The 72,089-nt window shown below is 48.6% G+C and overlaps 2 protein-coding genes across 4 annotated transcripts; one reads left to right on the top strand and one right to left on the bottom strand.

The window, feature by feature from the left end:
* Positions 1 to 33,163: 33,163 nt before the first annotated feature.
* Positions 33,164 to 51,242, top strand: C8H2orf76 (chromosome 8 C2orf76 homolog). Of its 2 annotated transcripts, none has more exons than XM_066575257.1 (6): positions 33,164 to 33,244; positions 43,977 to 44,111; positions 44,183 to 44,233; positions 44,602 to 44,639; positions 44,753 to 44,834; positions 49,351 to 51,242. In XM_066575257.1, the coding sequence occupies exons 2-6, from the start codon at positions 43,982 to 43,984 to the stop codon at positions 49,425 to 49,427; spliced, it is 378 nt and encodes a 125-aa protein (XP_066431354.1). In that variant the 5' UTR covers positions 33,164 to 33,244; positions 43,977 to 43,981; the 3' UTR covers positions 49,428 to 51,242. The 2 variants fall into 2 exon arrangements, with proteins under 2 accessions (XP_066431354.1, XP_066431353.1); XM_066575256.1 differs by having other exon boundaries at positions 33,195 to 33,292.
* Positions 51,243 to 52,624: 1,382 nt separating this feature from the next.
* STEAP3 (STEAP3 metalloreductase) lies at positions 52,625 to 64,585 on the bottom strand. Of its 2 annotated transcripts, none has more exons than XM_066575255.1 (5): positions 64,539 to 64,585; positions 61,243 to 61,727; positions 59,660 to 60,187; positions 59,403 to 59,567; positions 52,625 to 57,698 (listed from the first exon to the last, which is right to left on the bottom strand). In XM_066575255.1, the coding sequence occupies exons 2-5, from the start codon at positions 61,723 to 61,725 to the stop codon at positions 57,420 to 57,422; spliced, it is 1,455 nt and encodes a 484-aa protein (XP_066431352.1). In that variant the 5' UTR covers positions 61,726 to 61,727; positions 64,539 to 64,585; the 3' UTR covers positions 52,625 to 57,419. The 2 variants fall into 2 exon arrangements, with proteins under 2 accessions (XP_066431352.1, XP_066431351.1); XM_066575254.1 differs by lacking the exon at positions 64,539 to 64,585 and adding an exon at positions 62,309 to 62,354.
* Positions 64,586 to 72,089: the final 7,504 nt, after the last annotated feature.

Genomic DNA, 72,089 nt, shown 5'->3' with positions numbered 1-72,089 from the left:
GCGCGATGATATATTGACCTATGACTAGAGATGAGCGAACGTACTCGTCCGAGCTTGATACTCGTTCGAGTATTAGCGTGTTCGAGATGCTCGTTACTCGTGACGAGTACCACGAGATGTTCGAGTTACTTTCACTTTCACTTTCATCTCTGAGACATTAGCGCGCTTTTCTGGCCAATAGAAAGACAGGGAAGGCATTACAACTTCCCCCTGCGACGTTCAATCCCTATACCACCCCCCTGCAGTGAGTGGCTGGCGAGATCAGGTGTCACCCGAGTATAAAAATCGGCCCCTCCTGCGGCTCACCACAGATTTGTTCTGACATAGAGGAGGGAAAGTGCTGTTGGTGCCGGAGCTGCTATAGGGAGAGCGTTAGGATTGATTTTAGGCTTCAACAACCCCAACGGTCCTTCTTAGGGCCACATCTAACCGTGTGCAGTACTGTGGAGGCTGCTTTTTGCAGTGTTGCACATTTTTTTTTTTTTGTATATCGGCCTGCAGTAATTATACATAGTCCAGGGCCAGTAGTGGTGGTTAGGCAGGGACAGAAGACATATATTGTGAGGCAGGGACAGAAGACATATATTGTGAGGTAGGGACAGAAGACATATATTGTGAGGTAGGGACAGAAGACATATATTGTGAGGCAGGGACAGAAGACATATATTGTGAGGTAGGGACAGAAGACATATATTGTGAGGCAGGGACAGAAGACATATATTGTGAGGCAGGGACAGAAGACATATATTGTGAGGCAGGGACAGAAGACATATATTGTGAGGCAGGGACAGAAGACATATTTATTGAATATAGGCAGTGGGCCTTAGCAAAAACATTTGGGGAAAAAATCTATTTGGGCTGCCTGTGACTGTCCTCAGTGTTCTGGGTCTGTGCTGGGTGTAGTTGTCCTCCTAATTCATACGCAGCCAGCTAAGTGTTACAGCAGGCTTGCGCAAAATTATTTGCTGGCGTTCCGTAAGCGAAGTCAGCCTCCAACCACAGGCCAATCAGCGGCACATTTAATTACAGCGTTCTGTTTCTCCACTACTGGTAATACACCATGCTGAGGGGTATGGGTAGGCCTATAGGACGTGGACGCTTGCGCAAAATTATTTCCTGGCTCTGTGTTGGCTGTTAAATCACCGCTGTATTCCAGTCCACAGTGCAAAAGAGTGCAGTTATTTGACATACTCCAGGGCCAGTAGTGGTGACACAGAGAGAGAAGACATATACAGTGTATATAGGCAGTGGGCTTTTCCAAAAACATTTGGGGAAAAAAATCTATTTGGGCTGCCTGTGACTGTCCTCAGTGTACTGGGTCTGTGCTGGGTGTAGTTGTCCTCCTAATTCATACGCAGCCAGCTAAGTGTTACAGCAGGCTTGCGCAAAATTATTGCCTGGTGTTCCATAAGCGAAGTCAGCCTCCAACCACAGGCCAATAAGCAGCACATTTAATTACAGCGTTCTGTTTCTGCACTACTGGTAATACAGCATGCTGAGGGGTAGGGGTAGGCCTATAGGACGTGGACGCGGGCGAGGACGCGGAGGCCCAAGTCAGGGTGTGGGCACAAGACGAGCCAGTGCGGTGCCCAGGGGTAGAGGCAGGGCCAGACCGAATAATCCACCAACTGTTTCCCAAAGCGCGCCCTCGCGCCATGCCACCCTGCAGAGGTCAAGGTGCTCTACGGTGTGGCAGTTTTTCACAGAGACGCCTGACGACCGATGAACAGTGGTGTGCAACCTTTGTCGCGCCAAGATCAGCCGGGGAGCCACCACCACCAGCATGCGCAGACATATGATGGCCACGCACCCCACAAGGTGGGACGAAGGCCGTTCACTGCCTCCGGTTTGCACCACTGCCTCTCCCCCTGTGCCCCAACCTGCCACTGAGATCCAACCCCCCTCTGAGGACACAGGCAGTACCGTCTCCTGGCCAGCACCCACACCCTCACCTCCGCTGTCCTCGGCCCCATCCAGCAATGTCTCTCAGCGCAGCGTCCAGACGTCGCTAGCGCCACTGTTTGAGCGCAAGCGCAAGTACGCCGCCACGCACCCGCACGCTCAAGCGTTAAACGTGCACATTGCCAAATTGATCAGCCTGGAGATGCTGCCATATAGGCTTGTGGAAACGGAGGCTTTCAAAAGTATGATGGCGGCGGCCCCGCGCTACTCGGTTCCCAATTGCCACTACTTTTCCCGATGTGCCGCCCCAGCCCTGCACGACCACGTCTCCCGCAACATTGTACGCGCCCTCACCAACGCGGTTACTGCCAAGGTCCACTTAACAACAGACACGTGGACAAGCACAGGCGGGCAGGGCCACTATATCTCCCTGACGGCACATTGGGTGAATTTAGTGGAGGCTGGGACGGAGTCAAAGCCTGGGACCGCTCACGTCCTACCCACCCCCCGAATTGCGTGCCCCAGCTCGGTGGTGGTATCTGCGGTGGTGTATGCTTCCTCCACTAAACCACCCTCCTCCTCCTCCGCAACCTCTGTCTCGCAATCAAGATGTGTCAGCAGCAGCACGTCGCCAGCAGTCGGTGTCGCGCGGCACGGCAGCATAGCGGTGGGCAAGCGTCAGCAGGCCGTGCTGAAACTACTCAGCTTAGGAGAGAAGAGGCACACGGCCCACGAACTGCTGCAGGGTCTGACAGAGCAGACCGACCGCTGGCTTGCGCCGCTGAGCCTCCAACCGGGCATGGTCGTGTGTGACAACGGCCGTAATCTGGTGGAGGCTCTGCAGCTCGGCAGCCTCACGCACGTGCCATGCCTGGCCCATGTCTTTAATTTGGTGGTTCAGCGCTTTCTGAAAAGCTACCCCCACTTGTCATACCTGCTCGGAAAGGTGCGCCGGGTCAGCGCACATTTCCGCAACTCCAAGACGGACGCTGCCACCCTGCAGACCCTGCAACATCGGTTTAATCTGCCAGTGCACCGATTGCTGTGCGACGTGCCCAAACGGTGGAACTCTACGCTCCACATGTTGGCCAGGCTCTATGAGCAGCGTAGAGCTATTGTGGAATACCAACTCCAACATGGGCGGCGCAGTGGGAGTCAGCCTCCTCAATTATTTTCAGAAGAGTGGGCCTGGTTGGCAGACATCTGCCAGGTCCTTGGAAAGTTTGAGGAGTCTACCCAGGTGGTGAGCGGCAATGCTGCAATCATTAGCGTCACCATTCCTCTGCTATGCCTCTTGAGAAGTTCCCTGCAAAGCATAAAGGCAGACGCTTTGCACTCGGAAACGGAGGCGGGGGAAGACAGTATGTCGCTGGATAGTCAGAGCAACCTCATGTCTATATCTCAGCGCGTTGAGGAGGAGGAGGAGGAGGGGGAGGAAGATGAGGAGGAGGGGGAAGAGACAGCTTGGCCCACTGCTGAGAGTACACATGCTGCTTGCCTGTCATCCTTTCAGCGTGTATGGCCAGAGGAGGAGGAGGAGGATCCTGAAAGTGATCTTCCTAGTGAGGACAGCCATGTGTTGCGTACAGGTACCCTGGCACACATGGCTGACTTCATGTTAGGATGCCTTTCTCGTGACCCTCGCGTTACACGCATTCTGGCCACTACGGATTACTGGGTGTACACACTGCTCGACCCACAGTATAAGGAGAACCTTTCCACTCTCATTCCCGAAGAGGAAAGGGGTTCCAGAATGATGCTATACCACAGGGCGCTGGTGGACAAACTGATGGTAAACTTCCCATCCGACAGCGCTAGTGGCCGAAGGCGCAGTTCCGAGGGACAGGTAGCAGGGGAGGCGCAGAGATCAGGCAGCATGTACAGCGCAGGCAGGGGACCATTATCCAAGGCCTTTGCCAGCTTTCTGGCTCCCCAGCAAGACTGTGTCACCGGTCCCCAGTCAAGGCTGAGTTGGCGGGAGCACTGTAAAAGGATGGTGAGGGAGTACGTAGCCGATCGCACGACTGTCCTCGGTGACGCCTCTGCCTCCTACAACTACTGGGTGTCGAAGCTGGACACATGGCCTGAACTCGCGCTGTATGCCCCGGAGGTGCTTGCTTGTGTTTAGTGCGGCTGGGGGAATCATCACAGATAAGCGTACCCGCCTGTCAACCGACAGTGCCGACAGGCTTACACTCATCAAGATGAACAAAGCCTGGATTTCCCCAGACTTCTCTTCTTCACCAGCGGACAGCAGCAATACCTAAGCAATACGTAGGCTGCACCCACGGATGGAAGCATCGTTCTCTATCCCCATCAAAAACGGGGACCTTTTTGCTTCATCAATCTGTGTATAATATTCATCCCCCTCCTCCTGCTCCTCCTCCTGAAACCTCACATAATCACGCCGCACGGGCAATTTTTCTTAGGCCCACAAGGCTCAGTCATATAATTTTTGTAAACAATTTTTATACGTTTCAATGCTCATTAAAGTGTTGAAACTTTCACCTCAACCAATTTTTATTTTAACTGGGCTGCCTCCAGGCCTAGTTACCAATTAAGCCACATTAACCAAAGCGATTAATGGGTTTCACCTGCCCTCTTGGTTGGGCATGGGCAATTTTTCTGAGGTACATTAGTACTGTTGTTACACCAATTTTTGGGGGCCCTCGCCTACAGTGTGATCCAATTAATTTTTAGCCCACCTGCATTACAGCTGACATTACATCAGCTCTGTTGGGCACTGCAATGGGATATATTTATGTACCGCCGGTGGGTTCCAGGGAGCCACCCATGCCGTGGGTCCACACGGAGTTGTAACTACATGTGTCCACTTCTAAAGAACCCCAGTCTGACTGGGGCATGCAGTGTGGGCCGAAGCCCACCTGCATTAAGCACGACGTTACCTCAGCTGTGATGGGCAATGCAATGGGATACATTAATGTACAGCCGGTGGGAATTCCCATTGCGGAGTTGTACCTGCCTGTGACTATTTATAAAAAAACGCGGTCTGACTGCGGCATGCAGACACCTTGACAGAATGAATAGTGTGTGGCACATAGGTTCCCCATTGCTATGCCCACGTGTGCAGCTCCAGATGGAGGTGGCACAGGATTGGATTTCTCATTGCTTCTGTACAGCATTGTGGGCTATCGCCCCGCCCCTTTTAAAGAGGGTCGCTGCCTAGCCGTGCCAACCCTCTGCAGTGTGTGCCTGCGGTTCCTCCTCATGGCAGACGCACTTATAAATAGACATGAGGGTGGTGTGGCATGAGGGCAGCTGAAGGCTGCGCAGGGACAGTTTGGTGTGCGCTGTGGACACTGCGTCGTGCGGGGAGGGGGGGGGGGGTTGGGCAGCATGTAACCCTGGAGAAGTGGCAGCGGAGTGTCATGCAGGCAGTGATTTTGCTTTGTTGGAGGTAGCTAAGGTATGCATTGCTAATGAGGGCTTTTCAGATGTAAAAGTTGTTGGGGGGGGGGGGGCCCACTCTTGCCGCTATTGTGGCTTAATAGTGGGACCTGGGAACTTGAGATGCAGCCCAACATGTAGCCCCTCGCCTGCCCTATCCGTTGCTGTATCGTTCCCATCACTTTCTTGAATTGCCCCGATTTTCACAAATGAAAACCTTAGCGAGCATCGGCGATATACAAAAATGCTCGGGTCGCCCATTGACTTCAATGGGGTTCGTTACTCGAAACGAACCCTCGAGCATCGCGAAAATTTCGTCCCGAGTAACAAGCACCCGAGCATTTTGGTGCTCGCTCATCTCTACCTATGACACAATATCACATGATGTGGTGATGTGTCTATCATTATCCGCTCCATGTTGGAACGCATTACGTCCTGCGTGAGTCAGTGCATGTGTATAGCGGTAGCGTCCCGCGGTAACACGCGGTCATATGACAACTGTGCACGCGACCCGCATTCCATGGGGGGATAGGATGTGTGTGTATTACATACACAGCAGCTATGGAACTACACACCATGGTGTCTCACAGGTCAGGTGAATTTAATGATTATGCTTAATTGGTTGCCTCCTTATGATTGGTTATTTGTTGTGTATGTATATAAGTATCTCTATGTGTGTAATGCCTTTATACTTGAAAAAGACTCTCAGGAGTCGAAACGTGGTATGTTTTAAATGTTTTGGAGGAATAAAAGCAATCTTTTAACTGCACCCTGGATGCTGCCACGCTTATTTTCTCTATTGGAACTACGGTGGGATCTTTTTGGATCGGATCTCTAATGTGGCTTTGCATACATCTGTCCAACCATACGGTGGATTAAGTTGTGCTGTTGGCAACCTTTATCTTTCTGGATACTGTGGATCCAAGCTGACCTGCACCTAATATGGACAGTACTATTGGAATTAATCCGGATGAGGGTGCTCCGGTAACCTACCAATCGGTATGGTACTCTGATGCAGATGCAACAAGAATACTTGCAGGTACCAATTTTGATGGGCCATTTTTTAAGAACTCCATCATTTGTGGTGCTACAACGCAAATGGGAGAACGAGAAAAAGCGGTATGTGTCTTTAAATTACACATGGTGACTTTATCAGAATACTATAAAGTGAAACGCATCCCGCGGGGATTACGGTCGCACTTAAGACCAACTCCATTGCCTGACAATTCCGTTTTCTGTCAGAAATGTTATAGCATCTTTAATAGAGATGAGCGAACACACTCGTCCAAGCTTGATGCTCGTTCGAGATGCTCGTTACTCCAGACGAACACCACGTGGTACCCGAGTCAATTGCATTTCCTTCCCCGCATGTTTAGCACCATTTTCCAGCCAATAGACATGCTGGGAAGGCATTACCACTTCCTCCTGTGACGTGCCAGTCCTCTCCGCCCCCCACAGTAGTGAGTGGCTGGGCCGATCGGGTGACCGCCGAGTACTTAAACTGGTCCCGCCCGTAGCTCACCTCAGACGCATGCTGACAGAGGTTAAGGAAAGTGCTGCGGCTTATATACAGGGATAGTGTTAGCGTAGGATCCTGTCTTCAAGAACCCCAACGGTCCTTCTTAGGGCTACTCTTCATTGTGTGCATTACTGTTGTGGCTGGCTGGGACAAGTAGTGCACCAATCTTTTTTTTTAAGCATCTCGGGCTGTGCAGGATATTTCAGTTATACCATTCTGTGTCTGCAGTGCATAACACAGAGTGTAGGGACAAAGCTACTTATATAGGGAAAGTTATACAGTCCTCCTGATCCTCTGTACAAGAAACCCAACGGTCCTTCTTAGAGCTACATCTCACTGTGTGCATTATAGTTGTGGCTGGCTGGGAGTTGTAGTGCATCAATTTTTGTATTACGCATCTAGGCCTGTTTGCAGCCTTTCAGTAATAGCGTTCTCAGCCTGCAGTGCCGTACAACCATCTCTCACCGTGAAACTGCACTCTAATATTTTCTAGGCTAGCCTACTGCGAACGACTTCAGTTATACCGTTCTGTGTCTGCAGTGCATTAGACAGAGGTCTCACCGCCAAACAGTACTGTAATATTACCGGGGCCACTGCAAAGTATTTCAGCTCAGCCGCTGTGCAGAGCGTCTCACAATACCCTTTCCTTGGTGGGGTTGAGATAGTCGCAGTTACCAGCACTATCCACTGGCTTTAGAGTCTTCTCCCCCTCCACACAGCCTCTATTATCTACAAGTCTCTGCGAGCGGTAAATTACCCCTAGGTATCAGCGCAAGACAGCGGGTTAATTTTTTCAAGTCTCAGCATAGAGCCTCCGCTATCTACAAGTCTCTGTGTGCCGTGAATAAAGCCACAGTTGTCAGTGCTTTACAGTGGGGTAATTAATTTGGGCCCTGCTCTAGTCTTAATCCGCCATGATGAGGAGTAGGGGTAAGGGTCGAGGACGCGGACGTCCAAGTGAGGGTATGGGCACAGGCCGAGTTCCTGGGCGGGCTGCTGCGGGATTAGGAGAGAGTCAGGTTTCTGGGGTCCCCAGCTTGATATCACAATTTATGTGTCCGCATGGTAGACCTTTATTACAAACAAAGAAGTGTGAGCAGGTCCTGTCATGGATGGCAGAAAACTCATCCAGCAATGTATCGACCACCCAGTCTTCTATGCAGTCCACTACTCCCGGCCTAGGGACTGCTACTCTGAATACTCTGGCTGCTGCTCCTCCTTCCTCCCAGCCTCCTCACTCCATGAAAATGACATATTCTGAGCAGGCAGACTCCCAGGAACTGTTCTCGGGTCCCTGCCATGAGTGGGAAAAAACGGTTCCTCTCTCACCTGAGGAGTTTGTCGTGACCGATGCCCAACCTTTGGAAAGTTACCAGAGTCCTAGTGATGAGGCTAGGGACTTCCGGCAACTGTCTCAAGAGCTTTTTGTGGATGAGAATGATGAGACACAGTTGTCTGTCAGTGAGGTAGTAGTAAGGGCAGTATGTCCGAGGGAGGAGCGCACAGAGGATTCGGAGGAAGAGCAGCTGGATGACGAGGTGACTGACCCCACCTGGCTTGCTAAGCCTACTGAGGACAGGGCTTCAGAGGGGGAGGCAAGTGCAGCAGCAGGACAGGTTGGAAGACGCAGTGGAGTGGCTAGGGGGAGAGGCAGGTCCAGAGCGAAGAATCCCCCAACTGTTTCCCAAAGCACCCCCTTGTGGCAAGCCTCCGTGCAGGGGTCTAGGTGTTCAAAGGTGTGGATTTTTATTTAGTGAGAGCGCGGATGACCATTGAACAGTGGTGTGCAACCTGTTTTGCACCAAGATCGACCGGGGAGCCACCACTACCAGCCTCACCACCACCAGAATGCACAGGCATATGATGGCCAAGCACCTCACAAGGTGGGACGAAGGCCATTCACCGCCTCTTGGTCACACCACTGCCTCTTCCCCTGTGCCCCAACCTGCCACACAGATCCAATCCCCCTCCCAGGACACAGGCACGAGCACCTACCGGCCTGCACCCAAACCCTCACCTCCACTGTCCTCCACTTCATCCAGCAATGTCTCTCAGCGCAGCGTTCAGCTGTCACGAACACAAGCGTTGTGCGAAAGTGCAAATATGCCGCCACCCACCCGCATGCACAAGCTTTAAACGTGCACATTGCCAAATTAATCAGCCTGGAGATTCTGCCGTACAGGCTTGTGGAAACGTAGGCTTTCAAAAACATAATGGCGGCGGTCCTGCGCTACTCGGTCCCCAGTCACCACTAATTTTCCCGGTGTGCCATCTCAGCCCTACACCAGCACGTCCCCCGTAACATAAATAATGCCCTCACCAATGCGGTTACTGGGAAGGTCCACTTAACCACGGGCACGTGGACAAGTACTGACGGGCAGGGCCACTATATCTCCCTGACAGCACATTGGGTGAACTTGGTGGAGGCTGGGACTGTGTCAGAGCCTGGGACCAGTTACGTTCTACCCACACCCAGAATAGCGGGTCCTACCTCGGTGTTGGTATCTGCGGCGTTTTATGCCACCTCCTCCAACCCCTCCCCCTTCTCTGCCACCTCTACTTCTTAATTAAGAAGTGTGAGCACGTCGCCAGCAGTCAGTAGCGCGCGGCGGCATAGTGGTGGGCAAGCGTCAGCAAGCCGTGCTGAAACTAATCAGCTTGGGTGACAAGAGGCACATGGCCCCCGAGCTGCTGCAGGGTCTGACAGAGCAGACCGACCTCTGGTTTTTGCTGCTGAGCCTCCAACCGGGCATGGTCGTGTGTATCAACGGCCGTAACCTGGTGGCGGCTCTGCAGCTCGGCAGCCTTACACACGTGCCATGCCTGGTGCACGTCTTCAATCTGGTGGTTCAGCGGTTTCTGAAAAACTACCCACACTTGTCTGACTTGCTCAGCAAGGTGCGCCGTGTCTGCGCACATTTCTGCAAATTCACCATGGACGCTGCCACCCTGATGACCCTGCAACGTCAGTTTCAGCTGCCAGAGCACCGACTGCTGTGCAGCGTGCCCATATGCTCGAATTCTATGCTGCACATGTTGGCCAGGCTGTACGAGCAGCGTAGAGCAATAGTGGAATACCAGCTGCAACATGGGTGGCGGAGTGGTAGTCAGCCTCCGCAATTCTTTACTGAGGAGTGGGCATGGATGGCAGATATCTGCCAGGTCCTCAGAAACTATGAGGAGTCTACCCAGATGGTGAGCAGCAAAGCGGAAATCATTAGCGTTACCATCCCACTGCTTTGCCAGCTGAGAAGTTCGCTGCTAGGCATAATGGCCGAAGCTTTGCGGTTGGAACAGGAGACGGGGGATGAAAGTATGTCGCTTGATAGCCAGACCACTCTCATGTCTATATCTCAGCGCATTTTGGAGAAGGAGGAGGAGGGGGAGCATGTATGGGCTGTGGAGGAGGATCCTGAAAGTGATCTTCCTAGTGAGGACAGCGATGTGTTGCATACTGGTACCCTGGCACACATGGCTGCCTTCATGTTAGGCTGCCTTTCCCGTGACCCTCGCATTAGACGCATTCTGGCCAACACGGAGTGTACACCCTTCTCGACCCACGGTACAAGGAGAACCTTTCCACTCTCATTCCCGAAGAAGAAAGGGGTATGAGAGTGATGCAATACCACAGGGCCCTGGTGGAAAAAGTGATGCTAAAGTTCCCATCTGACAGCACTAGCGGCAGAAGACGCAGTTCTGAGGGCCAAGTAGCAGGGGAGGCGCGGGGATCAGGCAGCATGTCCAGCTTTATGGCTCCCCAGCAAGACTGTGCCACGACTCCCCAGTCAAGGCTGAGTCGGAAGGAGCACTGTAAAAAGATGGTGAGGGAGTACATAGCCGATCGTACCACTGTCTTCCGTGATGCCTCTGCTCTATGCAATTATTGGGTGTCAAAGCTGGACACGAAGCACGAACTTGCGCTGTACGCCCTGGAGGTGCTGGCCTGCTCTGCCCAACCACTAGCGTCTTGTCAGAGAGGGTGTTTAGTGGGGGAATCATCACGGATAAGCATACCTGCCTGTCAACTGCCAGTGCCGACATGCTTACACTCATAATGATGAACAAAGGCTGGATTTTGCCAGACTTCTCTTCTCCACCGGCGGAAAGAAGCGGAACCTAATGATTCTTTTTGCTGCAACAGGAGAAAAATGCATCCTCTATCACGACAAAAAAGAGGGAATTAGCTTTGTCAATCACTCTCGGATATTATTACTCGTCCTCCTAAAACAGCATGTCATCACGCTGAACAATTTTTCTGCGATCCAAAAAGCTCTATTTAAAAGTTTTTTACAATTTTTCCATGTTTCAAAAGTATTGACACTTTAACAGAAACCAATTTTTTCCACAGGGCTGCCTCCAGGCTCTGTTACAAATTAAGCAACAGCGAGCTGTATCTTTAAAAAATGTTTATGGGTTTCACCTGCCCTCGCGGTTGAGCAATTTTTCAGGGGTGCACTTGTACTCTTGGTACACCAATTTTTATGGCCTTCACCTATACTGTTATCTAACGAATTTTTCCGGCCTTCGCCTACACTCATGGTATACCAATGTTTCAGGGGTTCACCTACACTCTTGCTACAGAAATGTTACAGAGGTCTGCCTATACATTTGTTACAGAAATGTTAGAGGGGTCTGCCTATACATTTGTTACAGAAATGTTAGAGGGGTCTGCCTATACTTTTGCTACAGAAATATTACTGGGGTCCGCCTATAATTTTGCAACAGAAATGTTACTGCGGTCCGCCTATATTCTTGCTACATAAATGTTACTGGGGTCCACCTATGCAGTTTCTACTGAGTGGTTCACCTATACTTTTGCTACAGAAATGTTACAGGAGTCTGCCTATACTTTTGCTACAGAAATGTTACAGGGGTTCGCCTGTACTCTTGCTATAGAAATGTTACTGGGGTCCGCTTATGCAGTTTCTACTGAGTCGTTTGAGGGTTTCACCTATACTTTTGCTACAGAAATGTCTCTGTGGTCCACCTATACTCTTGCTACAGAAATGTTACTGGGGTCTGTCTATACTTTTGCTACAGAAATGTTACTGGGGTCTGTCTGTACTTTTGCTACAGAAATGTTACTTGGGTCCGCCTATACTCTTGCTACAGAAATGTTATTGGGGTCTGACTATACCTTTGCTACAGAAATGTTACAGGGGCCCGCCTATACTCTTGCTATAGAAATGTTACTGGGGTCCGCCTATGCAGTTTCTACTGAGTGGTTTGAGGGGTTCACCTATACTTTTGCTACAGAAATATCTCTGTGGTCCATCTATACTCTTGCTACAGAAATGTTACTGGGGTCTGTCTATACTCTTGCTACAGAAATGTTACTGGGCTCCGCCCATACTCTTGCTATAGAAATGTTACTGGGGTCTGCCTATTCCTTTTCTACTGAATGGCTTAAGGGGTCTGCCTATACTTTTGCTACAGAAATGTTACTGGTGTCCCCCTAAGCAGTTTCTACTGAATTGTTTGTGGGGTTCGCCTATACTCTTGCTACAGAAATGCCACTGGGGTCCGCCTATACTCTTGCTACAGAAATGTTACTGGGGTCTGCCTACACTTTTGCTATAGAAATGTTACTGGGGTCCGCCTATACTCTTGCTATAGAAATGTTACTGGGGTCTGCCTATACCTTTTCTACTGAATGGTTTGAGGGGTCCGCCTGTACTTTTGCTACAGAAATGTTACTGGGGTCCGCCTTTACTCTTGGTACAGAAACGTTACTGGGGTCTGCCTATACTCTTGGTACAGAAATGTTACTGGGGTCTGCCTATACTCTTGCTACAGAAATGTTACAGGGGTCTGCCTATACTTTTGCTACAGAAATGTTACAGGGGTCTGCCTATACTTTTACTACAGAAATGTTACTGGGGTCCTCCTATACTCTTGCTACAGAAATGTTACAGGGGTCCGCCTATACTTTTGCTAAAGAAATGTTACTGGGGTCTGCCTATACTCTTGCTACTGAAATGGTACATGGGTCTGCCTATACTTTTGCTACAGAAATGTTACTGGGGTCCGCCTATGCAGTTTCTCCTGAATGGTTTGTGGGGTTCGCCTATACTCTTGCTACAGAAATGTCACTGGGGTCCGCCTATACTCTTGCTACAGAAATGTTACTGGGGTCTGCCTACACTTTTGCTATAGAAATGTTGCTGGGGTCCGCCCATACACTTGCTATAGAAATGTTACTGGGGTCTGCCTATACTCTTGCTACAGAAATGTTACTGGGGTCTGCCTATACTTTTGCTACAGAAATGTTACAGGGGTCTGCCTATACTTTTGCTACAGAAATGTTACAGGGGTCTGCCTATACTTTTACTACAGAAATGTTACTGGGGTCCTCCTATACTCTTGCTACAGAAATGTTACAGGGGTCCGCCTATACTTTTGCTAAAGAAATGTTACTGGGGTCTGCCTATACTCTTGCTACTGAAATGGTACATGGGTCTGCCTATACTTTTGCTACAGAAATGTTACTGGGGTCCACCTATGCAGTTTCTCCTGAATGGTTTTTGGGGTTCGCCTATACTCTTGCTACAGAAATGTTACTGGGGTCTGCCTACACTTTTGCTATAGAAATGTTACTGGGGTCCGCCTATACACTTGCTATAGAAATGTTACTGGGGTCTGCCTATACATTTTCTACTGAATGGTTTGAGGGGTCCGCCTATACTTTTGCTACATAAATGTTACTGGGGTCCGCCTATACCCTTGCTACAGAAATGTTACTGGGGTCCGCCTATGCAGTTTCTAATGAATAGTTGGAGGGGTTCACCTATAATTTTGCTACAGAAATCTTACTGGGGTCCGCCTATACTCTTGCTACAGAAATGTTACAGGGGCCTGCCTATAGTTTTGCTAAAGAAATGTTACTGGGCTACGCCTATACTCTTGCTATAGAAATGTTACAGGGGTCTGCCTATACTCTTGCTATCGAAATGTTACTGGGGTCTGCTTATACTCTTGCTAGAGAAATGTTACAGGGGTCTGCCTATACTTTTGCTATGGAAATGTTACTGGGGTCCGCCTATTCTCTTGCTAAAGAAATGTTACTGTGGTCTTCCTATGCTGTGGGTGCACAAAGACTTCCCATCGCGGTGTTTAACCTATCTGGCACAAATACACTGACTGACTTGGGCAGAAATGTGGGCAAAGGCCGAGATCCTTGGCGGGGTGAAACTCTGTTATGTTTGGGCACTTTGATTTCTTCCTGTGTAATACCATCTTTGTGCACCCACAGCATAGGCGAGCCCAAGGAACTCAAAGACTTCCCATTGTGGTGTTGAGCTATCTGACACCTACACAGAATGAAGCATGTGGGGACCCATGGATTTCCCATAGCAATTTAACTCACGGCATCTTGGGTCACACAAGGTGGAGGCTGGGACTGAGCCTGACCCAGGGCCCGCTCACGTACTTCCCACACAGGGTATTGCGGGTCCTACCTTGGTTATGGTTTCTCAGCCTTATTATGCCACCTCCTTCTCCTGCTTGGGGTCAGAGGATCAGCGCTGGGCAACATGTATTTCCCCTCGTGTTACGACAGTTATCTGAGACACTGGTTTGGGACAAACAAAAGGAGCGTTACTGCATTAATGAGACGTTCACAGCTGCACTAGCATCCAAGTCTGCTTTATGCCCACGATTAATGAGGGTGTGAGCCGAGGCCGAGGTTCTTGGCAGGGTGAAACTGCCATGTTTGGGCGCTCTGATTTCTTTATGTGTAATACCATCTTTACGTTCCTTGGGCTCACCTATGCTGTGGGTGCACAAAGACTTCCCATAGTGGTGTTTTACCTGTCTGGCAAAAATATACTGACTGACTAGGGTAGAAATGTGGGCCGAGGTCCTTGGCGGGGTAAAACTCTGCCATTTTGGGGCGCTCTGATTTCTTTATGTTTAATACCATCTTTAAGTTACTTGGGCTCGCCTTTGTTGTGGGTGCACAAAGACTTCCCATTGCGGTGTTTTACCTGTCTGGCACAAATATACTGACTGACTAGGGTAGAAATGTGGGCCGATTTCCTTGGCGGGGGGGAAACTCTGCCATATTTGGGCGCTCTGAATTCTTCCTGTGTAATACCATCTTTGTGCACCCACAGCATAGGAGAGCCCAAGGAACTCAAAGACTTCCATTTGCGGTGTTGAGCTATCTGACACCTACACAGAATGAAGTGTGTGGGGACCTATGGATTTCCAATAGCTATTTAACTCACGGCACCTTGGGTCACACAAGGTGGAGGCTGACCCAGGGCCTGCTCACGTGCTTCCCACAGAGTATTGCTGCATTGTGGAGATGTGTAGAAGTGCTGGCACCTGAGTCCCCTTTATGCCCATGCTTGCGGTTCCTGACAATTTTATGACGGAGGTGGCACGGGATTGGAATGATAATTGTACGTCAATTTCTTATCCATTCTCAACAGCAATATGGGCTATCGCCCACACTTTCAAAGAGGGTCGCTGCCTGGCCCTGCCAACCCTCTGCAGTGTGTGCCTCCGGTTGCTCCGCATCCAGTAGACATGAGGGTAGTGTGGCTATAAAGCGAGGGTGTGGTATGAGGGCAGCTGAACGCTGCGCAGGGAAAATTTGTTTTGCGCTGTCGACGCAAGATCTCTAATCTTTAATAGATTTGCTCTGGATGTCATGCTATTGAACATTGAGTTCTAACAGATTGAGGCAGCCGCCTGTTTAACTGGTATACAGGACATTGAGGAACAGATTAATATGAAAATCTCATCTGATGAATGGGGCCAAATTGTGAAGAGGATTGAGACCTCTTTACAGAAATTTAAGGAGGACATTGAAGTGGTGAAACACACCAAAATGGTTTCGGCACCAAGATGACTATGATAAAGGTCGAGTGTATAACTGACAAATAATAAAAGGAGAACGTGGCACCAGAGTTCCAAGACATAATCGACGTAATGTCAGAAAACGATATAACAGGGAACCCACAGCATTTGGGTTCACATCAGCTGGATCGGAGTCTACAGATGACTCAACTCAAGGATCTAACAAATCGATAAATTTTTTAGATCCAAGCCAACAACATCGGGAACAGAAGAAAAAGGCCAGATCGGATTGCAATGAAGGGGTGGATAGAAACACCATAAATGGAGGACAGGAACCCACGAACAGAACTACATGCTCCAGCAACAAGAAGAACACGATGACAAAATAGACTTAGTGGTAAATATATCATCTAGACCACTTAATCATACAGATTCTAGAGTTTTATCTGAAGGTCTATCTTACTGTACGGCTCAGTGCATTGACTGGTTTTCCCTGGACCTTGAATTACGTATAGCTTTTTTAGGAGCTTAAAATGAAAATCTTTTTTCTCTCAACAGAAGCCGTCATGGGTGGTCACACCCTCTCCTGCTGTGCAGCCAACTGACCATGATATGTTTACACTTCATGGGGTGGGTCTGCGTAGTAGAGTAATGTTTCAACCACCGACCACTCGGTGGAAACGTATATAGCTGCGGTCAATTCTGATGTTAAAAAGTTGCATTCCCGCAGTAGATCTCATACTGTGAAACATAATCTTAATTGGTGCGAACAACGAGCCATAAATGTGCTCGCCCAGGACGACTCCATCACCATCAAGCCAGCCGACAAGGGCGGGGCTATTGTGGTGATGGATTCATCCAAATATGAAGCAGAGATCTTGAGACAGTTGTCGGATACCCAGGTGTATGAATTATTGCTGGGTAATCTCACTACACGGTATCAGTCCTCCTTACGGACCATACTGATGGATGCACTCATGGAGGGTAGCATTAATCAGTCCCTCCATGATTTCCTGGATATTGACTCGCCCATTGTACCTACAATATAGATATTACCAAAAATACATAAATCTTTGTTAAAATTGAATTTGATGAAGATTACAGAAGACATCATTTTGGCATCATTTGATGTGGTGTCTTTATTACACTTCAATAACACATGAAAAAGGATTGGATGCCGTGAGACAGAGAGTCATTTCCTCTAACCTCTCGGTGGGGTGTGAATACGTCATTCTAAACTTGTTGGAATTTGTTTTGTCAAATAGTTACTTCATTTTTGCAGGGAACTATTATAGACAATGCCAGGGGACCGCCATGGGGTCGATTGTAGCACCTACGTATGCTAATATATACATGGGTCTTTTTGAAAAGAAATATGTATATACCTCAACCCTATGGCCCCTGGTGGTCTCCTGGCATAGATATATAGATGACGTCTTTCTGATCTGCAGGAGTACGGAACAGGAACTGTTGGATTTTCAGATTGAGTTGAATAGTGTATGGCCAGAATTGCAATTCGCTTGAAATATTCTTATGATAGGATTGAATTCCTGGATGTATTAGTCATGATAAAAGGTGAATGCTTTGAGACACATTTATATGTCAAAAGCACTGACTGTAACAGTTTGGTAGCCATCATTCACGAGCCACGATTAACTCCTTACTGTGGAGTCAGTTTCTGCGTGTCAGGTGCATTGCCGATGATGGCACGCTGGATATGCGCCTGACACAAATGTGTAATAAATTTTTGAAGAGAGGTTATCCTGGGGCTATTGTTGGGGACATAACCCAGAAGGTTAAGAACGTTGAAAGACAGACACTATTTGTGACCAGAGAGAAAACATCAACCCTTAGTAGGATACCATTTGTGTCCACCTACAATCCTATGAGCAGGCAAATCTCGACAATTTTAAGGAGACATTGGCCCCTTCTGAGCCTCACTGGTGGTGTGGAGGAGTTCAAAAATCAACCTATCATGTCCAATAGGTGTTGTCAAAACCTTTGGGACAAATTGGTACACTCGTTATATGATAAAAAGAGGGGTCCCGGGGGGCGTGGCTAGCTGATGGAGGAGTAGGACATGCTGCAGCTCGGCTCCCGCTACCGGCCCACATATTCCAGCCATTTAGATGACCCAGACCCAGCTTTTTGATCCCATGGCGAGGGGGAAGCGGAGAGGCACCCCGCAGACAGCAACGGAAGCCCGCAGAAGAGGCACATCGGCGTTCCTCCGGAGACCGGCAGGAGAAGAATCCCGCTCTGCCGCTCTCAAGATGGCGCCAGCAGAGATGCCGGCAGACCACGTGAGCCCCGACTCAGCTGAAGCGCGGCCATAAGAATGGAAGGTATCGAGGAGAACTAGCGGCAGCTCCGCTGAACCTTCAAACAACGGCCCCGACAGCCCGCCAAGCAGAGGAGGCAGGGAGAGAGCACCTACAAGGAGTGAGGTAAAGGAGGGTCGTGGCGGTCGCATGAGGGGAGAGCTGAGGGAGACAGAGAGCCAGTCCCACGCAGCTGCAAATGAGGGAGCTAAAATGGCAGGCGCAGCCAGCGAAACTCAGGCAGAGGAGAGGGGGATGCATATATACCAGAGACTAAGACTCAGGATTCTCCTGAAGACCCCCCCATGCCCCCCAGCAGAACGCAGCAGAAAAATGTGGCCCCAAGATCTGTCAGCAATAACAAAAGTCCACCCAGGGGTACACCACAGCCACTTACATCAAGTAGGCCCCCATCAGTCCAGAAGGTGACAACTACCTGCAGTAGCCGCCACAATGCCAGCACAAGAGCACATGCAAGCTCAGAACACCTGGAACCCCAGGAGCCTGGGGGAGAAATCCAACCACATGAAGCTCCCAAAGTTGGGACCCACTCCCCTCCCCTCCAACGCAGAAAACGAGACCACCTACAAGTGTACAACAACCCGCCCCAGAGCCAGCGTACTCGTCACTTCATTGCCCGTGACGCAGATGCACTCACCCCTGCCACAAAGAGATAGCAGAGCCCAGAGAGCTAAATCCCCCGATACCCAAGATACAGCTAAGCTCAAAGCTCCAAGACCCCGCACCAGCATGCCTGGCCAGACACAAAGCAGGTCCGAATTCACCAACAGCCACGAAAAACAAATGTCTACCATACGACAATCCCACCAGGGTCTCTCTCCCAGCTCGCCCACCACTCCCGCAGATGAGAAGAAATGGGACTGGAAGAAACACTTAAAAGCCATGCCGACCCAGAGCTACATTGACACATTGTTCCAGCAATTCGAGTCTGCATGCAAAAAAAATGATGTCGCGGCTCTACAACAAGAAATTAGGCAAATAGGCCAGAGAGTCGAGACAGTGGAGGAAGCTCAGGAGAAGATAGCTGAAACACTAGAGTCCCACAACCAAGAACTACACTCGAGGTCTTAAATGTCTAGCTTCCACAGGCCGAAGTTGTCCACCTAGAGTCTGCGCTCACCTTTCGTTGGAATAAGTCACACATCAAGTACCTAGGGGTCCTTGTCCCATCAGACTCTTCTCAGGCTTTTAAACTAAACTATACGCCTTTTGCAGAGAGCCTTGAGAGGGACCTGGATAAATAGAGTCCCCTTTATCCCTCCTGGAACGGCCGAGTCAACGCTATAAAAATGGACGTGTTACCCAGATTTCTCTACCTATGCCAAACAATTCCAATTGGACTCCCAAGATCGTTTCTTAAAAAACTCAGATCTTTAATCACAGACTTAGTCTGGAGGGGACGCAAACCACGCATGCGTTTCTTTCTCTTGACAAGAGAGGAGAGGGGGGGGGGGGGACAGGGCCTTCCGGACTTTTCCCTCTATTACAAGGCTAACATCGCAACTTACGTTCTAGACCTCCTCAAAAATAGGAACTCTAGGCTCTGGGTGGAAATAGAGCATTCAGGCGATAGCAACGGCCTGGGCGGGGCTTTCTGGATCCCACCTAAATGGGCTAACTCTATACCCAACATTACCCCCTTTGGCCTCCAACTAATCAAGACGTGGTCAAGCTTCGCGCCTAGATGCGGACTGGTCACTATTCCGGGCCCGCTAACGCTGCTCACAGCAAACCCAAAATTCGAAATTACATTAAGACAGCGGGGGCTCCTGACCCTCCCAACCGAACCAACGCCCAGATTGAGGGACGTCATGATGCAGTCGGGTTTAAAACCCATGGCTGAGATCTTGGGACAGAACCCACCTCGGTCAGGATTCTGGCTCCAATACCTACAATTAAGAGGTTTTGTGAGCTCGCTGACACCTAAGGAAAACTTGACGGTGCCACTCACGAAGTTTGAGCAACTTTGCCTTTCACTCACAATCCAGAGACACATGATCTCCAGGCTCTACAGGATGCTACTGGCTCGGGAGGCGGAGGACGAAGTCCCAAGATACAGGGAGGCATGGGAACAAGAACTGGGTGAGGTCTTCACGGAAGAGGACTGATCCAAGGTTTGGGTCCCAACGCACAAGATCTCCTCAGCGAGTAAGATCCAAGACCTTAACTTCAAAATAGTATCCAGGTGAACAGGACCCCTGACCAACTCCAGAAGATCTTCCCTCAGACCTCGCCTCTTTGCTGGAGATGCGGTGGGAGCAGAGGCACAATGACCCCCATATGGTGGGACTGCTGGCCAGTAGCAACCCTATCGAAAGAGGTGATAATCCTCTTTAACCACATCCACCATATAGGGGTGACATTGACCCCGCAGCCGGCCCTGCTCTCACTGTTCCCAGGTACAGCGAAGGAAGCAAAATCGGGCCTCCTAAAATTTTTCATAATTGCAATGAGACTTATCCTGAGGCTTTGGCGCTCCACATCCGCTCCCACTATGAATGCGGGTGGAGGAGCTCCACACCCTCATAAGAAGCAATGAATTGGGAGCTGACAACCCTAAAACGTGGGAAACAACCCATATGACTTGGCAGCCCTGGGTGGCATTCAAAGACTCAGACGACCTCAAGAGATGGGTCGAACAAGGTTCTCCCTGATTAGGAGACGGAGTAAGTGATGGTCAGGGAAGACCCTGAAATGAGAGCACATTCACAACGTGGCTCTGAGGCAGGGAACAACAAATGCTCTTGATATCTCACCCCCCACTGCACCCGCTCCCCCGCTTTCCTCCTTTTCCTTCGCCGCCCCCCCCCTCCCCTCATATCCAGGTTTTTCATAAGTTTCATACCTCGGAAGAGAAATTGACCCCATACAATCTAGATAGGAGTAGCAGCAGATCCCCCTTCTGCAGATCCCAACTGAAGAGGAGAAAGAAGAGAAAATGAGGGAAATTTACAAAAGATATGAATAAGCCCCAACTATCAGACCATAAGTCAACAGGATTCAGGAGCCCGCATAGTCTAGCTGAGGCAACCTAGAGAATGCCTTCGGGGCCATATGTACAGGACTGGCCTCACACAAAGTGGTCGGACACCATCTACAGCCCCTGCTGCTCATGTTGAAAGGCGACAGATTTCATCATGCCCACAGGGGGTGTCTTACAAGATTAGGGGTTACTACACCTGCGCCTCATCCTACATGGTGTATTTAATAACTTGCCCATGTGGGCTCCAATACGTAGGTGAGACAACTAGGGAGGTGAGGAGTAGGATAGGGAAGCATAAAAGTACTATACGTACAAAAAACATGGATTTGCCAGTGTCTCATCACTTTGTCGAGAAGGGTCACTCCATCATTCAATTAAAATTTCGAGTGATTGATGGGGTGCCCTTATCTACAAGAGGAGGAGACAGAACTAAGGCCCTCCTTAAGAAAGAACTCTGTTGGATTTATCAGCTGGACACAATGGCCCCTAAAGGGTTAAACCATAATACAATGTCTCATGATACTGATAGAGCTGCTGTACCTGTTGCGCTACATCAAGTATCCGCATGTATTATGCAGATTTTAAGCATATTTTATTGATATGTTTGTCTATATTTTTTAGATCATCTTGGAAGTAATGGAGGCGCATTATTGGTTTTTGCTGCTTTGGATGGAACTGTGCACCAATGTCCGGAGTTTTATCTCAATTGTGATATTTTGAGTCTCCGCGTATGCATGTGGCCAAGTGTTTTTTGATTGGTTTCATGTCTATTGTATAACACATTAATAAACAATGAACCGTATTTGATTGCCTGTTGGATTCTATTTTCTACACCTCCGGCATGGGTTTGGATGACAATTGTCACATTTATGGTATAAATTGGATCATTCTAATTAGAGACTATTGGGCGTAGTCGAATATTCTTGCTCACACTGTGCTGATTATTGTCACGTGGCCACACCATTATGCTGATGAGTCTCTATCTATATTTAACCCCTTAGTGACGGCCCCATCGTGTTTTTAAGTCCTCAGTAAGTGGGCTTTAATCCTAGAGGACGTAGAAACGTGCATCCTCTTATGATTAATGCCCTCTTAGTTGAGGACGTGACAGCTCCATGCTGTCAGTGCCCGCAGGTAGCCGACAGTATGGAGCTGTCATCCTGGGCTGCGGGCAGTCCGCCCGGCAATGCGATCAACGCTATCCAATAGATAGCGCCGATCGCATTAAAGTGCAAAAAGAAGTTAAAGATTCAGCTGCCCTGATGGATCGGATCTGGGCTGAAAGTACTCACCTGCCTTCCCTGAAGTCTGCCACAGTGAAAGGGTACTCTGGGACCCGGCGCCGCTCTTCTGCGCATGCGTGTCAGACGTAAAACGTCACGCGCATGCGAAGAAGGCCGGAAGCCCCGGCAAATTCAAAATCTCCTGGCTCCCGGCTCCTGAAGCAGTGATCGCGAAAAAGTTTTTAAAAGTGTCAGTTTCACCTCCCTTCATGAATCGGATCCATGAGGGGAGGTGAAAATATTCACCTTGGGTCCTCCGCCATGTCCTGGTCTTCCGGGACCCGAAGTCTCCCTCTGCGCATGCGCGCCCGATGTCAATCATCAGGCGAGTGCACAGAGGGGCTCGAGCCCCGGGAAATTCAAAATTACTCTGTTCCTGGCTGCCATGTGTAGCCAGGAGCAGAGGGATGTCACAGGGGACATGATCAGTGTTATCCAATGGATAACAGGGATCATTTCAAGTAAAAAAAAAAAAAAGAGTTTAGAAAGTACAAAAAAAAGTTTTAAAAAGTAAAAAAAAAAAGTTTAAAAAGCTGACGTTTCATCTCCCCTCATGGATCCTATCCATGAGGGAGGATGAAATGATGTACCTAAGGCCCCTGGATTCATCCGAGGACCTCACCCCAGCTTCTGCGCACGCACCCGTCGCCAAAATGGCGGACGCATGCGCAAAAGCTGTGGATTGCCAGGGTAATTTAAAATCTCCCTGCTCCTGGCTACAAAACTTAGCCGAGAGCCTGGAGGTTTCACGGGGGGCCGCGGTGAGTGGTTCCTGATCACGTGTTCGCCAATGGATAATGGCGATCACGTAAAAGTAAAAACAGGTAAAGCTTCGACTCCCCTCACTGATGCAATCAGTGAGAGGAGATTAAATTTTTTATCGGAGGCCTCCATATTTGCACTCCGACGCGATCTTCCTCTGTGAAATTTCCCGGATTCTGCACATGCGACCACCGGCAAAACACCGGACACATGCGCAGGAGTCGGGGAGCCCAGGAAACTTGAAATCTCCTTGCTCCCAGCCACTAACGGTCGCCGAGAGCCTGGAGCAGAGACCTTGTTGAGCGGTCGCCGGTCACGTGATAAAAAGGTAGCGATCTACCTTAGGCCAGTCTCACATGACCAGATAGGAACTACGGATTCCGCATGCGTCTGATCTGCAGTAATACGCAGATCAATCGCATTGGATTACACATTTCCGCTCACATTAGCGGGTCAGAATTGCGTAATCCACTCGCAGAAAAGAGAACGCAGCAGGTTCTATTTTACTGCAGATATCCGCAACATAGAGCCCATTGTGCTCCATGGTCGCGGATATACCCGCAGCCCATACGCGACTACATTGTGTACAGGCTGCGGGTACCTGTGTCATCGCTAAGCGACGGTGCGGGAAATACAAACAAAAAAAAATGTACTGTGCATGACCGCCTGTGTGAGTAGGCAGTTATGCGCAGTACATTACGCGACCGTACGCAGGGTCACAGCAGGGCTTACAGCTGGGATCCGCTGCGGGCCTCCACAAGCAGATTCCACATACGGCTGCGTGAGCTCGGCGTTATTCAGACCACAACCTGTAATACATAATTTACAAGAAGCCCCGGGAACGCTCGCTTTCATGCAGCTCCAGGAGCAGCTTGTTGAGTGCCTTCTGTGTGAGACCGCCGCACCTCCGCAAGATTACAAAGACTCACAGAGTGCCACTTTTTACACCCCATCCCTGCCGCTGAGGTCACGAAATACCCCCCAAAAAGCATGAGAGGAGGGGGGATACTCGGTTTTATTGCCCCATGTACCCATCCCAACCAGCCTCCGTAATTACCCCTGTCTTCGGAAATATCACACAGTTTACATTATTACTTTTATCTAAGATTTGGGGAACGCCGAAAAGGGTGCGGAGGGGGGGGGATTTTTTTAACGTGTCAATTTTTATTCCGTACAAGTGCGCAATGGCGCCTGGGATTTATTCAGTTGTGCCCTGCAATCCAACGGGTGTTCCCTCCATTACAGGCCTAGCCATGTGTCATGTTAGTAGATTGGGGCCACAATGGGTATATTTCTGAACACGGGACAATAGGGGTATCCATTTTGGGGTGAACGTCTTCATTCCTATGTACACTGTACAAAAAAAGCTGTTTTTAAATTGACAAAATTGACAAAAAAATAAAAATTGTAATTTTTTCCTTCTGCTTTGCTTAGATTCATTCAAATACTGTGGGGTCAAAACACGTAGTACACCCCTAGATGAATTCAATAAGGGGTCTAGTTTTCAAAATGGGGTCATTTGTGGGGGTTCTCTATCGTTTTGGACGCTCAATGGCTCTACAAGTGGGCAATGGGGCCTGGAATTTATTCCGTTGTACCCTGAAATCCAACGGGTGCTCCTTCCATTATAGGCCTAGCCATGTGTCCTTTAAGTAGATTAGGGCCACAAGGGGTATGTTTCTGAACACAGGACAAGAAGGGGTATCCATTTTGGGGGGAAAATCTTCATTCCTATGTGTGCTGTAGAAAAAAAAAAACAGTTTTTAAGTTGATATAACTGCCAAAAAAAGGAAAATTTTAATTTTTTCCTTCGGCTTTGCTTAGATTTATTCAAAAATTGTAGGGTAAAAATAGACAGTACACCCCTAGAGGAATTCGTTAGGGGGTCTAGTTTTTAAAATGGGATCATTTGTGGGGGTTCTCTGTCGTTTTGGCTGCTCAATGGCTCTACAAGTGGGAATGGGGCCTAAATCACCTTCATGATAAATTTCTGTTCTGAAAACCATCGACTATTCCTTTCATTTTGGGCCCCGTTGTGCATCCAGACATAAGATTAGGGCCACAATGGGTATGCCTCTGAGCACAGGACAAACAGGGGTATCCATTTTGGGGTGTAAGTCTTCATTCATAAGTGTGCTGTAAAAAAAAAGCTGTTTTTAAAATGACAGAATTGCCAAAAAAACGAAAATCACAATTTTTTCCTTTTGCTTTGCTTGAATTCATTCAAAAACTGTGGGGTCAAAATGGGCAGTACACCCCTAGATAAATTCGTTAAGGGGTCTAGTTTTCAAAATGGGGTCACTTGTGGCGGTTCTCTATGGTTTTGGATGCTCATGAGTTCTACAAGTGTGCTATGGGGCATAAAAGGCCTTCAAGCAAAATTTATGTTCAAAAACCACCGATGACTCCTTTCATTTTGGGCCCCTTTGTGCATCCAGACATAAGATAAGGGCCACAATGGGTATGTCTCTGAACACAGCACAAACAGGGGTATCCATTTTGGGGTGCAAGTCTTCATTCATGTGTGTGCTGTACAAAAAAAGCTGTTTTTAAAATGACAGAATTGCCAAAAAAACGAAAATCACAATTTTTTTCCTTTTGCTTTGCTTGAATTTATTCAAAAACTGTGGGGTCAAAATGGTCAGTACACCCCTAAATTTGTTAAGGGGTCTAGTTTTCAAAATGGGGTCATTTGTGGGAGCTCTACAAGAGTGCTATGGGGCCTAAAACGCCTTCAAGCAAAATTTATGTTCTGAAAGATACTGACTACTTCTTTCGTTTTGGGCCCCATTGTGCATCCAGACATAAGATTAGGGCCACAATAGGCATATTTCTGAAGATGGGTGAAACAGGGGTATCCATTTTGGGGGGGTCAATCCTCATTTTCATGTGCACTTATAGAAAAAAAAATCTGTCTTTAAAAAGACATATTTGCAAAAATATGAAATTTCATTTTTTTCTACTCTAAATTGAATTAATTCCTGAAAAAAAAAACTGTGGCGTCAAAATCCTCCTGACCCCCTCAGTGGATACATTAAGGGGTGTAGTTTTTAAAATGGGGTCATTTGGGGGGGTATCTATTATTCTGACACTCATGAGCCTTTGCAAACTTGGCTTGCTGTAAGAAAACAAAGTGTTTCTCAAACTGCTGAAACGTAATGTTAAATTTGTACGTCATCTAAATGGTTAAAAAAAACACACAAGTTTTTTAAATATGCTTCCAGATTAAAGTAAACAGATGGAAATATTTATCCTATCAAAAATGTGTACAGTATGTTTGCAGCTATTTGAGATATTACAGTTGAAAATGTGAAAAAAATTACAATTTTTTCAAAATTTTTCCAATATTGGTGCTTTTAATAAATATACACAAATTATATCGGTCTATTTTTGCAACGTAAATGAAGTACAACATGTGGGGAAAAACAATGTCAGGATCACTTGGATATGCAAACCCTTCACGGAGTTATGCTATGTTGAACGATACATGTCAGATTTCCAAAATTTGGCTCTGTCACTAAGGCGCAAACAGGCTTCGTCACTAAGGGGTTAAGTGGATGTTTGATCTGCAAGAAATACATCTGAGATCAGAGGACTGCGGTTGCATATTTCTATTAAAAGCGATTTGTTATAACAACATATATCCCCTTACATGTATTCTATGGTGCTGTGTGATTATAAATATGATCTAGCGCAATATCTTATGATGCGTGCGCATGCGCAATGTTATATTCACCTATGACACAATATCACATGATGTGGTGATGTGTCTATCGTTATCCGCTCCATGTTGGAATGCATTACGTCCTGCGTGACTCCGTGCATGCGCACAGTGGTGGCATCCCGCTGTAACACGTGGTCATATGACAACTGTGCACGTGACCCGCATTCCATGGGGGGATAGGATGTGTGTGTATTACATACACAGCAGCTACGGAACTACACACCATGGTGTCTCACAGGTCAGGGGAATTTAATGATTATGCTTAATTGGTTGCCTCCTTATGATTGGTTATTTGTTTTGTTGTATATAAGTATCTGTATGTGTGTAATGCCTTTATACTTGAAAAAGACTCTCAGGAGTCGAAACATGGTATGTTTTAAATGTTTTGGAGGAATAAAAGCAATTTTTAACTGCACCCTGGATGCTGCCACGCTTATTTTCCCTCAAAAGGACTGACTACCATCCTTGTTGTCGTGGACCGACTCACGGAGATGGTTCACTTCATCCCCATTCAAAGGATTCCCACCGCTGAGCACACCACGGAATTGATGATCCAGGAAGTTTTCTGACTACATGGAACTCCTGATGATATCGTCTCGGACAGAGGGGTTCAGTTCACCTCAAAGTTGTGAAGGCTCTTCTGCATGGCCCTGGGAACTACCGGGAGTCTTTCTTCTCTGTCTTTTATCCTCACTGTAATGGTCAAAATGAGAGAACTAACCAGACTCTGGAGCAGTATCTCCACTGCTTCATCTCCCATCTTCAGGGCAACTGGGCGGATACAGGTCTGCGATGAAAAAATTGTAGCATATTTAATTAGTGGGTTTAACAGTATTTTTTGTGCTGATTACAGTAAAAATAGTGAAAAAATTCCATCACCCCTAGATAAGTCACAAATTTCACCTGAAATGTTCTTATTTTCAGGGTTTTTCAGGTTCGGTACGCGTACGACAACGAATCTAAACTGTCTGCTAGGCGTGACCTTGACTGCAGTCAGTGACTCAGTGTGGAGCCAGCCACTGTGGTGGACGCATCAAACAGTTTTGTGATACGGTATTTAGAAGAAATGGCTACTAGAAGATGTGTCAACTCGCCTAACTGTTTGTTATATTTGTGGGTCTTATACCGTCAAGAAGCAACAAAGGAACATTTCTAATTTTGTTCAGAAGGTGTATTTTGCATACTTTGGTATGAAATTAGGGGACCAAGATAAATCTTGGGCTCCCCATATAGTGTGTTCTGTGTGTGTTGAAGAACTGAGACAATGGTTTCAAGGTAAGAAGAAATCATTTCGTTTTGGAGTACCCATGGTTTGGAGAGAGCCTAAAAATCACAGTGATGACTGTTATTTTTGTTCTTGTTTAGTGCAAGGTTTCAATTTAAAAACCCGGAAGGACATTTCATACCCAACCAACATACGTTCGGCTATTCGCCCTGTTCCTCATGGACCTGACTTGCCTATTCCTTCACCTCCGGATACCCTGGACAATATTTTAGACGATTTAGACCAAATGTCACATAGTAGCAGCGATAATGATGACAGCTATGATCCCGGTACCAATGACCCTGAACTTTTCTGTCAATCAGACTTGAACAATTTAGTACGAGATCTGGGCCTACCAAAGGATTCAGCGGAAGTGTCAGGGTCTAGACTTAAAGAAAGACATATGTTAGCCTCCGGTGTTTCATTTTCATGGTACCGACTTAGAGAAAAGGAATTTGTCCCTTTTTTTACACAAGAGGGTAAACTAGTTTTCTGCAACAATGTACCTGGAATCATGGAAATGTTCAACATAACGTATGACCCAGAGGAATGGAGACTTTTCATAGATTCGTCAAAAAGGAGTTTGAAAGCCATACTTCTTCACAATGGTAACCAATATGCTTCTGTGCCTGTTGGACACTCAGTCCATTTGAAAGAATGCTACGAAAATCTTGGGTTTGTTCTTAATAAGCTCAGCTACTCTGACCATAAATGGACCATTTGTGGGGATTTGAACGTTATTTCCATGTTACTAGGTCAACAAAGTGGTTACACAAAGTTTCCATGTTTCCTCTGTGAATGGGATAGCCGTGACAGGAAACAACACTATGTCAAGCAGACCTGGCCAATCAGAAAGGCTCTTATTCCTGGAGTTAAAAATGTTGAAAGACAAAGTTTAGTGGATCCTAAAAAGATCTTACTTCCACCACTTCATATCACATTGGGACTAATGAAACAGTTTGTGAAAGCATTACACAAAGAAGGAGAGTGTTTCAAGTATCTTTGTGAACAGTTTCCTGATCTATCAGATGCTAAGCTGAAAGAGGGAGTCTTTGTTGGGCCTGACATAAGAAAACTTTTAAAAGATGAAATCTTTGTCACTAAAATGGAAATGGAAGAAAAAAATGCCTGGAATTCATTTAAACTTGTTGTAACAGGCTTTCTTGGAAATAAAAAAGACCCAAACTACAAAACTTTGGTTGCTGAATTGTTACAAAACTACAAAATCTTGGGCTGCAACATGAGTGTCAAAGTCCATTTCCTTCACTCACATCTGGACTACTTTCCAGAAAATCTTGGGGCTGTAAGTGAGGAACAAGGAGAACGTTTCCATCAAGATCTAAAAGAAATGGAGTGCAGATACCAAGGTCGATGGAATGTCAACATGATGGCAGACTACTGTTGGATGTTAAAAAGGGAAAATTCACAAGAACATTTGATAGACATGATGATTAGTCAGTATAAAATGTCTATTGATTTGTATAAACCAAATGTATTATGCTATTGTAATGACTTTTACCTTAGTGGAGGGTAATGGCCACACAATCTCATCATGGTATTTGCTAGACAATGGCATGGTGAAAGATGTGTGGTGTAATGTTAGCTGAGTACATAAGTTGCACAAACAGCCTCTAAGAGTTAAAGGTCATAGTGTTATATGTATACTTGTCCAATACTGAGTGTTTTCCTAGCCCTCTTCCACCCCCCCCCCCCATACTGAAGTTAGTTAAACAATGAGTTGACACGCACACAGAAATGCCTTCAGCTAGGACAAAGTCCACGCTACATCAAGACTTGAGGAAGGGTGGGCAGAGAGGTGGGGGATTCTATATGATCCGACAAATGAGAATCCTATATGTTACTGATGTAATCTGTTGCACGCCCATTAAAGGGCAGGTGTTATGTCTTGCAATAAAAGGGGCTGTCTGGGTGTTTCTCTCCAGAGCCATTTTGGATATGAGACTAATAACTTGTGTCTGATCTGGTCGATGATGTGTGCACACTATACAATTTGGAAGCTACAGAAATACCCCGTAGCCTGCTGGAGAAAATATGATCTAGCACAAACACAGCCGAAAAAGTACCAAAAGAAGCTTTGATTGAAAAAGAAAACGTTTTTACAAAGACTTATAATAACTTTGCAACACATGTGTATCACTATTATGCTTATTTTAGCTAGGTATTGTTGTTGTTTTTTGCTTTTACTTCATGTTAAAATAATAAAAACAAATAAAAAAAATTCAGTTTTTTGCATTTTTTCCAAATACTTACACTTTATTTTGTAGGCAAGCCTTACGTGATAGAAAAAAACCCATGTCATTTTTGATATCTGTGCAAAAAACTACATAAAGATGATTTAACAAAATCGAAACAATTTTTAAAAAAGTTTTTTTTGCAGACCTGTGTTCACATATAACAATGCCCACCATAGTTCTACCGCCCAGAGCCTGTTCTATGCCAACTACGGGATGCACCCCATTTTCATTCCTGGCCTTCCTGTTAACACTCCTGTCCCAATGGTCGACCACAGACTGGCAGCATTGGCAGATATTCAAAAGGAATTAAAGGAGGTTTTACGGGAAGCTCAGGAGGCCTACAAAGAAGTGGCAGACCGACGCCATCAAGCGTCTCTTCCTTTCCGGGTTGGAGAGGAGGTATGGTTATCCAACAGGAATCTGAAGACCCACGTGCCTTCTGCCAAACTTGGGCAAAGGTTTATCGGTCCCTTCCCAATTCCAGCAAGGGTCGGCCAGTTGGCTTTCCTCTTGAAGCTCCCACGCAGCCTGAGGATCCACCCAGTCTTCCATGTTTCCCTATAAAAGTCATTCCAGGAGAACACTTTCATTGGGGAGACATCAACCACCTCCCATTCCTGTGAAGGTTCAGGAGCACAACGAGTTTGTTGCTGAAAAAATCTTTGACTCCCGAAAACACAACCAAAAACCTCAATACCTGGTGCAGTGGCAGGAATATGGACTGGAGGAAAACTCTTGGGAGCCAGAATAAAATATACATGCTTCAAGCCTCACAGGGGAGTTTCACAAATGGTATCCCGGTAAACTAGGCCCTGGGATGTCCAGAGGCCATCCTTGAGGGAGGGGCCCACTGGCAGGAATCAAACTGGGGACCTCCTGCACTCCAGCTGGTGGCTCTCACTACTGAGCCATCCAGCCTGTGGACATGCTTGGTCTTTGCACATTCCTCCGAACGCATCGCCTATTGTTTTCAATGGGACTGAAAGACATATTGCATAGCGTACGAGGTTCATGTGAGGGCGATGCAAGGTTTCCCATTGAAAAAAATGGGTAACACTTGGCGATCCTCCGACGTGGCTGAATGCCGAGCCGGAGGATCGCAACCTCACAGAAATGATGGGAGGCATTTCTGAATGAAAAATGCCTCCCATCCATGATACTTCGCACGTTCATGAGCCCGATATCGTCCTCGTCCGTACGTAGGAAGCCTTCATCTGTCAGCTGCTACGCTGTCATTTAACCTGCAACTTGGATGCCAACCTGTGACCCATTACACTGCCAACACCGATGCAACCAATGCTGATATGGCGTGTAGAGAGACTGGAGGGGACGGCGGCAGGTAAAAGGTGGGTATGGAGTGTTCTGTCATGGACAATCCGATCACATAGATGCGGAGTATTCGCCATTGGTGTACGACTTCTATGCCAATGTTCCACCTCTAGTCAGGGCGCCATCATAGGCTGTGGCCGTGTCACTGAGAGGGAGACACATCAGGGGAGAGGAATCCACCTTAGGCTGGGTTCACACAGGGCGGATTTGCCTCGGAAATTTCGTCCAGAATTTCGCTGTGGCAAATCCGCCTGCGGCCGCTAATCCCGCGATTGGCCAGCCATGTGGACGAGATTTCTCAGAGATCTCGTCCACACAGGACGGCCAATCCGCTGCGGTTAATCCGTCCGAAACCGCGGCTGCGGCGCGGCTTTGCGACCGCAGCATGTCCATTCTATTTTCTTTCCGCTGCGGCCGCGCTCTCCTCTATGGGAGCGCCGGCCGCAGCGGAAGAGCGAGCGGCCGGACCGCTTCAAAGCTGCCGCGGGCTTTTCCCGGCGGAAATCTCGCGGTTTTTGCTGCGGCCAAACCGCGAGATTTCCGGCGGGAATCCGCCCAGTGGGAACCCACCATTAGAGACATCTAACGGGAGGTAAAAAGTACAAAACGCTGTAAAATATGGTCTTTTAGGGGGTGAAAATTTATGCGCATTAAAATTCTCCATTTTTCATCTTATGGCTTATTCCCATGAGCCGATTTCACCGTGTAATATGCACGCGATGTACACCTGCGTAATATGTGGTGAATGGAGTAAATGAAAGTACATTGATCATTGATCCATATACATCGCAAGTAAATACACGCGTGAAAAAGATTGCAGCATGCTGTATTTCCCCGTGTACCACGCGCGTACAGCCCTATTGTTCTCTATTGGAGGCATATTCAATGCAGTCCATACGCAATACATCGCATATTACACACCGTTGCATACGCAAAACCACTATGAGACAGAGCGGAAAAAAACAGCGTCACACTGCACATGCGGGCAGCTATGATATACGCTGTCATGTGCGGTGCACTATCGCTGCTGTGCTCACCGCCGGCTTCTAAGGCGGTAAAACGCTGCGTATTCACTCTGCACTTCACGCCTACGCCCGCGGGCATGAGCCCTAGTTGTGTGACAGTAACAATATTATGCCCCTTTGGCACGGTCGTCGTGTTCTGTAAATTAGATGTTCGAAACGTCACAAAAATCTACTCTAATTCCAGGATGAAGGCAACAAAAGTACCGAGGGGGGTGAATACTTTAACAAGACACTGTTTTTCTTCAGAATTTTCTAGATCTCTGCTGCCTGTCAGTGAATTATTTACATTAGCAGGCTATGCAGACCTGATGTTTCTCACAACTCTCTCATGTACTTTGTGTTCCAGTTCCTCAACTTAACAAGATCTCTGCTTGCATTCAGTGAATGAGAAGAGTTTTATATTTCTGGTACACTGTATCACTGCAGGCGCCATTTTGCCGTCGCCCGCTCACACACCTAGGCTACATAAACATGGCAGCCCTCGCACTGGCTGCCCTTACTAAACATGGCCGGCGGTGTGACGTCATCACGTCTCCCCGCTTCATAGCTCCTTCTGCTGCGTCCCACTGTCGTCATAACGACCAACACATCCAGCAGTGACCGCGAGGAGGTGTGATCCGTCCTGCTGCCCGTAGCGCGCGCTGTGAGTTTGACCTGCATGGGGCGTCCTGTATACAGTGGGAGATAGAAGGTGATAAGTATGGATGGTTAAGGGGGGGAACACTGGGACGCGCATGGCGCCACCTAGTGCCTGGATATTACAGCTACATCACTCCACACACTGGAAACCAATGAGGCACAGTTGTAGTGAATTGTCGCTGGGAGCAGCGGCCTGATGTTACCCCCCAGCTTCTCATTATCGTCCCGACCGCCATAATACAGGTCAAACAGGAAGATCTAGTCTACCCTATATCTTACATTACATCCTGTATTATACACCAGAGCTGCACTCGCTATTCCGCTGGTGGAGTCACTGTGTACATACATTACTTATCCTGTACTGATCCTGAGTTACATCCTGTATTATACTGCAGAGCTGTACTCACTATTCTGCTGGAGGAGTCACTGTGTACATACATTACTTATCCTGTACTGATCCTGAGTTACATCCTGTATTATACTCCAGAGCTGCATTCACTATTCTGCTGGTGGAGTCACTGTGTACATACATTACTTATCCTGTACTGATCCTGCGTTACATCCTGTATTATACTCCAGAGCTGCACTCGCTATTCCGCTGGTGGAGTCACTGTGTACATACATTACTGATCCTGAGTTACATCCTGTATTATACTCCAGAGCTGCACTCACTATTCTGCTGGTGGAGTCACTGTGTACATACATTACTTATCCTGTACTGACCACGAGGTCCATCCTGTATTATAATCCAGAGCTGCACTCGCTATTCTGCTGGTGGAGTTACTGTGTACATACATTACTTATCCTGTACTGATCCTGAGTTACATCCTGTATTATACCCCAGAGCTGCACTCACTATTCTGCTGGTGGAGTCACTGTGTACATACATTACTTATCCTGTAGTGATCCGGAGTTACATCCTGTATTATACTCCAGAGCTGTACTCACTATTCTGCTGGTGGAGTCACTGTGTACATGCATTACTTATCCTGTACTGACCCTGAGTTACATCCTGTATTATACCCCAGAGCTGCACTCACTATTCTGCTGGTGGGGTCACAGTGTACATACATTACTTATCCTGTACTGATCCTGAGTTACATCCTGTATTATACTGCAGAGCTGTACTCACTATTCTGCTGGAGGAGTCACTGTGTACATACATTACTTATCCTGTACTGATCCTGAGTTACATCCTGTATTATACTCCAGAGCTGCACTCACTATTCTGCTGGTGGAGTCACTGTGTACATACATTACTTATCCTGTATGATCCTGAGTTACATCCTGTATTATACTCCAGAGCTGTACTCACTGTTCTGCTGGTGGAGTCACTGTGTACATATATTACTTATCCTGTACTGATCCTGAGTTACATCCTGTATTATACTCAGAGCTGTACTCACTATTCTGCTGGAGGAGTCACTGTGTACATACATTACTTATCCTGTACTGATCCTGAGTTACATCCTGTATTATACTCCAGAGCTGCACTCACTATTCTGCTGGTGGAGTCACTGTGTACATACATTACTTATCCTGTATGATCCTGAGTTACATCCTGTAGATCTTTTATTATAAAAGTAAAAAACACAACAAAGACAAACTGTAACAATAAGAATAACCATATAAAGCAATATAAGGCCCTTCACCCACAGTCCGTGATCCATAAACAAAGTTAATGTCCATATCCGGGTTTCCTCCCCGCCGTACACACCCACACACATACACACTCTACATATAACACAATATACAGGTATATACCTAAAATACAAAACTAAGGAAACTATAACTACATAAACCCTGTAACTACACCTCCAGGTCCAGCCGTACCGCACTGCACCCACACAACACAAAGCAAAGCAATAACATAAACACAATGTAAATAACCAAATATAAACAGAAAGACCGAGCCAAACTGGCATAAAAACTAACTAAAAATATTCTTTTTTTTTTTTTTTTTTTTTTTTTTTTTTTGGGTCCCCAGTGCAGCTTGGGGGCCAAGCCTGCTCCAACAGTCCGTGCCCAGAGTTCTTAGTTCAGGACGTGCCAAGCCACACCAGGGTTCTTTTATTAATACCACACTGTGCCCGCCGCAGCCTGGGGGCCATGCCCGCTCCACCAGTCCGTGCCCAGAGTTCAATGTTCGGGACGTGCCAGGCTACGGCTCAAGGCGTGAATCCCACTCCCCCCAACTCCCCACCCACCCAACCTACCTACCACCCAAAACGTGAATATATACAATATATACAAAACCATAACACACTCCAATAAACCAACCTACATAATATATACTATATACTATATACATAACCCGAAAGCCTAAGGTCGGCTCTCCTGCAGCCCTACTTCATTCCATTTTGCCCAAATCAAAACAAAAAGCTTCATGGTGCACTCACAGCCCCCCACCGGGATTGGAGGTGATAAGCCGGGCACAGACATCACAAAGTACTATCCCTCTTTTTTTTTATTTAAAAAAAAGGTCTCCCTATACTCTTCCTAATTTGCCCTAGACTGTCCTTAGTCTGCCCCTCAGTCTGACCCTTCATGGAAAACTGTCCCTGCCCTATCCCTCCTCTCTCCCTATCCTGTCCCTCCTCTCTCCCTACTCTGCCCCTAGAAAATTAAGAAAACACTGTCCCTAACGAAATACAAGCCCTCTCCATAGGAGAGAAGTCTTAGATGTGCCCAGCCTCTCATACTCCAAAGAACGCACCTTCACCAGGTCACCCAGGATGTTCCTACATACCGTATCCACGGGGAGGACTTTCAGCTCCGTCGAGATTAAACACCGTGCACTCCAGATGTGGAACCTGACCACTAGGCTAACTAGGAATAAAGTGCAGCGGTCCCTGCCACCAAGACCTCTGAAGGCTCCATAAGCCCACTCCGCATAGGAGAGGTGTGCCAGCTGAGGCCAGCCTATGGAGACCCCTACCCGTTGGTATACCTCTGTATTAAAGGGGCACTCAAGCAGGAAATGCTCCATGCTTTCCAGCACGTCGCTGCACTCCTGGCGGGGGCAACCCCTGTCAATCAGAGGCCTGCTCTTCAAGTTACCCCTTACATACAGTCTCCCGTGAAAGCAGCGCCAAGCCAAGTCCCAAAACTTCAAGGGGACCCGGGTTGAATTCAGTAAACGTAACCCTCCCTCCAGGTCCCGACTTGGGCAGTCCTTGAGCGCCAGGGGCTTCTGGAAATGGGTCAACAGGACTCTTTCGTCGAGGAGCCTCCTCGTCAGAGTCCTGATCTCCCACATCCCCAGACCCCACCGGCGTATCACCTTCAGAACCAAGGTAGCGTAAGTCGGGAGATATCCGTGCTGCGTGCGAAGGTCCTTCACTCGCCCTCCTGTCTCCCATTCCTGGAAGAAGGGCCGAAACCATCCCCGGCAGGAGTAGACCCACGGAGGAGCCCTCTCTTGCCAGAGGTTGCCTATGTTGATCTTAAAAAAGGTGTCTACAAGAAACACCACGGGGTTGACCATAGACAACCCCCCTAGTCTCCTCGTGCGGTATGTAACATCTCTCCTGATCAGGTTTAACCTGTTCCCCCACAACATTAGGAAGAACAGGTTGTAGACCCGGGTCCAGAGAGGCTCTGGCAAAATGCATACGCTGCCCAGGTAGATGAATAAAGGGAGCAGGTATGTTTTAATCAGGCTAACTCTTTCCCGAAGGGTCAAAGACCAACCCTTCCACTGGTTTACCTTCTGAGTGGCACCATCCAGCCTGTCTACCCAATTTTGCATGGGGTAATCCCCCTGGCCGAATTTGATGCCAAGTACTTTTGCTGAAGTTTGGGGCACCGGAAGGGTGTCCGGGAGATCAAACGTAGGATCCCCCCTTCCTAACCAGAGACTTTCACACTTATCCCAGTTGACCATAGACCCGGAAGCTTCCGAGTAGCGGTCCACCTCCGACACCACAAACTCCGCCTCCTCTCTCGAGGACACGAAGAGCGTGACATCATCGGCATATGCCACTGCCCTCAGGGTAGCCTCCGGCACCGCCCGGTCCATCCCGACCCCTGCTATAGGTCCACGATCAACCCTTCTAAGGAAGGGATCTATCGCAAACACATACAACAGGGGACTTAGAGGACAGCCCTGACGGACACCGGACCCCACCTCAAAAGGGCGGCCAAGCCAACCGTTCACCAGCGGGAAAGTCTCAGCCCCTGCATACAATATTCGCAGCCAATCAACAAACCCCACTGGCAGGCCGTATCTCAGAAGGACTGACCAGAGGTACTCGTGGTTAACCCGATCAAACGCTTTGGCCTGATCCAAGGACAGCAAGTACCCCTCCCAGTGACCAGCCCTACCCTGCTCCACTGCCTCCCGGACACCAAGAACAGCGCTAAAGGTGCTACGGCCTGGAACAGAGCAATGCTGGGCCCCCGAGAGGAGCCGGGGTGCAAACTTGACCAACCGATTAAACAGCACTTTTGCCAGAACCTTCCTGTCCGTATTGAGAAGCGCTATGGGACGCCAGTTCTCAATACGGCTCGAGTCTTTACCCTTTGACAGAAGGATCAAAGCTGACCTCCTCATTGACTTTGGCAGAGTGCCCGAGGAAAGACACTCATTTAATACCTCCGTCAAGAGGGGACTCAAGAGGTCCTTGAAGGTCTTATAATACTCGGACGTTAGTCCATCCGGTCCTGGCGATTTTTTGGGCCGGAGCCCATCAATCGCCAGTTTAACTTCCTCTGTTCTGATCTCTCCTGTCAAAACATCAAGAGAGGTGTCTACTCCCGGCTCAGGGACAGTTTCAGCCAGGAAAGCCGACACCACTTCCGGATCTAGATCCCTCTTTCCCAAGAGTTGCGAGTAGTAGGATCTGACGACCTCCAGAATCCCTGATCTGGATCGATTCAGGGATCCTGTACTATCGATCAGTCCAGTGACCACTTTACTATTTACTGACATCCTACAGTTTCTGTAAGGGTCGGGTGAGCGGTACTTCCCGAAATCCCTCTCAAAAACCAAGGATGCGTGTCTATCGTACTGGCACTTCTTGAGCAAAGATTTCACTCTGGAGATCTCCTCGCGGCTACCTCCAGTCGAAACGAGATGTTCGAGTTTCCTCCTCAGGCCGTTGTACAGGCGGTACCTGTCCAGGCATCTGAGGTTGGAGAGCTCACGGAAGAACCTCGCCGCCCTCCTCTTGAACATCTCCCACCACTCTGACTTACTGCTACAGAGATCCAGTAATGGTACCTGGCTCTGCAGAAAATCCTCAAAGGACTGTCTTATCTCTGCTTCCTCCAGGAGTGATGAATTCAGTCTCCAAAAACCTCTGCCCATGCGGGGGGTCTCTGCAACATTCAGAGAAAACAATATTAAACAGTGGTCGGAGAATTCCACCTCCACAACGGACACTGGTGAAGAGATGGCTTCCTCCTTCAAATAAAACCTGTCTATTCTAGACCTGCTCTGACCTCTATAATAGGTGAACCCCTCGTGGCCTGGGGTGTGCCGGATGTGGACATCCACCAGGCGAGCCTCGCTAGCTATACTATTAAGTGCGACGCTGTCAAAAGTCAGCCGCCTGTCTCCAGAGCCTCCCCTATCGCGGGCTCTTGTGACTGCATTAAAGTCACCTCCAAAGACAACTTGGCGGCTGGTAAAAAGGTAGGGCTTGATCCTCATAAAGAGACTCTTCCTGTCCTTTTTTGACTGGGGACCGTAGATGTTGACAAGTCTTAATTCTTGTCCCTTCATGAGGACATCTAAGATCAGGCACCTTCCCATTTCTAATTCAATAACTCGTCGGCATTCAACCGCTGCGGTAAAAAGGACCGCCACTCCGCTATACGGCTCGGCCGCAAGAGACCAGTAGGAGGGGCCTGACCTCCACTCCCTTTTTGCCTTATGTAAGGCTGCCAAATCAGACAGCCTGGTCTCCTGCAAAAATAAAATGTCGGCTTCAACGCGGCCGAGAAAATCAAAGGCCGCAAATCTAGCCGTATCTGACTTAATGCTGGCAACGTTAATTGATGCCAGAGTCAGCGGAGTGGGTGCCGCCATCATGAGTGATTAAATTAGACGGCTTTCTTCCTCACACCCGCTTCCTCGGGGTCAGAGGAAAGCCCCTTGCCTCTTTTTTTGGACACAGATGTGTCCATAGCAGGGGATCCTCTGACCCCGTCGTCCTTGTTTCCAGGTTCTAGGGTAGTCTCCACCCCGGAAGGAACTATGCCTTCACGAGGTGGAGACTCAGCGCCCCCTGTAGACCCTTCCTTTGCCCTAGGAACCTTGCCCTCCGCCTCCCCCTCAGAAGAGGAGGAAGAGATGTCTCGGAGGGCTCGGAACCTATTGGAGAGTCCAACTGGAGGTGAGCAGGCTTTTCCTTCCAGTACTTGGTCCGGGGTGGTAGAAGATCTTGAATCCCCCCTTCGTTTCCTCCTCGTGGCACCTAGCTTACGCCGTTTTTCTAGCCACCTCTTGCCTTCCCCATCCACACTTTCACAGTGGGAGGAATCTGCAGAGTTGGTCTCCTCCCTCTGGATCCTCCTGTCCTCCTCATCTAAATCGCTGTCCCTCAAAGCCTCAGCCACGAGATTTGCTTCTGGAACAGGGGCCACCATCGACCCACCTGCTGTGGGCGCTCCTGTCAGCTCCCTGCTCCGTCTGCGTTTCTCCTGACGCCTCTGCTGAGCAGGCGTCTTTTGCCGGTTCTTCCCTGGCTCCTGAGCTACTCCGCCTCTGCTAGTCCCCTCACCCCCGGAGGCCACATCATGACCCCCATCCGTAGGTGCTGAGACCGCATTGGCAAAGGAGCGCGGACAGCGACTAAATGGGTGACCGAGGTCACCACACAGGTTACACCTAATCTCCGCACAGGAGGCGGCTAGATGACCCAGACCCCCACACAGAGCGCACTTCAAGGTCTTACAAGCGGCGCTCAAGTGTGAGGGGTCGCCGCACCTGTGGCAGAGCTTCGGCTGCCCCTGGTAAAAGGCCAAGATACGATCCCTGCCAAGGAAGGCTGCAGAAGGTATGTGTGCCACTGAGTTACCTGAACGCTTCAGCTTGACCATGAACGTCCAGGCCCCAGACCATATGCCGTGCTCATCCCTGTTCTTTTGGGGCATCTCCGTCACCTCTCCGTACCTACTGAGCCACGTCATGATGTCAAAGCAAGAAAGTGACTCGTTACGAGTCAAAACGGTCACCTTCTTGATACCGTTCTGGCGAGACACCACCTGGATGGCAAAGTCTCGCCAGCCGGGCTCGTTTTTCACCAGCTCGTAATTCCCCCAGAAGATTTCTAGGCCCTCTGGGCGAACGAAGCTGATGTCAAACTCAGACGTGCCGTAGGGATGGATCAGGGCAAAGATGTCAACCGCCCTGAAGCCCATCTTCAGCAGAAGCTCCACTACCCTTGCCCTCGGGGGGCATGTATCATTGCCTCTCCAACGAAGACGGACCACATTCCTACGACCTGCGTCCTGCCCGGGTGTTGGTAGGGACCATACGGTCTCCCCCCTTTGCTCTCGGAAGGCACCCAAGCCATGTCTCTCTTTCCAGAGAGATAGATCCACCTCTCTTCCTCCAACTGTGATTGTACTCTCCCCCTTCCGTAAAGCCTCCAGGAGACGCTGTTGCAAAACGCCCTCCCTAGAGCCTGGAGACAAGGAGGACCCACTCCCTCCAGCGGCGACACTGGCATAACTCCTACCAGTTGTTGTCGCCGCTGGAGGGGCGACTGGAACCTGTAACCCCTCTTGCCTTACTGCAGTAATATCCTTTGAACCTCCACCCAAACCAGCATCCACTTGTGTGGCATCACTGTTGCCAGATGTACCTGGGATGCCCGCAGACACAGCAAGAGCAGAGGTACAACCAGCACCCCCAGCATCCTCTCTCCCATCACCAGCATTCTCTCTCACATTCACTCCTTTAGCTGGATCTGGACTTTGGGTCTTGGCCTTTCCAGAGGTAATTGGAAGCACCTCATCAGTTTTGTTTTTATTCTTTTTCTTGTTTTTCGCTTTTTTCTTTTTGGCCTCCACATCGCTGGAAGCCCGAGATCCTGCTTGGCCAGGAGCCCCCTCCGCATCACAGGCCCCACTTGCAATGTTGCCTGTGGCACCGCTGCCACTCTCCATGCCTGTGGCACCGCTGCCACTCTCCTTTCTGTCACCTCGGTCACCTCCAGCTGTACTGGCCTTTCCTGCGCCATTCTTTCTGACCTCTCTGTCCCGATTACCAACTAATACAGAGACAGGGGGTCTGACCAGCTCAGCGCTTTTCTTCCCAACGCCCCGCTCCTGGCCCACCTCAGAGCCTGAGTTAGGGGGGTTCTTGGGGTCAGAGCCCTGATCCGACTTTTCAGCTGGACCAGTGCTCTCAGAAACTGACACAAACACCAGCCTCTCCTGCACCTTCTCTGGTTTCTTCTGCTGCCTTCTTTTATGAACTACAGAGTCCTTTTCTGGCAAATCATTGCCAAACATGAAGCCCGCCATATCTGGAGGGGCTTCCAGCTGTGGGGTCTTCTGCACTTGTAGTGCTCCTGTTTTTCTTTTCCCCTCCACCTCAGACTCCTCTGATGTCGGTGGCAGTTCTACCTCCTCAGGCTGGAGACTTCTGGCACTTGTGGTGCTGCTCTGGGTCAGTGATTGCTCACCAGAGCACACAGGCTGCTCCCCCAGACTCTCCTGCACATCCTCATACTCCTCTTCATCCGAACTCTCCCCATCACTTGATGTGTCAGTTTGCGCATGGCCACTGCGCCCTGCCGCCATTTTTGCAAACCGATCGTCATTCATCAGTTTCTCCTTAAAGGGGCCGCTCTCCTCCAAGATCTTCTCTCTGACTTCCTGCCACATTTTAATACAGTCTTTGCAGTCTCTTATTGCCCTCCTGGCCACTGCTTTGTCCTCCTTGGATGACTTCTGCTCCTTCATCATCCTTGCAGATTGCAGTTTTCCCTTCTGCAGGACAATCATTTTCCCTGCAGTCTGGTAATCCTGCATGTATTTTGCCAACCTGGAGGCCATGTCTATTATAGATTCCTCCTCCCGTCTGTCACTCCATTTAGACAGTTTTGCCTCTGTCTGTGGCTCACATTTTATCCTGCGGGCCTGACTGCGGGTCACAACCTCACCTGCTGCGATGTCCATTGTGGCCGCGCTGTCAACCCGGGCCGTGTCACTGCACCCACGCCCAGAGCCCGCTCTCCTCACCGTATTGCTTGTAGATCCAAGCCTCCTCTTTGCTGCCGGTATCGCTGGTTTCTCTGGCACATGTAGCGAAGATGTTGCTGTCGCTGATGCCGCCGCCATCACTGCCCTCCCTCCCTCCGACCGAGATCGGAGGGAGGAGGTGCGCGACTCCATAACAAGCACGCACCCAAGAGAGTGCACTCTTCCTGGGATCCCAGCTAGATCTTCACCTGGGACTCCTGACCACACCCTGGTTCCAGCAGAGCTCTCCAAGACACAACCTACTCCTGAGATGCACTCACTATTCTGCTGGTGGAGTCACTGTGTACATACATTACTTATCCTGTACTGACCACGAGGTCCATCCTGTATTATAATCCAGAGCTGCACTCGCTATTCTGCTGGTGGAGTTACTGTGTACATACATTACTTATCCTGTACTGATCCTGAGTTACATCCTGTATTATACCCCAGAGCTGCACTCACTATTCTGCTGGTGGAGTCACTGTGTACATACATTACTTATCCTGTAGTGATCCGGAGTTACATCCTGTATTATACTCCAGAGCTGTACTCACTATTCTGCTGGTGGAGTCACTGTGTACATGCATTACTTATCCTGTACTGACCCTGAGTTACATCCTGTATTATACCCCAGAGCTGCACTCACTATTCTGCTGGTGGGGTCACAGTGTACATACATTACTTATCCTGTACTGATCCTGAGTTACATCCTGTATTATACTGCAGAGCTGTACTCACTATTCTGCTGGAGGAGTCACTGTGTACATACATTACTTATCCTGTACTGATCCTGAGTTACATCCTGTATTATACTCCAGAGCTGCACTCACTATTCTGCTGGTGGAGTCACTGTGTACATACATTACTTATCCTGTATGATCCTGAGTTACATCCTGTATTATACTCCAGAGCTGTACTCACTGTTCTGCTGGTGGAGTCACTGTGTACATATATTACTTATCCTGTACTGATCCTGAGTTACATCCTGTATTATACTCAGAGCTGTACTCACTATTCTGCTGGAGGAGTCACTGTGTACATACATTACTTATCCTGTACTGATCCTGAGTTACATCCTGTATTATACTCCAGAGCTGCACTCACTATTCTGCTGGTGGAGTCACTGTGTACATACATTACTTATCCTGTATGATCCTGAGTTACATCCTGTATTATACTCTAGAGCTGTACTCACTGTTCTGCTGGTGGAGTCACTGTGTACATACATTACTTATCCTGTACTGATCCTGAGTTACATCCTGTATTATACTCAGAGCTGCACTTACTATTCTGCTGCTGGAGTCTCGTTATTATTTTGGAAACAGTCAGCAAGCAGGGAATGCTGGGTATTTTTAGCTATGAGCTGCATATTTGTGCTGCTGTGGAGTGCAGTACAGGATCGGTGATGTATGTAGTGGGCGGGCTCTTCATGTACTGTCATTCTGTATGAGATGTGCGCAGTGGGCGGGGCTGGGACTTCCCACTGCCGGTTCTGACTGGGGTGCAATCATCGTTGATGCTTTTTGCTCCGCCAGCTCCGATGTCCGGGGGGGCCACCGTCACCGTGCGCCTTGTGAGATCCTTTGAACATCGGAATTTCCGTCCGGTCGTTTACCGCGGCGTCAGTCTGCATCAGACGGCGCAGGAGTTCTTGGAGTTTGTCAAAAAAGGTAAACTAAATGTCGGGCGACCGCGGCGGTTCTGTGATAGCGGACGTACTGATGTGGGCTCTTGATTTCAGATGTGGCACTACGGAACGACTTACCTCCCCCCTTCCGGAGGCACGCGTACGGTGAGTTGTTCCTCTGGTCCTCCCCGTATAATACTGTCTTTAATGCTGTATTTGCATTTATTGTGCTCCAAGGTCCATAAGACAACTCTTCCTGTCACTTGTCCCCGTGGGCAGCCTCATCAGAGGGCTATCATCACTCTAATGACCAGTCTGGTGCAGCAGAGTGCAGGGCAGGGAGTGTTGTCATGGGGGCGCTGGTTGTTGTGGGCGTTTCCTGCTGTTAGTATGACTTGGCAGTCATAGGTTAGATCATTAGTGGGGGCTGCATGGGGCACTTGTGGTGGGAGTTAGGTGGGGGTGTACTCTGGACACGCAGGGGGCTTTTGGGGGGCTTTGGCCGCCTCTCTGATAGTGTGTTGTCTCCTCAGATACGATGAAGATCATTCACCATCCGCACGGATCAAAGGTATTTACATCTCCTCACTAAAAGTCCGGTGGTGTTGGTGCCCCCCTGCGGCCGTGTGAGTACAGACTCTGGGGGGCCGCGCGGCACATGCTGAGGAATCTCTTATGTTCCAGACGAACGATCTGGTGATCAGCCTGGAGGACGACGAGAAGCTGATCCTGCGGCCGGAGCGGACTCTGCGGGAGGCCGGAGTGGGTAAGAGCCATTCGAAGGGTCTGCGTGGGGTCTGTTCTGTGGTCTCCGGGCGCCATGATGTATATCCTGCCTTCAGTGGATACATGGTCGCAGCTTCCTGTCATCAGAGTGTATATACGGCCCCTCGGGATAGGTCGGCACAGTGCCGTATTATCGGGCGTACGCTGTGCCAACAGAAGCGTCGGGGCGCCCAGAAGGGGATGAAATTGGCTGTTCTTCCCATTTCTCAGCCCGGTGTTGGCCGCCTTCGGGCTCCATGACTGCTGTCCCCCTCCGTGGCCGCTTTCCACCAAGTTCCCCTAGATGTGTGAGGGATTTGCCTCCGATTCTCGTGGAGCTTCAGATAGTGATGGGGGACGACGGGCGTGTTGGGCACACGGATACGGTGTTCTAGTTCACCTGAAGACGCTCGATGGGATTGAGATCCGGACTTTGGGCGACAATGAAGTCTGCAGACGTTCCGCTCCCCACAAGCCTGAACCCTGTGTGCCGTATGACATGGCGCTCGGTGATGTTGTAGAGACACGGAGCTGTACTCAAGTATTGCCACAGGGTAGGGGATGCCACATTGTCCAGATGTCTCTGTACCCGTTGGTGGTGAGGGTGGTCTTCACTATAACCAATGGTCCGCGTCCTTCCCAGCAGAACCCCCCGAACACCATAACAGAACCTCCTCCAAACCTCACTGCTGGGACGATGCAGTCGTGTAGAAACCGCCCTCCAGGTAACCGCCACACCCAAGTGTCGCCGTCCGATCAGAAGATGGTGTACCGTGATTCAGCTTCCACTCACTTACAGCACGATGCTCCGAGCCCCATCGCAGGCGCTGCTGTGCAGTCACTGCTGGGATGTTGTGTGTCGCCGCTCATCCATGGTAACCCTTCACATGCCGTTCCCTACGGAGGGTTCTGTTACTAATAGATGCCCCAATGACCTGTGAGACCCCCTGAGTGAGGGCAGACCGTATGTGTGATGTCTTCACAGCTCCTACAAGGCTTCGTTGTCCACGTTGTATCAGTTTACGAGGTCTCCCTGAACGTGGCGGCACCGCACACACCGGATGGTGTCCATCCCCCAATAACGTGGACGCTGGAAGGTCCAGAAGCTGCGATGTCCGTACTGATTGGTTGGCTACATCCCCCGACCAGACCCCGTTGTCAGCTCTACCCCTGGTAACATCCCCCACCACCATAGTGTATATACAGCCCCTCTTGATAACTCGGGGTGTAATAATCTTTCCCACCCCCTCCTCCCATCAGGAGCGGACTGCAGCGCTATATCACCAGCACATGTATATGGCCCCTTGGGGAACTACTGTCCCCAGCGCTCTATGTTCAGATGAAATCCGCATGCTGAGACACCGCTGTGAATCTATCTTGTGTGACCGATGGCGGACGCAGGGAGGAGGTCACCCTCTGCCCCGGCCGTGTACCTCCCACCTCTTCGCCTCGTGTACGGCTTTATCTCGGGCTCTGCGGCCTCCGGTATCTGTACACAATGTCGGACGTGTGAGATGTTTATTTCCTGGAGGGGTCATTATTTCCGCAGTGCCAGCAGCAGGGAGGGGGGGCACCTGTCAGAATTCATCAGTGTAGTATGTGGTGATGACCAGTAGGGGGCGCTCAGAGCAGCTTCTTGGAGAGTGCGAGCAGCTGGCATTAAAACAGAAGAGATAAACGGAGATGTGACTGTGTCTGTGGGGAGGCGCGGCGGCGAGCGGGCCGTGCTGCAGGCGCTGCACATGATACAGATGAGATGATGAGAGTCCCTCCGGTTTATTCTCCGCTCCGTCATCTGGCCAGAGTGTCATTGTCCTGTTTCCCGGGGTCACACTGACTGCAGGAGACTGCGCCTAGTAACAGAGCATCGCACAGCCCTCGTGCCTGCAGAGTATTGCACATTCCGTATACCCCCTCCGATGCCTGCAGAGTATTGTAGCTTGTGAATACCCCCTCCGATGCCTGCAGAGTATTGCACATTCCGTATACCCCCTCCGATGCCTGCAGAGTATTGCACATTCCGTATACCCCCTCCGATGCCTGCAGAGTATTGCACATTCCGTATACCCCCTCCGATGCCTGCAGAGTATTGTAGCTTGTGAATACTCCCAATTACACCACAGAATATTGTGCATCATGTATATTCCCCGTAGTTTCTGCAGACTATTGCGGATTGTGAATACTCTCCCCTTGTGCTTGCAGAGTATTGCCCATTGTGAATACCTACTTAGTGCCCACAGACTATTGCATTGTGTGAAACCCCCTCTGATATCTGCAGAGTATTGCACATTGTGAATCCCCTCGGTTTCCACAGTCTGTTGCAGCTTGTGAATGGCCTTTTGGCTGCTGAGCGTCTTGGTCTTTATAAATGGCCTGTGAGCTGCAGAGCATCGCGCCGCGTCCTCATAAAGCTTCTGTCCGGGTGTTGGGGTTGTGCTGCAGTTCCTGTGTGGCTCTCGCTGCCTGGAATGAATAAATCTGCTGACACGGGTTTTGGGTCGCTGACCTGTTGGGGTGACAGTGAGCTGACTGCGGCGGCTCCGTCCCATGTGGGTAATTAGAGGTGTTTGAAGGTGCGGCAGGAGCAGCCAATTTGTCTCTCACTTTGCATATTCCTCCAGATGTATGAATTAATCATCAGGAGCGACAGACGAAGAATGTAAAAGATCCAACTCATCTCAACGCCAGGCACAGATGTCCTCGAAGTGGGGGACGGGAGGCCCAGCAGGTCCTAGAAATAGTGGAGGGCTGAGGCGTGGAAGGGGGTGGGGGGGGGGGGGGGGGAGATGAGAAGATGGGAGACCAAGTAGGTCTTAGAAGTGGGGAGTACGGGAGGCCCCACAGGTCCTAGGAGTGGGGTGAATGAGAGAACGGGAGGCTGCGCAGGTCCTAGAAGTGGTGGAGGGCTGAGGAGTGGGGGGGATGAGAGGATGGGAGGGCCAGCAGGTCCTAGATATGGTGGAGGGCTGAGTGAGGAGTGGGGGGGATGAGAGGACGGGAGGCCTAGCAGGTCCTGGAAGGGGGGGGGGTTATTAGAGGATGGGAGGCCCAGCAGGTCCTAGAAGTTGCGTGCGTGTATGTGTGCGTGCGTGTGATGAGAGGACGGGAGGCCCAGCAGGTCCTAGAAGGGGGGGGGGGGGCAGGAGGCCCAGCAGGTCCTAGAAGTGGTGGAGGGCTGAGGACTGGGGACGGGAGGGATGAGAGGACTGGGGACGGGAGGCCCAGCAGGTCCTAGAAGTGCGGGGGACAGGAGGCCCAGCAGGTCCTAGAAGTGGCGGAGATCTGAGGAGTCGGGTGATGGGGAATAAGAGGACAGGAGGCCCAGCAGGTCCTGGAGTTGGAGGGATGAGAGAAGTGGAAGCAGACAGAACAGGAGGTCCTGTAGGTGGCGGCCTGGAAGAACATGGAGTACTTCTACATAGGCTAACTCTATGGATATGGAGAGAGAAAAGGCTCGTTGGTCTGTAGTCGCTTTGTTTCAGCGCATTGAGATGAAGCGAATAGTAAGTGTGTTCTCGCTCAATGTAAACAGGCAGTTGCTCATCTCTGGACAACTGCCTGTTCACAGCGAATGGAGGCAGCCAGCCGGGAAAGATCTCTAGTGTGCTCCACCTCCGACCATCGCTTTTAAGTGAAGGCCCAGGGGAGATGGATATAGAAGCACCCTACAGTTGTCCCACCATCTAACAGTCATCCCGTGTAAAGTACCCTTAAGAGTAGGGGGATGGGAGACCCAGAAGGTCCTAGAACTGGGATGAGGAGAGAGGAAACAGTAACTTGGGGTGCTCTTACACGGGACGATCTGTTGGGTGCAGATCAGCATTGATCAGTGCTCAGTGAATGGAGGTGGAGCATTTCCAGCCGCCCGCCTCCATTCACAGTAAACAGGCAGTTCATAGATGAGCAACTGCCTGTTTATACGGGCTGCTCTCATTCGTGGGGTTTTTTTTTTATGCGTGCATAAACTGACTGACTAATTAATTTAGCATTTACCGTTCGGATATATAGACTAAACGCTAATAGTTTGTAGTCTTGCTGATCTCAGTCAGTGTAAGGCTGGGTTCACACTAGGCGTATTCCCGTCGGAAATCCCGCGGTTTGACCGCAGCCGAAACCGCAAGATTTCCGACGGGAGAACCGCCGCGGAAAAACCCACGGCGGCTTTGAAGCAGCCCGACCGCTCGCTCTTCCGCTGCGGAAGTAAACAATAAATAGACATGCTGCAACTTTTGAAGTGGCGGCCGCAGCCGCGGTTTCAGCCGGACTTAGCGCAGCGGATTGGCCGTCCCATGTGGACGAGATTTCTGTGAAATCTCGTCCACATGGCTGCCTAATCCCGAGATTAGCGGCCACGGGGGGGTTTGCCGCGGCGAAATTCCGGGTGGCAAAACCGCGGCAAATCCGCCCTGTGTGAACCCAGGCTTAAGGATGTGGGAAGCAGCTGGGATACGTTGCCAATAGAAACAATGGGGATCCGGACGCCACATGACTAACTTCACCCCTAATTTTGTCCGCAGCCCATGAGACGGAGCTCGCCCTGTTCTATGACGCAGACTACAGACGGTACAAGGAGAATCCAGTGTCGGTCTGGTGACGCTGCTCAGGATGGGCGCCGCTTCTACATCAGACGTCTCCAGGAGCCTCCGGCGCTGTATTGTAGGACGGGTCCTGTTGGCACACGTGATGGAGGCGCTGGGCACTTACTTTACAGCTGAACATTTGCGCAATAAATCTAGTGAACTCTCCTCAACACCCATCCTAGGGTCGCTCCACCTGTGGCAGCCATAGACGCCCCTCATCCCTCAATACCAGTCCTGGAGTCACCCGCCCTTCTACCTGCAGTCATTGTAATCTCCCATAACTACCAGGTGTGGGGTAACCCCTTTCCTCTGGGCTCCTCCGCACTCCATCCCTACCCATTGTAGTTTTCACCTCAGTACTAGTCCTTGTGTCATTCTGTTCTACCTGCAGCAGTAGACTCCCCACTCCACCTGCTGCCATCGTAGACCACCCTACAGTTCAGTCCTGGGTTTACCGGCTCCTCTCTGCACCACTTGCAGATATCATAGACTTCCCTTCTCCACCTGCAGCCACACTCTTCCCTCAGCACCAGCCATGTGTTCTCCCTTCTCTCCCTGCAGCAGTCGGACTCCCCTCGAAACTAGTCCTGCTGTCAACCCACCTCCTCCACTACCTACCTGCTGCCATCGTAGACTCCCCTAAATACCAGTCCTGGGGTCAACCACCTCTTCTCTGTACCACTTGCAGCTATTGTAAACTCTCCTCCTCCCCAATCTACCTGTAGCCATCATAGAGTCCCCTCCATACCGGTCCTGGGGTCCCCCCTCCACCTTAACTATTCAGCTGCCATCCAGGGGATGGAGGGACATGTGACAGCCGCAGCCGGCACTTAAAATTGTCAAGTGGTGCTACGACTAACCCCGGCCTTAAGGCTTATCTGCCCCCCTGGTGTTGTATGGAGTAGTGTGACTGCCATGTAAGCACCTGCTACTTCAACTCCGCACAATGTGCCAGGCTGCCCACCTAATGCCAGTTTTTATACCTAGCTCCATCCTGGTCCAAGTGGTTCTAACAGAGGTGATGGCCGCAGTGTAACAGTAGTGGCAGAGGCGGCTTTAAGTCACATAACGATGCCCATTTTTGTGCAGCTTCTTTAAGGCTTGAGCTGCTCGCAGGAGCGGACGGGTGATGCAGCGCGCCACGGAGGCAATACAAACGCCAATCTTTTATTAATGCATTAAAAGTGGAACCACGGAGAATAAGCAAGGTGACTTTAATGTGTTTCGGACAACTCGCCTTAATCATGGCTACTTGGACCTGCAGGTGTGAACTTGTTTATTATAAGATACTTCCTCATTTAAAGACCAGTAAAACAACAAAAATACCGGTACGGAGCCTAAAACGAAATTCAGCATGATGCAAATGTCTGCCCGCAAGCCCCCTGGCCACAGGAAGACTCTGTATGAATTCATGTTAGTTCTTCTGCGTACACTGCTGCAGAAGAAACCAGAATGAGGAAACCAGTACACTGTATCAACTGATACTGTATTATCCTCCAGAGCTGCACTCACTATTCTGCTGGTGGAGTCACTGTATTCATACATCCCTTATCCTGTACTGATCCTGAGTTACATCCTGTATTATACCCTAGAGCTGCACTCACTATTCTGCTGGTGGAGTCACTGTGTACATACGTTACTTATCCTGCATTGATCCGGAGTTCCATCCTGTATTATACCCCAGAGCTGCACTCACTATTCTGCTGGAGTCACTGTGTACATTACTGATCCTGAGTTCCATCCTGTATTATACTCCAGAGCTGCACTCACTATTCTGCTGGTGGAGTAACTGTGTACATACAGGATATAACTCAGGATCAGTAATGTATGTACACAGTGACTCCACCAGCAGAATAGTGAGTGCAGCTCTGGAGTATAATACAGGATGGAACTCAGGATCAGTAATGTATTATACTCCAGAGCTGCACTCACTATTCTGCTGGTGGAGTCACTGTGTACATACATTACTTATCCTGTACTGATCCTGAGTTACATCCTGTATTATACTCCAGAGCTGCACTCACTATTCTGCTGGTGGAGTCACTGTGTACATACATCATTTATCCTGTACTGATCCTGAGTTACATCCTGTATTATACCCCAGAGCTGCACTCACTATTCTGCTGGTGGAGTCACTGTGTACATACATTACTTATCCTGTACTGATCATGAGTTACATTCTATATTATACTCCAGAGCTGCACTCACTATTCTGCTGGTGGAGTCACTGTGTACATACATTACTTATTCTGTACTGATCCTGAGTTACATCCTGTATTATACTCCAGAGCTGCACTCACTATTCTGCTGGTGGAGTCACTGTGTACATACATCATTTATCCTGTACTGATCTCACTTCATCGTCCTCTCTATCTGCCGTTGGGGATTTATCATTTGAATTCCTGCAGTTATATATTTTTTGTTGTTGTAGAAAAGTTACAAATCAGCGCCCTCTGTATGTGGGCAACAGTTTGTGCACCTGTCAGTTTGGAGAAGTGGGCAGGGTCTGCTTGGAGAGGCGTGGCCCATAACTTAACCCCTTAGTGACCAAGCCTGTTTGCACCTTAATGACCAGGCCCAATCTTGGAGATCTGACATGTGTCACTGTAACATAGCATAACTCCGTAAAGGTTTTGCATATCCCAGTGATTCTGACATTGTTTTTCTTGCCAGATATTGTACTTCATTTAGGTGGTAAAAAATAGTCCAATGAATTTGTGTATATTTATTAAAAGTGCCAAAATTGGGAAAATTTCAGTCACTTTTTCACCTTTTCAATTGTAATATATCAAATATGTGCAAACATACTAGGCAAATTTTTGATAAGATGTAGATTTCATTTGTTTTATTCTGGACGCACATTTGAAAATATTTTTTTTTTTAACCATTTAGGAGACGTACTAATTTAACATTGATTATCAACATTTTGAGGGAAACTTTTTGTTTTCCTACACCAAGCCCTAATCTTCTGTCTGGATGCACAACGGGGCCCAAACCGAAAGGAGCAGCTGGAGGCTTTCAGAACAGACATTTTGCTTGAAGGAGATTTAGGCCCCATTGCCCACTTATAGAACCCCTGAGCGGCCAAAACGATGGAGAACCCCCACAAATGACCCCATTTTGAAAACTAGACCCCTTAACAAATTCATCTAGGGCTGTACTGCGTATTTTGACCCCACAGTTTTTGAATAAATCGAAGCAAAGCAGAAGGTAATAATTACGATTTTTATTTTTTTGGCAATTGTGTCAATTGAAAAACAGGTTTTTGTTTTTGTACAGTGTACATAGGAATGAAGACGGTCGCCCCAAAATGGATACCCCTGTTTGTCCCGTGTTCAGAAATATACCCACTGTGGCCCTAATCTACTTACAGGACACATGGCTATAATGGAGGGAACACCCGTTGGATTCCAGGCCCCACTGCTGACCTGTGCGGAGTAAAAATTGACTCCCTAAAAATTCCCCACCCCCACCCCCATCTTAAATAAAAGTAATAATGTAAACTGTGTGGCTTGTTTGGAAACGGGGGTAATTACAGATGCTGGTTGGGATGAGCACATGGGGCAATAAAACCGGGTATCCCTCCTCCTCCTCCTTTTTTGGGGGGTATTTCGTGACCTCAGCGGCAGGGATGGGGTGTAAAGTGGCGCTCTGTGAGTCTCCGTAATCTTGCGGAGGTGCGGCGGTCTCACACAGAAGGCGCTGAACAAGCTGCTCCTGGAACTGCATGAAGGCGAGCGTTCCCGGGGCTTCTTGTAAATTACAGATTACAGGTAGCGGTCTGAATAATGCTGGGTTCACACGGCCGGATGTGGGATCTGCTTGCGGAGGCCAGCAGCGGATCCCAGCTGTGACCCTGCGTACGGCCGCGTAATGTACTGCGCATAACTGCCTACTCACATAGGCGGTCATGCGCAGTACACCTTTATTTGTATATTTCTTGCGCTGTGGCTTAGTGATGACGCGGGTGCCCGCAGCCTGTACACAATGTAGCTGCGGGTCTGTGGGTATAGCCGCGACTGTAGAGCACAATGGGCTCTATGTTGTGGATATCCGCGGTAAAATAGGACATCTGTTTTCTGTGAGTGATTACGTACGTCTAACCCGCTAATGTGGGCGGAATTGTGTAATCCAATGCATTTACGCATGTGGAATCCATAATTTCTATCCAGTCGTGTGAGACCGGCCTAAGGTAAATCGCTACCTTTCTATCGTGACCGGGAACCGCTGCTACAACGGGTGCCAGGAGCAAGGAAATGTAACATTTCCTGGGCTCCCCGGCTCCTGCGCATGTGTCTGGCATTTTGCCGGCGGACGCATTCGCAGAAACCAGAATGGTCCATGGAGAATGATCGCATCAGTGAGGGGAGATGAAACTGCTACTTTTTTAAAAGCTTTTGTGTGATCACTATTATGCATTGCATAACAGCGATCATGTGACCAGTAACCGCATACTACCATACCGCGGTCCCCCGTGACCTCTCCAGGCTGTCTGCTACCTTCGGTAGCCAGGAGCAGGCAGATTTTAAGTTTCCCGGGCACTCCTTGCCTTCTGCACATGCGTTCGCCATTTTGCTGACGGGCTTATGCACTAAATCCGGGGTAAGGTTCGCGGATAAAGATCCCCTTGGGGGACAAATGCGGGGACCTTGGCATGTAATCTCATCGCCCCTCACGGATACGATCCGTAAGCAGAGAAGAAATTTTTGATTTTCAAATTTTTTTTTTTCAACCTTTTAACTTTCCATGGATAACGGTGATCATGTGACCGGGAGCCGCATGCAGTCATCCCCGGTCACCTCTCCCTCCACTCACCTATCTTTGACAGCCGGGTGCAAGGGAATTTCAAATTTGCCGGGCTCTCCGGCCTTCTGCGCATGCGCGCCACTTCAGCGCATGTGCAGAAGCCAACGGCAGCTGTATGTCGTTGCCAGAGATCATGGAGGATGGGGGTGAGTATTTTCACCTCCCCTCATGGATCAAATCCATGAGGTGAGGTGAAACTAAATTTTTTTTGCTTTTCTGCGCGATCACGGGCCCACGGGGATCGGTCACCAAGATCCCCGGTGCCATCTCCTGCCTACCTTCAGGAGAGTTCAAATTTACTGGGGCTCCCAACCTTCTGCGCATGCGTTGAAGGGGAAGACTCCCCGCTATAGCTCCATGTCGTTGGCTACCACGGGCACCGACAGCATGGAGCTGTCACATCCAGAGCCCACGTGGCTTTAATCCCCACAGGAGGCATGTTTTGACGTCCTCAGGGATTAAAGCCCATTTAGGCAGGACCTAAAAACACTGGGCTGGTAACTACGGGGTTAATAGATTAATTTTAAAGCTAGTTTCTTGATTTAACTAAGGGGTTTCTCATTCACTGACAGCAAACAGAGATCTTAATGGTAAGAAATGAAACCCAAAGTGGCAGAATTTTAGCAAATGTCATTCATTGGCTTCTACTGGGACAAGTTTATGACCCATCTGATAAGTGGCGCTGCCCAGAACGGGCAGCATGTTTTATTATAGCATTTACACGTTTCTGGCATAGAAAATAATTTATGACTTTTTGTTCTTTTGTCATGTTTGAAGAGGGCTGGGTTTAGCAGGAGTGGGCGTGGCCTCCACCCCCACCCACCCCTTTACTATAATTTATGCCAGAAATAGGTAAAAGTAGTAGGCCCAAATCTACGCCTGATCACAGCTGGCTTGGATGACATAAAATGCGTCACATTAAGAGGCGCGCAGCTCGTAATAAACTTGTCTCTTCAACATATTTTGGTTTTCGACATGTACGAGACGATGCTGGATGCAAATCCTGCCCTATTTTATAGTAGAAGGCATTAAATCCATGGATGGACAAGGCCAAGGCGTCTAGAAGGCTGCAGAACCCTTCATCATGCAAGAATCACATCTATGACCACCCTGTGGCGTTTGGCGATTCCTGGGGTCTGGGGGGTGTTACTAGGGTTGGGGAAGTCGTCACTTGTGCTCTCTACGCCTATTCAGGACATCGCAGGGGGCTCAGTACGGGGTCTATGGATGATAAGTGGCTATACAATACATTTGGAAAGTCTTCAGACCCGTTAGTTAAGCCGTGGCCTGGGTTTTCCCCCCTCATTCTGCACTCAATACCCCATAATGACAAACTGACAACAGAATGTGAGAAATCTTTGTACATTTATTTTTTTTTTTAATGAAACCCTAACATTTTGCAGTGTGAGGTATTCCCACCCTTTAGTATAACACTTGACCTTTAGCTCTGGGCCTCCCACTTCTCTTGATCATCCTTCAGGTATTTCTGTCTTAACTGGAGTCACCTGTAGTAAATTCAGCTGATTGGGCATCATTTTAAAAGACACCCCCTGTCTATGTAAGGTCTCACCGCTCACAATGCAGATCAGAGCCAAAGCCAAGGCATGAGGAGGAGAGAACTGCCTGCAGAGCTCAGACTGGATTGTGTGGAAGCACAGATCTGGAGGCTGCAGTAACATTTCTGCTGCACTGAAAATTCCCAAGAGCCCAGCAGCCTCCATACTGCTTACAGGGAAGAACAACCAGGACTCTTCCTAGAAACTGGCCGACCCACCAAACTAAGTCATCGGTGAAGAAGAGCCTTGGTAAGATGTGACCAAGAACCTAACAGTCTCTCTGGCTGAGCTCCAAAGATCCTGGGTGCAGATGGGAGAAACTTCCAGAAGGTCAACCATCACTGCAGCCTCCAGCAATCTGGGCTTTATGGCAGACGGGCCAGAAAGAAGCCTCCTCAGTAAAAGACACTTGAAAGCCAGGGGGAGTTACCAAAAAGACCCTAAGGCAGGGGTCCCCAACTCCAGTCCTCAGGAACCACCAACAGGTCAGGTTTTCAGGATATCCTATGGTAAGAACCCCTGTGGCAATGTCTGAGGCACCGACAATAATTACATCACCTGTGCAACACTGAGGAAATCCTGAAAACATGACCTGTTGGCGGTCCCTGAGGACTGGAGGTGGGAACACTGCCCTAAGGGACCCTCAGAGTGCGAGAAACAAGATTCTCTGCTCTGATGAAACCAAGATGCAACTTTTTGGCCTCAATTCTAACCATTATGTCTGGAGGAAACCAGGTGCCGCTCATCACCTGCCCAATATCATCCCTACAGTGAAGCCTGGGGGTGGAGCATCATGCTGGGGAACAGGGAGAGACCGGTCAGGGTTGATGGAAAGCTGAATGGAGCAAAGTACAATGAAAACCTAATCCAGACTGCAAGGGACCTCAGACTGGGCAGAAGAGTGACCTTCAACAAGACAATGACCCTAAGACCCCCAGCCAAGACCACACAGGAGGAACTTAGGGACAACTCTGTGAATGTCCTTGAGTGGCCCGGCCAGAGCGCTGACTTGTCCCCAATCAAACATCTCAGGAAAGACCTGACGATGGCTGTCCACAGACGGCCCCCATCGAACTTGACAGAGAAGAATGGCAGAAAATCCTCAAATCCCGCTGTGCTAACCTTGTGGCATCATCCCCAAGACCAGAATCACTGCGAAAGGGGTTCAGCGAAGCACTGAGCGCCGGGTGTGAATACTTATGTCAATGGGAAAAGGTTATTTCTTCATTGTTAAAAAATGTACAAGATTTGTAACATTGGGTTGTCACTGTGTCATTCTGGGGTACCGAGTGCAGAATAATGGGGGGGGGGGGCACAAGGACACAACATGACAGAATGTAACAAAGTGAAAGGGAGTGAAGACGTCTTGGATACATATAATGTCCGGCGTAAGAACTGATAACGATTGCGTTTCCTCTTCTACAATCTGTAGATTTCTTTGGCTTGTGTCTAGTAGCTCAATAGTCCAGGTTCTCCCTGAGAGGTAAGTCGCCTCCATTGCCGCCATCTTCTTCATATCACAGAGTTGCATACACCGCGGCAATAAGGCTATATCAGATGACCACTAACAGTGCGCATAAGATCAGGCAAGTCATCATCCGGTTGCAGATGGCGCCCCGCGGTATTGGACGTTGCTCCCTTCACTTACACATTACTAGAACCTTCCGTGGAGGCATCGCCCGGCACGGTGAAGGTCACACACTTGTCCTTTTCCCATCCTCTGCGGATCTTCATCAGTTTTGTATTTACACACGGCAGCAGGAAGACGATTCTGGCCAGGATGATGATGAAGGGCAGCACCAGCGTCAGGGTGAAGGTCGGCGGCAGGTAAAACTTGTAGCGACTCCAATCAAAGGCTCGCTTCCAGCCAAATGTCAGCGTGTGGAGGGTGCCGACGACCAGCGCTGCAAATCCCAGCTTAGACTGCAAAGAAACACATTTACAGCTTAAGCAGCAGAATGGCTGATAACAGAGAAAGGAAGAGACTTAAAGGGGTTCTGTCATTAGAAAACAAAAATTCTATACTTACCTATTCCTCCCCGTCAGTCTTCTTACAGCTTGTTCTCCTTCCCGATCTCCTGGCTCCTGCAGTCACCCGGGTCACCTCGCCGCACGCCGGCCGATTCTTCTCCTTCCAGTGACGGTGTCCATTCTCTGCAGACTCCTTCTGGCAGGTAAGTGTACCCGGTCACTAGAGACGTAGTGTTCATAGCCCATCATGGAGTTCCGAGCTGCTGCCGAGACTGTGCATGCATGCTGTCTCTCTGCCATAGTATATGAACTCTCGCAGCGAGAGCGTGCATGCTCAGTCTCAGTAATAGATCGGCATTCCTTGCTAGGCAGTGAATGTTACGTCTCTAGTGACACAATCTACACTGACCTGCCGGAAGAAGAATGGAGGGAACGGACGCATCATAACAAGAGGAAGAGGATCTGGACAGCCGGAGGTGAGGCGACCTGGGGGACTGGAGGAGATCAGCAGGGAGAAGTTGTGGTAAGTAGTTGGCCTGGGGAGAAATAGGTAAGTCTTGATTTTTTTTTTTTTTTAAATGACAAAACCCCTTTAGCAATCTAATTAACCAAACACTAATTGTGAGTAGTGGAGCCAAAACTAAAATAAGTACATTCTGATCTATCAATCAAACCTGGGCCATCGGAAACAATTACCACAGCGCAAGACGAGGCTCATCTGCATCCCAAGTCAAAAGTCATACTCCAAAGCTGCACTCACTATTCTGCTGGTGGAGTCACTGTGTACATACATTACTTATCCTGTACTGCTCCTGAGTTACATCCTGTATTATACTCCAAAGCTGCACTCACTATTCTGCTGGTGGAGTCACTGTGTACATACATTACTTATCCTGTACTGCTCCTGAGTTATATCCTGTATTATACTCCAGAGCTGCACTCACTATTCTGCTGGTGGAGTCACTGTGTACATACATTACTTATCCTGTACTGCTCCTGAGTTATATCCTGTATTATACTCCAGAGCTGCACTCACTATTCTGCTGGTTGAGTCACTGTGTACATACATTACTTATCCTGTACTGACCCTGAGTTACATCCTGTATTATACTCCAGAGCTGCACTCACTATTATGCTGGTGGGGTCACTGTGTACATACATTACTTATCCTGTACTGATCCTGAGTTACATCCTGTATTATACTCCAGAGCTACATTCACTATTCTGCTGTAGGAGTCACTGTGTACATACATTACTTATCCTGTACTGATCCTGAGTTATATCCTGTATTATACTCCAGAGCTGCATTCACTATTCTGCTGTAGGAGTCACTGTGTACATACATTACTTATTCTGTACTGATCCTGAGTTATATCCTGTATTATACTCCAGAGCTGCACTCACTATTCTGCTGGTGGAGTCACTGTATACATACATTACTTATCCTGTACAGATCCTGAGTTACATCCTGTATTATACTCCAGAGCTGCACTCACTATTCTCCTGGACTGCATGCTCTCTCTGTATGACACACAACACAAGACTACAGTTACCCAGTCTGCCTAATAGGGGCCCCCTACAGGAGAGCCCCTACTATGATATCCACATGTACTATGTTGTCTTGAAGCGGAGAAGTGCCCTACGAACTGGACTTACTTGGATGAAGGTGAATTCTTTCCAGTTCAAGGAGTTGCCGACAGACGGTACGGAGGCGACGGCGAGGAGGGCGAGGATTCCGAGCGCCATGATCCCCAGAGAGATGTAGATCTCCATCCTCCAGGCTTCTTCCTCCACCCATGAGGAGGTCACATTGTTCTTCACCTATAAACACAGGTAAATCATTGACTGCGGGGTTATGGATTCTATATAGACCCCTCCCCCACACTGCGCAGGATGTGGCGGCCCCTGGGCACCTGTTTGACGGCATCGTTGAGGATCTGATAGCGGGCGGATCTCCTCATGGGCAGGCACAGGCTGTACACAGCGTGCAGCGCTGCCAGGAAGAAGCTTGCCAGCCCCATCTGCTTCCTGTGGACCATCCACTCGTCCAACCAGCCGGGGAACCGCTTGTACTTTGTGCCATTGTGCAACTGGTAGAGTGCAGCGAGGATTCCGGGCGCGTAGACTAGCGACAGCAGGATGTAGGCGACACACGGCAGCGTGACGTTCATCAGCTCCAGCGGCATCTTGTAGAAGACGTTGCGGTTCTCCACCAGGTAAGGGTGCAGCACGGACCGCACAAAGTTATACAGGTAGAAGAAGATGAAGAGGCCGAGCGCCAGCGCACAGGGCATCCTCCAGAGGGGCAGGAGCCGCAGGGGTATGTTCTCAACCTCACGAGATGCACACAGTGCCCCCATGTCCACTGGAAGGAAGCCCATACTGCGCCCTACGGAGGCAATGCGGCTTCTAGCGTCTGGGCTGTCAGAGCAGATCAAGACCTACATGGAACAAGGTACAAAGAGTATGAGAAGATAATCTGTCACCATCCAATCACTAGAGAGCAGCGGTGACAGTGAGAATACCACCTATCGATTCACTAGAGAGCAGCGGTGACATCACTGAGAATGCAGCCTATCCATTTACTAGAGAGCAGCAGTGACATCACTGACAGGCCAGCCTATCCAATCACTACAGAGCAGCGGTGACATCACTCAAAATGCATCCTATCCAATCCCTACAGAGCAGCGGTGACATCACTGAGAATGCAGCCTATCCATTTACTAGAGAGCAGCAGTGACATCACTGAGAGGCCAGCCTATCCAATCACTACAGAGCAGCGGTGACATCACTCAAAATGCATCCTATCCAATCACTACAGAGCAGCGGTGACATCACTGAGACTGCAGTCTATCTATTCACAAGAGAGCAGCGGTGACATCACTGAGACTGCAGTCTATCTATTCACAAGAGAGCAGCGGTGACATCACTGAGACTGCAGTCTATCTATTCACAAGAGAGCAGCGGTGACATCACTGAGACTGCAGTCTATCTATTCACAAGAGAGCAGCGGTGACATCACTGAGACTGCAGTCTATCTATTCACAAGAGAGCAGCAGTGACATCACTGAGAGGCCAGCCTATCCAATCACTACAGAGCAGCGGTGACATCACTCAAAATGCATCCTATCCAATCACTACAGAGCAGCGGTGACATCACTGAGACTGCAGTCTATTCACAAGAGAGCAGCGGTGACATCACTGAGACTGCAGTCTATTCACAAGAGAGCAGCGGTGACATCACTGAGACTGCAGTCTATCTATTCCCAAGAGAGCAGCGGTGACATCACTGAGACTGCAGTCTATCTATTCACAAGAGAGCAGCGGTGACATCACTGAAACTGCAGCCCAATTATTCGTGAGACATAAGCGGTGACATCACTGAGACTGCAGTCTATCTATTCACAAGAGAGCAGCGGTGACATCACTGTTAATGCAGCCTATTCATTCACTAGAGAGCAGCGGTGACATGAACATCTCTGCTTATCTTTCTCACCTGGTTGTTTCCGTCCTTGGGACCGGCCTGCAGCGCCCAGGCGGACACCACGTTGAATGCTTTGACCACAGTGCATTGTGGGAAGAGAGCCGCCAGATACTCGGCGTTGGACTCACTATTCACATTGATCTCCAGGTTGTTGCTGACGTCCACCAGCGTTTTCCCGGACAAGGCGTCGGACAGCGCGCTCAGCGTAGAATAATGTTCCCGGAATATCGCAACAAACAGCAGCTGCGCGCGTTTCACCGCCTCTTCCTGGTAAGTCACCTCAGCATCAGCAGGGAAGAGTGCGGCGTTACGCTGCGGATTGCGACTTCCTACCACGATCTTGAACCCGGAGTACAAGAGGCGCGTGGCGAGCGAGCGAGCAAAGTCTCCGGTGCCCAGAATTCCAATAGTGTCGCCACACGACAAGACGCACGATGCTGCGGAGGAGCTGCTCTCATCTCCGAGCAGAGGCTTCGCCATCTCGGACTTCACCATACCTTCCGAGAAAAGCAGGAGAGTTATACACCGACAGCACGCGGCCGCGATGACATCACAACGCTACCATTATAGGACTATATTACTGCGAGCCGCACTCGACCTATATATATATATATATGTAACAGGAGCAGTACTGTGCAGTGTATGTATGTATATATATATATATATATATATATATATATATATATATATATATATATATGACAGGAGAAGCGGTACTGTGCAGTATATATATATATATATATATATGACAGGAGAAGCGGTACTGTGCAGTATATATATATATATATATATATATATATATATATATATATATATATATGACAGGAGAAGCGGTACTGTGCAGTATATATATATATATATATATATACATATATATATATGACAGGAGAAGCGGTACTGTGCAGTATATATATATATATATATATATATACATATATATATATATATGACAGGAGAAGCGGTACTGTGCAGTATATATATATATATATATATATATACATATATATATGACAGGAGAAGCAGTATTGTGCAGTATATATATATTATTCACACACATGACGGCCGTTTCCATACATACAGAATGTGGTTCCTCTTTGCTTCGCACTTGGATTGTCTTAGTATATGGGAGATTCTCCCTTTATCAAGGCGCTGCAGCGAGGGGTGTGAGCCCTGGGAGGGGCCGCATCAGATTAGGATGCACAAGTCCAAAATATCAGAAGCCCTACTGCTAATAACTTTGTACGCCCCTTGCTGCTTGGTCAGGAGTGGGGGTGGGGGACATGGGATTCCACCCTCCCTCCTTCTATTTAATGGTTCTGTGGGGTGAGGTCTCTGCTTTTCTCTCACCCCAGGAATCCTGACTCTCACATACTGTCCTGCAGAGGCGCTATTGCTGGTATTCATCAGTTTATGGTACATGACAAAATACTGCTGCCTGCAGCCACCACCAGGGGGAGCCCACTGCATACAGATATATACAGTGACCAGTAGTGGGAGATCCCAGTATACATGTATATATAGCCACCACTAGGGGGAGCCCACTGCATACAGATATACACAGCAACCAGTAGTGGGTGATCCCTGTATACATGTATATATAGCCATCACTAGGGGGAGCCCACTGCATAGAGATATATACAGTGACCAGTAGTGGGAGATCCCAGTATACATGTATATATAGCCACCACTAGGGGGAGCCCACTGCATACAGATATACACAGCAACCAGTAGTGGGTGATCCCTGTATACATGTATATATAGCCACCACTAGGGGGAGCCCACTGCATACAGATATATACAGTGACCAGTAGTGGGAGATCCCTGTATACATGCATATATAGCCACCACTAGGGGGAGATCAGTGTATACAGATTATACACTACCACTGGGGGGGAACTCCCTGTATTCAGTGGACATTATATACAGTGTATCTGGGTGGAGGTGTAGAGGACATTATATACAGCATGTGGAGGGTATAGAGGTCATTCTAGTGTGTGAGGAGTGTATGAGACATTATATACCATATGGGGGTTGCAGAAGACATTATATGTACCGTAGGGCGTATAGAGGACTCTATATACCATGTGGGGGTTATAGAAGACATTATATATACCTTTGGGTGTAAAGAGGATATTATTGACCACGTGGGGGTATAGAAGACATTGAATACAGTAAGTGAGGTATAGAGGAAAAAAAATACTGTATGGAGGAATAGTAACCATTATATACAGTATAGGGGGTGTAGTGGGCATCATACAGTGTGTGGGTGCTGAAGACATTATATACAGTGGGAATATATATATTGTTGGGTATAGTGAACATTATATACAGTGGGGGTGTAGGTGACACAATATACAGTTTGTGGAAGGTAGAGGACATTATATGCAATGGGTGTGTGGAGAGGACTTTATATACAGTGTAGGGAGTATAGAGAACATTATATACAGTGTGTGGGGAGTGTAGGAGCCATTGTTTACAGACTGTGAGATACAGAATACTTTATATACAGTCCGGGTATAGGGGACATTATATATAATGCCCTCTGCATCCCCTACACTGTCTATAATCTCCCCATATGTCTGTTTCACTCCCCAACTCAAAAACTGTATCCAGTACATTATATATAGTGGGGGGTTAAGGGACATTATATGCAATGTGTGGGGGTATAGAGGGCATTATATACAGTGCAGGGGGTGTAGAGGACATTATCTACAGCATGCATCCGGGTAACTGGCATTATATACAGGACATTATAAAAGGACTATATAGACAGTATAGGGGTATACAGGACGTTGCATATACACTCCTGACTATATATAATGTGAGTGTAGAGGATATTATATCCAGTGGGGAGGATAGGATACATTACACACAGTGTAGGGGTACAAAGGTCATATAGCATGCAGGGGGTATAGAGCCACTAGTTACAGTGTAGGGGTAAAGGGGACATTATACAGAGTGCGGGCTAGAGGACATTGCATATATTGTGTAGGGGCATTATATATATATATGGTATGGAGAACATTATATACCGTGTGTGGGGTATACCGGGCATTATATACCGTGTGTGGGTTATACCGGGCATTATATACCGTGTGGGGTATACCGGGCATTATATACCGTGTGTGGGTATACCGGGCATTATATACAGTTTGGGGAGTTCGGTCCGTCATTGGGCTGAAGTTTGGAAAGTTTTCGTGGTTGTTGTCGGGGGGCATCACGTGCTCGTGGAGGGGGCGGGGTGCTTCGGGTAACACGTGACTTTCCGCCGGGCCCGCACTGTGGCCCCCCAGGGACCCGGATCTCACCTGCAGCCGGAGCGCGACCAGAAAGCGAAAGTTGAACCTGGCGGAGGGCGGAGCCAGGTTATTATAGACTCCGCCCCCGAGTGTATCGTCTGTAGCCCATATCTACCGCCTCTTGTATCCGCCCTCTCATGTACTAATAAGTGCATGCGCCTGTTATTACATATTATATACATGCTATATAGTCTCTTATACATCTTATAGATGGAGTATTATATACACCTCTTATATTATATATGTATATCCCATTATATACTGCAGTATATATCACTCATGTATTTCGCTTACCATATACACCCTATATAGTGCTGAACACGTACATGTCTTAGAGTACACAATACATAACATAGTATATACAGCTCTTAGTTTACACCCCCATAGAGCGTTATATGTATTTCTGATATAATATAGACTTATCATATACACCCTATATATAGTGCTTAATATATATTCTTTATTATGTACCCCTACAGATAATGTGTTATATGCACCTCTACTTATATACCGCTCTATAAATGAGGTATTATATGTACATGATACCATATAGTAATGAATTATCACATACCCCCTATAGACAGCGCTGTAATGAATTATCACATACCCCCTATAGACAGCGCTGTAATGAATTATCACATACCCCCTATAGACAGCGCTGTAGTTCCTTATTATACTCCCTATGGATAAAGTATTATTTACACCCCTTATATATTACTTATTATATACCCCTTAGAGGTATTGGGGGGTGATCTGTATCTCCTCCCTGGATTCTTGCTCTTCTGTAAGGAAATATTTGATGATTCTACAGTTAACCCTTTGTTTGCACTTGTATGCAGGGGATGCTGATAACGGGTCAGGCCGGACTGGACGCGCCCCGATAACAGCGGAGTCACATGACCTCATACCAATGACCCATTGTCCTATAGAGTCTTCATCCACCTCTTGTGTGTCAGTCTTTACTGCCTTTCTGTCATTGTCTTCATGAACCAGGTGGTGGGCAGAGTAGCAGCGGATTCTTTGCACCTGTCACCTCTCTGGGGGGCTCCTCTCTTGTACCCCAATACTCGACCCCTGTCTGCTATTAATCAGCTCCTCTCTCTTCGCTTTGTTTACATTTTCCGGACTCGTAATCCCCCAAATCTCCGCGCTCCGACAATCGCCTCCTCCGGTTCTGGGTAATTTGTCTCTTTGTGTTTCCGGAGTTAATTAGACGCAGCGTCTGGAGGATCCGATCGGATGTGGTGAAGCCATTAACCCCTCCAGGCCCGCAGTAGTTTTGTGGTTTTATGTAAATGAGGCTTCGCCGCCGTCTTCACGAGAAGCTTTAAACCTTTCTAATAGACTCGGGGGAATTTGTGGTTTAAGTACAAAGTGCGCTGGAGAGAAGTGCGCCAAATTTATGAAGGCTGTACATCTATTAATACAGTGGCACTTTTCTGCCTGTCCGTGCGCCTGAAAGTCACATCTCACAGATGGCGTCGATTTGTGCCATCATTTGCTTCAATTTCTGGTGTAAATTATAGTATATCTGTGGTGGCCACACCCCTTTCATATAAGCCCCACCCACTCTGGGGAACAATGGCAGAAAAAGGGTAAAAAGTAGCAAATACTTGCACAAATACAGCATTTTTAACCCCATTGATCTTATTAAATCCCCCCTTTATCCTTCAATTTTTCACCCTTTTCAAGATCTCTGCTTGTTGTCAGTGAACGAGAACACTCTTGGTTACACTAGGGTGCTGTAGGGGCTCATTCACATCCACGTTGGAGTCTCCATCATGGATTGTGCTATTTTTTCCGGTTAAATGCATTGCATACCCCATTATAGTTAATGTGGTCGGGGGGCGCCGTTCGTGTTCAGCATACGCCGGATCTATGAATCCTGTTAATATTCGTGTTTTGCCCCAAAACCGATCTAAAAAATGGAAAGTTGTAACAACGTTCAAGATAGATGTGAAGGAGCCCTAAAGCTGTACAAGTCCGTCCTGCTCACAGCTGAGGGTTTGTTACAGTTGTATCCAGTGTAAACATCCTGGACTGCAGACTGATACAATGTAACAAAGTAGCAGAGAGATCAGAGCTGCTGTTGTGTTTAGCTGACAGTGTTGTCTTGACTGATACATTGTAACAAACCCTCAGCTGAAAGCAGACCTTCTACGTATATGATTAGGCCGGGCTCAGACGGCTGTAATTAGCTGCGTCTCACCGGTGGAATATACGTGCGGCACGCAGCAGATTACGCGATCTCTATGCACTATCTTAGCATATATGACGCGCCAAGATGGAACACGCAATTCGTGTGACCAGCAGCATGGCCGCCTGTGGCAAACTGATACAGCGTATTCCACGAGCAAAACCAGCGTGCGGAATACTCCGTAACAATACGTTCGTGTGAGTCAGGTGATACCTTACAGGATTAGACAGTGAGGGTGATCAATGAGTGGAACAGGTCACCACGGGAGGTGGGGAGTTCTCCTTCAATGGAAGTGTTCAAACAAAGGCTGGACAGACATCTGTCTGGGATGATTTAGTGATCCTTAATTGAGCAGGGGGTCGGACCCGATGACCCGGAGGTGCCTTTATATGATTCTAAGCGGTCATTCACGTGGGCGTGTATACGCTCCATAGGACATATTTTTTACACGCATAATACAGAATCCCCATTGATTTGCATTGGATAATTCAGACCTGCGTAATTACATGCGAGTAAAAAAAACGCGCCGCGTCCTGTCATGGTCCATATTACTGACTAAATAGCCCACTGTATCTAATGGGAATCCGTAGATCCGCGCGATCGCCGTGTGCTCGCCGCTCGTTTACGCATGGAATCAGTGGATCTGCTTGCGTTTTTTTCCCCGCACACGAGAGAAACAAAACGTGTGCAAAAGAAATGTATCAAGACCCGACGGAGGGAAACTGCGATGTGTTGGTGCGTAAGAACGGACCCAAACCTGCATGTGTCGGTGTGAATAAGCCCCTTGTTCCCATGGCCACGCCCTTTTCTCCCCGTTGCGCCACTTCTGCCCTGCACATGCCTGCTGATGGTGATCCTATCCACCAGCGCCTCTTACTGAAAGGCACTGCGCCGATTTCCTTCCTGGACCTGTAAGATGGCGTTTCGTACATCGTTGGAGTAAAGCGCCGCCGAAAGACACGCGTTTTAGCGTAAATACGGTTCAAACCCAAAAAACAATCATCAAGCTTTTCATAAATTGTCCCAAAAGTCTATCAGCGGATTATAGGAACCCTCCTCGGACATGACAAGGCGCTGTTCTCACATCCGGGGTGCTTCTATGGCGCCGCCCTTCTGGCGCACACCTTCATTACACTCCACAGTGGGGCACTTGCTCTTCAGTTGCTCCTTAGCTGCAGATTACCAACGCTGACTTCTGAAATGTGACATCTTGTTGTCTGCTGCCAAGGAGCGAGTGGCCGGAGAGCGTCAGATCCCAGTGAGCCTTCTGGGCCCCCTAATTGAGGGGCCCCGGCTCTCCTGGCCCTGCAGTGCCCCTCCCCCCGCTCCAGGAATCTTCATTTGTAACCTGCGCGCTCAGGACGTTGATCCAACAGAAGGAAATCGATTGACATTACTGCGCCGAGTCCCCCGGTACCAGGAGTTCAGCTAATCGCGGCCATCGGATTCTGCAGACGCCGCGAGCTGACGAGGCCGCGGGCCGGACGGATGATGGGATTCAGCGGTGGGCTCAGCGCATGCAGAAGAGGGTTTAGTGGCATCTGGGGGGAGGGGGGATGGAGCCAGGCGGCGGATCCTCCAGATCTCTCCTCGTATCAGCCCTGCACACACGCCAGACCCTGCCGCCTACTGCTCTCTGCTATCAGCCGTTTCAGGATGGAGAGAGGCTGATTAGGATAGGGGGATACAATCTACTGCTCTCTGCTATCAGCCATTTCAGGATGGGGAGAGGCTGATTGTGGGACATGGGAATACAGTCTACTACTCTCTGTTATCAACCATTTCAGGATGGGGAGAGGCTGATTAGGATAGGGGAATACAATCTACTGCCCTCTGTTATCAGCCATTTCAGGATGGGAAGTGGCTGACTAGGATAGGAGGATACATTCTACTACTCCCTGTTATCAGCCATTTCAGGATGGGGAGAGGCTGATTGTGGGACATGGATATACAGTCTACTACTCTCTGTTATCAACCATTTCAGGATGGGGAGAGGCTGATTAGGATAGGGGAATACAATCTACTGCTCTCTGTTATCAACCATTTCAGAATGGGAAGAGGCTGACTGCAGGACAGGTGAATACCATCTACTGCCCTCTGCTATCAGCCATTTCAGGATGGGAAGTGGCTGACTAGGATAGGGGGATACAATCTACTACTCCCTGTTATCAGCCATTTCAAGGTAGGGAGAGGCTGACTAGGATAGGGGAATACAATCTACTGCTCTCTGTTATCAGCCATATCAGTATTGGGAGAGACTGACTAGTATAGGGAAATGCAATCTACTGCTCTCTGTTATCAGCCATTTCAGGATGGAGAGAGGCTGATTGTAGGACAGGAGAACACAATCTACTGCTCTCCGTTATCAGCCATTTCAAGATGGGGACAGGCTGATTGTAGGACATGGAAATACAATCCACTGCTCTCTGTTATCATTCATTTCACAATGGGAAGAGGCTGACTGTAGGACAGGGGAATACAATCTACTGCTCTCTGTTATCAGTCATTTCAAGATGAGGAGAGGCTGACTGTAGGACAAGGGTATGCAATCTGCTGTTCCCTGTTATCAGCTATTTCAGGAGGAATAACATGAAGTGTAGACACCCCGTCATGATCACCGCCTCATGTCACATGTCTGAGACCCTCTGGAACACGTGCATCCATCTTACTGAATGTTCATTATTTATATTTACTGATATTTTGGTTTTCAGCATTCCCTTTTGTCAGATATGACCAGCTTTACCCTGCAGCTCCTCTCTCCTCGCTGTGTCCTCTTCAGGAGAAAAGCCCTTCATGTGACTTCTGTACTGAGACCCGGCACCAGGACTGGTGGCTCCTGGCCAGTAGCTGTGTCAGCGCCGCTCCTCTCCTTGGTCAGGACTGGACCTCGAGCTCTCTGTGTTAATGTACCGTATGTGGGCTCAGTTAACCCCTTAGTGGTGTTCGGTTCTGGTGGGAACGGCTGCGGCTCTTGGGCCGAACATTTTCCTTCTATTGTTCCCACAAGCAGGAGAAGGGTTAACAGCGGACTGCTCTATTTCTGTGACCTCCCCGGGCGATGTGTCCGGTGTCATCATCATCTCTGTACTGTTACCGGGGGCCTCGTGTGTCCATTATCACAGAGGGGACACAGCTGGCGCCCAGTAATGTATACAGCGACATGTGACCCTCAGTGTCAGCGGCCCGCAGTGCAGGACGAGAGAAGCCACGGGAGCCTATATGTGTCTGCGTGTCTGTATATATGTGTGTCTATATGTGTCTGTATATATGTGTGTCTATATGTGTCTGTATATATGTGAGTCTATATGTGTCTGTATATATGTGTGTCTATATGTGTCTGCGTGTCTGTATATATGTGTCTGTATATATGTGCGCCTATATGTGTCTGTATATATGTGTGCCTATATGTGTGTCTATATGTGCGCCTATATGTGTCTGTATATATGTGTGTGCGTGTCTGTATATATGTGTGTCTATATGTGTGTATATATGTGTCTGCGTGTCTGTATATACAGTATGTGTGTCTATGTGTGTGTCTATAAGTGTCTGTATGTATGTGTGTCTATATGTGTGTCTGTATGTGTCTGCGTGTCTGTATATATGTGTGTCTATATGTGTCTGTATATATGTGTCTATATGTGTCTGCGTGTCTGTATATATGTGTGTCTATATGTGTCTGCGTGTCTGTATATATGTGTGTCTATATGTGTCTGTATATATGTGTCTGTGTGTCTATATATATGTGTGTCTATATGTGTCTGTATATATGTGTGTCTATATGTGTCTGCGTGTCTGTATATATGTGTGTCTATATGTGTCTGTATATATATGTGTCTGCGTGTCTGTATATATGTGTGTCTATATGTGTCTGCGTGTCTGTATATACTGCGGTGCGTTCTGCAAAATAACTAGAGATGAGCGAACATACTCTTATTGAGTAATTACTCGATCAAGCACCGCGATTTTCGAGTACTTCCGTACTAGGGTGAAAAGATTCGGGGGACGCCGGGGGGCGGGGGGAGGCGTGGCGGAGAGGGGGATAGCAGCGGGTAACAGGGGGAACCCCTCTCTCTCTCCCTCTCCCCCCCCCCCCCCCACTCACTCACGGCGCCCCCCGAATCTTTTTGCCCGAGTACGAAGTACTCGAAAATCGCGGTGCTCGGGCAAAAAAGGGGCGTGGCCGAGTAGGTTCGCTCATCTCTAAAAAAAATAACACATCTGGACCTCATTAGGCTAATTAGTCTTTTAATCCACAGAAAGCGCGTGTCACGCGTACGTATGAGCTGGCCCTGCGTGCGCAAAAAGTACAGTAATATGTGCAAAACAACTCGCACATCGACCACTTCAAACCTCGTTTATGCATAAATGCGCTGTGTAGTGGCGAGCGTTTTTGCGCATACAGACAAAACAGTAGATAGCGAATCTTAGCTTTCACGCGCGGGTGTATACGCAGCGAATAGAGGCCATCGATTTCAGCGGCTTCATTCACAGCTGGGTATTTTTTCTACAACTTTGGCCACATAAAAAAAAAATGCAGCATTTCCGTATTACACGCCGTAATAATGGGCGCGCAAAATATGTAGGAAACCTGCGTCTTCTTATGCACGTAAAATACGGCTGTCAGGGTGACTGCCCACTACAGTTTTTTTCACAGCGAAATTCGCAGGTTTTTTTTTCTGCAGGGGTCTATGGGACTTGTAATGTTAAAATCGCAATCGCGCGAAATCGCGATTTTGCGCGATCGCGATTTTAGCTTTACAAGTCCCATAGACCCCTGCAGAAAAAAAAACCTGCGAATTTCGCTGTGAAAAAAACTGTAGTGGGCAGTCACCCTTAGGCTGCAAAACACAAGAATGGGGATCGCACTCACGGGGGATTTGTGCGTCTCGCACGATTTTTCTGAAATTGGCCTTAGAGGTTACTGTCAGTGAATGGAATTAGTCTTGTAATCCAGAGCCCTAAAATCTTCCTTGACCCCGTCCATTTTACGTTTGGTACAGTGTATCAGTGCAGGTGAGAGCTGTTCGCCGGAGACAGGAGGGAGATTTGCGCTGCTGTTTGAGGCTGAGTTCACACTAGTGTTTTCATTTCCGTTTTGCTGATCCGTCGTGGGAAAAGCGAAACCCCCAACACAGGTGTGAGACCACCCTTATTCTCCTCCTCTTCATTCCTATGAGCCCCTGATTCATTGTGTGATAAGGAGATTAGATTGTGAGCTCCTCGGGTCGGGGATAATGGAAGCGATATATTGCATTTCATGTGGAGATTGGATTGTGAGCTCCTAGGGTCATGGATGATGAGAGTGATACACTGTATGTGAGGTGATAATAAACTGTGAGCTCCTGGAGTTATGGATGATGGGA

Source organism: Eleutherodactylus coqui, chromosome 8 (genome assembly GCF_035609145.1).
Source record: "Eleutherodactylus coqui strain aEleCoq1 chromosome 8, aEleCoq1.hap1, whole genome shotgun sequence".
Classification (NCBI taxonomy): domain Eukaryota; kingdom Metazoa; phylum Chordata; class Amphibia; order Anura; family Eleutherodactylidae; genus Eleutherodactylus; species Eleutherodactylus coqui.
Note: the sequence above shows the minus strand (reverse complement) of the source record. Positions and strands in the feature narration are given on the sequence as shown.

Excerpts from the sequence above, each read along its gene's own strand:
- C8H2orf76 (XM_066575257.1), top strand. The coding sequence starts at position 43,982 with ATGTCCGGGGGGGCCACCGTCACCGTGCGCCTTGTGAGATCCTTTGAA. Across the intron at positions 44,112-44,182 it reads CTTGGAGTTTGTCAAAAAAG|ATGTGGCACTACGGAACGAC; the intron begins GTAAACTAAATG and ends TCTTGATTTCAG. Across the intron at positions 44,234-44,601 it reads CTTCCGGAGGCACGCGTACG|ATACGATGAAGATCATTCAC; the intron begins GTGAGTTGTTCC and ends TTGTCTCCTCAG.
- STEAP3 (XM_066575255.1), bottom strand. The coding sequence starts at position 61,725 with ATGGTGAAGTCCGAGATGGCGAAGCCTCTGCTCGGAGATGAGAGCAGC. Across the intron at positions 60,188-61,242 it reads CCAAGGACGGAAACAACCAG|GTCTTGATCTGCTCTGACAG; the intron begins GTGAGAAAGATA and ends TGTTCCATGTAG. Across the intron at positions 57,699-59,402 it reads AAGAATTCACCTTCATCCAA|TCTAAGCTGGGATTTGCAGC; the intron begins GTAAGTCCAGTT and ends GTTTCTTTGCAG.